The sequence below is a fragment of the Podarcis cretensis genome (genome assembly GCF_951804945.1).
Source record: "Podarcis cretensis genome assembly, chromosome: 3".
Lineage (NCBI taxonomy): Eukaryota > Metazoa > Chordata > Lepidosauria > Squamata > Lacertidae > Podarcis > Podarcis cretensis.
Window position 1 is genome coordinate 106,572,592 of NC_137172.1, and position 72,089 is coordinate 106,644,680.

Here is a 72,089-nt window from a genome sequence, read left to right on the forward strand (position 1 = left end):
TTTTTTAAGAAATAGAAAATCCTGCAAGTCATCCAGGACCCAAACAAAGGGGAATGTTTGCAAAATCCACAAGCAAAGGACGCAGGAGCTGAAGGAAGGAGCCGCCTCTTCAGCCAGACCTGACTTCGCCAGCTTTCCAAGCCCTCAGAAACCGGCCCGTCTTGTGGGGCCATTAAGGAAACCGAACTCTCAAGACGCGCATGGCAACAAAGCCTCCCAGCTTGGACTCGCTTCAAAGTCCTCCTAAGCGCAGGGAGCAAACGAGGGGCAGCCCGAGTCGGCTGCAGCCTCTGAGGCGTCGAGTCTCCCTGGCTTTTCCTCCCGCCCTCAAGTAACTCCCTGCTCTTTTGTCCGCTTCGCCTTATCGTTCCCAGGTGCTGGAGACCCGCTCTTTTTATCTTTAACGCGCTTTTTTTTTTTTTTTGCAATTAATTGAACACACACAGGGACCTGGAGGGGCGAGAGAGACTTTCCCCACCCGCTTCCAAGCTCTTCTTCCCCTCAAATGCGCGGAGCCGTCGGGGTTCGAAGCCAAGGTCCGGCGACCCACGTGACCCGGCTGAAGGCGAGCGCGAGGCGGGAGAAAGAGAGAGAGAGAGAGAGAGAGAGAGAGAGAGAGAGAGAGAGAGAGAGAGAGAGAGAGAGAGACAGACAAGGGCGGGGAGGGGGAACCTCGGCGGGGCGAAGGAAGCTCTCCTTATGGTCCGAGCGGCAGGCAGGAGGGGGCGTGGCGGGCGGGCCGAGGGGCGGCGCCTGGGCTCTAGGTGAAGGTTAGATTTATATCAGAAGGCAGAAGAAGCTGGTCCTGCTCCGTCTCGGTGCGCTTTGGTTCCGCAGCCGCCGGTGGCGAGAAGGCAGCGAGGAAGCAGCAGCAGCAGCAGCAGCAGCAGCAGCCGAGGGTTTACCTGCCTTACCTACCTACCTCCTTACCTACCTTGGCGATGGCAAAGGCGGTCAGCGTGGCGCGGCTGCTGTGCGCTTTGGTCTTTTGCTCGCAGGCGCTCTCGGCGGTGAGTAGGCAGCGCGGGAGGCGAGCTGGAGCGCCGCCTGGGCTCCCCGGCCGGGACTGGGAGGCAGGGATGGTTGGCTCCACGTGGTCGGCGGAGAGAAAGCCCAGAGCTCCGGGGGGGACTCGGGGGGCACTTTCTTTTTCTCGCCTTCCCCGTCCTCCTCGTTCCCTTCTCTTGGCCTGAACTGGAGGGAAACGCGGGACCTCCCCCCGCCCCGCGCGCCTTTTCCTCCCTCTGCCCTGCTGCGCTCCCGCGCCTGGAAAGCGGTTCCAGCTGGTGTCTTGGGAATGGTGGAAACCCCGAAGCGCCTTTTCCCTCCTTCCTTACACATCCCCCCCCCCGCCTCCCGGTGCGCCCTCCCCTTTCAACAGGTTCTGGGGCGCAGAGCCCTCTCGGAAAGCCCAGCTTAGCGGGCTTCAAGACCAGCCTATTGTGTCGGCGGGGGGATCCCAGAGCCTGAAGGGTTTAATTCAAACCAGACCATGGAGGCTCATAACCTGATTGGAATTTTTCTCCCCTCCACCTCAAAGCGTCTCTCTCTCTCTCTGTGCCGCCCTGCTCCTTCTTTCCCCCTCCTCCTCGTCCCTCTCCACCTCCCTGCTCTTAGCCGGATATTTGCCTTGCTCTGGGAAGCGGCCGGCCCGCTTTGCTCCCTGGTTTTTGGTGGTTGTGTTTTTTTAACTCCGAAGGGCAGGTTGCAACTCGGCTACCTAAGCCAGGAGTTGGCACGCCTTGTCCCCCTTAAGGGCGGCTCTCCCGCTCTCCTCCTCCCCCTCCCCAAAATAGTTGTTCAATCATACTTTTTATTTTTTGGGTGTGCAGAAGTCCCGGGTTCTCACACAGGGGCTTCCAGCTGGAGAAGTAGCAAACAGGCACGGCGGGCTGTGCCGGTTCACACGTTACAAAGCTGCTCTGTGGGAGGTGACTCTGATGTGCCGTCATGGGTGGGGAAGTTGCGACATATGGTAATCCTACAGATGATGTGTGAAGGACTTGGATTTTTTTCACATGGGGGGGGGAGCAAGGGTTTCTGGAACTAAAGCAGATGGGTGCAAATGCACTTTTGCTAATTCATGCCCCTGTGAGAACTGAAAAGATGAGGTTGCTTTTGGAGTAGGGAGACTTCTTCCTATAAACTTGTGACGGCCTGGGGAAAAGAGCGCTGACGGAGCCACCACAATTACTTAGTCTTGCCAAGTAGATCTTGTGAGATGCTTTGCTGACCAAAGTCACACACACAACTTTCCTGCATTTCCCCAGCCATTTGACCTGAGCTACCATTGGCTTTGTTCCCAAGAGGTGCAGATGCCAAGGTTGCAGGTTTGATCTCTGTATGGGAGGGGTTGGACTAGAGGATCCTCAAGGGTCCCTTCCAACTGTACAATTTTGTTTGTCCTCATGACTGATGGTGGGGTAAAGGAAGAGCTTCTCCTTATTGAGATGCCTAGATCCTTAAGACGGATCTTGAATTTTGTTTCAAGGGTCCAAATAACAAGGGGCAGGGCTCTGGTTTTCAAAACGCCTGAAACAGCGGAACTGCTCAACACCCAAGCTTGAAGGCAGAACACTAATAGGTCTTCAAAGAGATTCTCTCTCCCCCCACCTTTTGCTTGCACAAGCAAGAATCTTCTCTTTTATGCTTAAATGAAGTAATTTTCCTCTTCCCCCTCCTTTCTAAGATGGTTTAATCAAATAGTTCAGGTACCAGCTGATAAAATGACACTTAAAACTAAATTGCAGACAGGATAGTTCTCAAGAACACTTCTTTTTCCTAGTGTTGGACAGGATTAAACTTAATAATTAACTTGGTCCCACTAGTTATAATCAAAAGAGGGCATAGGTAGTTTGTTGGGTACCTGCAACTTTCTGCACTGGCACCTCTCAGCAGATGTAATACTGTATGACTTTAGAATCTGTTGGCTTCTTTCCATGCCTCATGTGACTTTAAAAATCTATTTCTATGGCTTGTGCAGTTAAAGCCTGAAACATGGTTTTAAAAGCTTAAACAGACACCCCTATCTTCATAATACCTGTTGCTTGATGTTCCCTATCATGTGCCACTTGGCACCCCCTTTGCCTATTTACCTTGCACAGAGAATTGCATCATTAAAAAGTTTTAAAACGGCAGTATGTACTTTGAATTCAAGTTCCAGGCAAACATTCTGGATACTTGTACAGTTGCAGCAAAACTAAAGACAGAATTCTTTTGCGGCTATACAACCAAAGCAAAATAATGAGTTGCCTGCTTTGAAAATTACAACCACAGAACATTAGTCTGTAAGTGAAAACAGACCGTATTCAAACTCTAGAACCTATAATAAATTTCAATACTATCTTTTTCCCCCTCTGAGCACTGCACCAGCAGATGTCGCCACTGAATAATCAATGCCCGTCTTCTATCTGCCACTCCCATAGCGTCTACCTTAACAAATCTGGAAATTCACATGTTCGTACTTTTAAAGCATGTCTGTGCCCCGTGCAAAATTTAATTTGTTTCACTTGTAGAATCTTAAAATTGATCTGTACCATTGCTCAACGAAGGCAGTACGTACTGTAAAGAGAGAAAGAGAGAGAGAGTTTGGTGTGTGTACTCTACTGACCTGCATGCAATAAAACAGAGCCAACGGTTGAGCACTGCTGGTGCAAATTTCCGTCTGAACATGACTCAGTGTAGGTGAGATCACATTTCTGCTTCTGCCATGGGTGGTGGCAGTGGCAAGGAAAGTGCCTGTCTAGCAGGCCTTTTTTGATGTGGTGAATGGGCTTTTAATTACCTAGCTAAGAAAGTGTTGCTTCGACAGTCTTGGAAGTCTGCTGTGTCAGTTTTGCGCGGTTCAGGCAGAATTAGGCATCATAATGAGGAATCTGGAGCACTGTCTTTTCCATATGTGCTGTGTCACTTTTGACTGAGGATGTGAGCAAGCTGCTTGGAGAAGTGTGGTCAACCACCCTTGACCTGCATTCTTGTCATCTTAGAGCTAGCTGATGGAGAGTGACTGTTTGAGTCTAGGTAAAGGTAAAGGGACCCCTGACCATTAGGTCCATTCCGCGAACCAGAGCAGTGCACAGAAACGCCGTTTACCTTCCCGCCGGAGTGGTACCTATTTATCTACTTGCACTTTGACGTGCTTTCGAACTGCTAGGTTGGCAGGAGCAGGGAATGAGCAACGGGAGCTCACCCCATCGCAGGGATTCAAACCGCCGACCTTCTGATCAGCAAGTCCTAGGCTCAGTGGTTTAACCCACAGAGCCACCCGCATTTGGGTCTAGAGGGTGATTAATGCATTATTGCAAGAATGGTAGAGTGGGTAGGGATAGTGGGTCTTTTCCTTGAGCTGTTCCTTACCCCGTCCACACGTGTCACACAGTGGCGACTGTCCCCTTTGTGGTGGCAGCCCGCCTTTGGGTATGCTTTGAGGAAACTGATTATCTTGGCCCATTTCAATTTAGTTTCTGACCTGGTCATGGCACTGCAACTGCTCTGGTTGATAATATTTGTTGGAACAGAGATGGAGGAGTGTGACCTCGCTCCTTGTTCTTGACCTTCTTGAATGGTACTGAGAGGTGGGTGAAGCTGCATTAATGTGGTTCAGGGCTCTTTTGAGAAAGTACGGTGGTTACGGGGAGGCCTGTTGTTCAGGGCAATGGGGATTGTCTTGTGACGTACTGCAGGGTTCCATCTAACCCTCTATGCTACATAACATGCCCACATGTTCCCCATGGGAGCTGGCATCAGATTTGCCATGTCAATCTATAGCTGGTTCATCAGCTTCGACTTCTTTTGAACTTCCCGCGAGATTATTGCAATAATGCTCTACATTGTTCGGCCCTTGAGGACGATGCAAAAAATTCAGTTGTTTCAAAACACTGCAGCCAGTTAACTGACCACAATCCCATTTTCAGCTCCTATAACCGGCTGCACTGGTTGGTTGCTACTTTGTTTCTGGGTCTAATTCAAGAGGTTTACATTGTTGAGAGCATAAATTCAATATGTTGACATTTAGAGCCTTAAATGACTTGTGTCCCAAATATCTGAAAAAATCACCTTCCTACCTTGATGTTTTGACACCTGAGATAAATATATATAAGATGCATTCTGTTGAAATCAGTTAAAACAGTTTGCAATAATAATGATGACGATGATGATGTGTTGTAACCCATTAGCCAGATGTTGTTGAACTGCAAGTCCGGTCATCCCTAACTGTTTGCTATGCTGGCTGGGGCTGAAGGGAGTTGGAATCAAATATCATCTTGCAATGCATTATACATAGGGCTACCTCTGAAAACAGTGCAGAAACTTCAGCTGGTGGGAAATTCAGCAGCCGGGGAAAGATGGTTTGAGCATATTACTGTACATTGATCCTGGCCCAACTGCACTGGCTGCCAAATAGTTTCTGGACCCAATTCACAGTGTTGCTTTTGACCTGTAAAGTTCAAAAGGACCACCTCTCCCCATGCAAACTACGCAGACTTAGCAATCACCATCTGAGGCCCTTCTTTGTGTGCTTCCTCCATGAGAGATCCAGAAGGTGGCAACACGAGCAAGTGCCTTTTCTGCAACGGCTCTTTGTTTGTGCCATGCTGTTCCCAGGGAGGCCCACCTGGCACCTTCTTTAGACACCAGGCAAAAACGTTTCTCTTCAACCAGGCGTTCAGCTGATTAACATTCTATGGCTTTTAAAATGTGTTGTGGGAGGGAGGTTATTGGTTTATTTTTGTTACGTATTTTACATTCTCATTTTGCATCTTTCTGTTGTGAATAACCCTGGGATCTTGGGGTGACGGGCAGTATACAAATTTAATAAATAATAATTATAATTATAATAACACCACCTGGAAGGCAACAGGGCTGGTTGTGTTAATTGATCCCTCTGTTTGCCATTTTGGCAGGTTGCATGAAATTTCTCTCTGCTGATCTGGCAGAGCAGGGTTCATTCACGCATGCAACTCATGACTCAGCGGAGCAGGCCATCGTGATAAGAACACACACATGTTAACTATCTCTAAGGTCCATTGGTGCCAGTACTATTTACTTCAAGTTAGAGGTAATAAATCTGGAGTCTTGCTGTGCATATTAGGGGACGGTGTCACCAAACTGCTTCAAGGGTTAAACTCTTGGATTGTAGAATGCACATCTGGAACAAGTTCATCTGTCGGTGCTCTGCTTATGTGTGCTGCACATGGCAAGTGAATAATTACTTAGCAACCTTTTAGCTAGACTTGACTCATTTACAAATCATCCCCACTGTAAGTCGTCTAGTTTCAACTCTGGTTAGGCTTTATACGTGCTTTATCAAAGAGCAGGGTATGATTTGCTGAAAACTTATGGAGGCTCCTTGAATCTGATCCTACTTCTCACAGGAAGAGTCACGCCCACAGAAAGTTGACTTTCTCCTGCCTATACAAGTGGAGAGATACCTGGCAAAAGGTCTTGATAAAAGTACTGGAGGTTTAGTTGCTGCAGACACTTCAGACTCACTCAGTGTTGGGCAACAAACTTACCTCATTTATTTACTGAGGGAGATAATCCACCAGTCTGTTCTTCCTTGTATGTTGTTTATATGTAAAATGGCATATCTTTAAAATATCTTTAAAATACAGTACGTATGCCAGGATTTTGGGCTCTGAATGATCTTTCCTGGGATCAATCAATATCTCTCTCATTTATATTTGCATTTAAACATTCCCACACTAAAATCCTTACTTGCTGCCAAGCAAGTCCATTGATTTCTCCAGTGAAGTTCCTTTCCTGTAGAGTGACCTTGTTAAGAGTTGGGTTGTAAAAAAAATAAAATGGGAATTGGCTGTGATTCTTTCTCCCCCTTTTTGCCTGCATTCTGAGCTTTGTGGTGGTTTGAGTAAAGGTGAATTTAAACAGCAAGGAAAGGTGATATTTTTTTAGTGGCACCATTACCTGGGTATTGGGTGTGGAGGAGGCCTCTATAGACTTTGATCCATCTCTTCTACCCTTTGGTCCAGTCGTGACCGACTCTGGGGTTGCGGCGCTCATCTCGTTTATTGGCCGAGGGAGCCGGCATACAGCTTCCGGGTCATGTGGCCAGCATGACTAAGCCCCTTCTGGCAAACCAGAGCTTCTACCCTTACGCAGGCCTATATAGCCTTTCCTCCTATTTCACTTTAACACATAATTTCAGCTGTAGTGGTGACTCGACATTTTATGACCCAACTACAGTGGATGCTCAGGTTGTGAACGTGATCCCTGTGGCATGCATGTTCACAACCCGCACCAGTGCGTCTGTGCACCCACGGGTTGCGATTCGGCACTTATACACTTATACGCAAAGCACGATTTAGCGCTTCTGCGCATGTGCGACCGCTGAAACCCGGATGTAACCCTTTCCGTTACTTCCGGGTTTCGGCGGTCCGAACGCAACCTGAACCATCTGTAACCTGAGGTATTACTGTATACAGACTGAGTAGTTTACTGTTATTTGAAACTGAAAGACTCCTTACTGCTGCAACCTTAATGATTCTTCTCATCTGAAATGGTTAGATCTGTTTTACCTGGGGGTCAACCAAGAAATCCAGTACAGTATTGCTTCCTTATGGACAGAAGAGACAAAGCAGTAAAGCTCTACCATTTTGGTAGAGAGGGAAACTGCCCTGGTGCTCTCCAGATGCAGAATGACAGCTTCTACTATCCCTGACCAGGGTGGATTCGATTTAAATCAAATTGATTTAAATCACTAGTCAGAAAGACTTTATTTATTTATTTATTTATTTATTTATTTATTTTTACAGAAAGACTCGTTCTTGCTGGCATAATCTTAATATTTACAACCAGATGAAGGTTTCATTTTTGGAATAATAAATTTTCAGAGTAGTTTTTACAGTTATATCCAAAAAATACTGATTTGGTTATACTATTAGAAATACATAGATAATTATGAAATTATTATGAGGTTTAATAAGTTAATTGTTTATATTTGGACAACTTTTCTGCTGTACTTTATTGAAAGGAGAAAAATAATTATTTCCTTAATAACAATGTAAACAATTTATTTAACTAAAACAATAACATAGCATGTGTATCCATGTTTGTTAACTGATGTGGTTAAATGATTTTTTTTAAACCTTAGATTCAGTTTTGGCACACATGAAAAACTTAAAACAAATCCTTATTTCTTGATGAATAGCCTTTGGATTATAATGTAACTTAAATAGAAAACGATCTTTAGAAAGATTTTTCCTCCAAAAGCATTTTATTTTTAAAATCCGATTTAAATAAAAATAATAATCCATTTTTTTAAAAAAAAATCTGATTTAAATAAAAAATATCTTTTAATAATAATAATCATTGATTTTTATCCGCCCTGTTCCTGACCATTGACCCTGCTGTCTGAGGCTGATGGCAGTGGTAGCCCAAAACATATGGATCATGCCACATTTCAGAAGGCTTGTCTAGAGGAACTGGATGAGCTCTTAACGATTCCATTGCTTTAAAGGAATGGGGCTAGCTAGTTTCAAGCAGCAGGAGGCGAATTTCTCTTGATTTTAGAAGTAGTTGATGTGCTCTAAAATCCAACTAGAAAATTTCAGCAAGCAATTGTAGCCAGTAACTCGCAAGACTTTACCTTAGCCTCTTGAGATTTCAGGTGGTGGGCATTTTTCTGGGAAATGCTAGCTCTGAATGGGCAGAGAATTTATGGAGAGACATTTAATCTCCCCTCCATCCACTCACTGAATGGTTCAGCCCAGTGTCAGCTGCATCATGTACAGCTGCTGACTCTGAGTTGCGTCTTATTTGGGAAGTTCTTAGGAGCTCTGAGGGTAGAGAGAGCTCTCTGGCATCCGAGCACTCAGTAATGACTCCTGTCTCAATAGCTTTCATCCAACATGGAACTCTTTGTCCACTTATAATTGTTGCCAGTAACATTTGCACCCAGGGGACAAATGTTGCATCTAGAGGACAAAGCTGTGGTTGCTCAGTCTGCTGCTTAGCTTGGAAGATGGATACGAACGAACAGAGAAGCAACTCAAAAGAGTTTGCATAGCATTGCTCTGCTGCAACCTCTCCAGTCTGAGGATTGGTGCTGAGAAACGATGGGTGTGTGTGTGTGAATATTTTATAGATTTCTAAGACTTTTCATTCTGACATTTAACTCATTGTTTATGTTCAGAGGTTGCCTCTTGTCACCAGCGGCCACCACAACTCTGATTGCAGTGCGTATAAATTATGAATGAACGGCCCCTCCTTGGAAGAATGTGTCAAATCCATATGGGGGGGGGGGAAATGAACGCTTGAACCCTTGACCCTAGCTGCACAATTCTGTATCTGTAACTGATAACTTACTTGCTGGCCTTATTCAACTTTAGTTTCTTTTAAACATTGCATTGAAGTACGTATAATCTGTGGGTGCACCTGAGAAATTGAGTTGAATAATAATAATAAATTTATTATTTACACCCCATCCATCTGGCTGAGTTTCCCCAACCACTCTGGGCGGCTCCCAATTGAGTGTTAAAAACAATACAGCATTAAATATTAAAAACTTCCCTAAACAGGGCTGCCTTCAGATGTCTTTTAAAAATAGGATAGCTGCTTATTTCCTTGACCTCTGATGGGAGGGCATTCCACAGGGCAGGTGCCACTACCGAGAAGGCCCTATGTCTGGTTCCCTGTAACCTCACTTGGGAACCGCCAGAAGGCCCTCAGTGCTGGATCTCAGTGTCCGGGCTGAACGATGGGGGTGGAGACGCTCCTTCATGTATACAGGACCGAGGCCGTTTGATTGAAGCCAGTATGAGTTACCTTTGATTTAGGGGAGATCACTGCATAATAAACAGGACTTCTGAAAATCTGCATGAATGTAATAGTGCATTGGAGAACATACTGCAAGGCTTGTCCACCAGCTTCAGTAGGATATTAAAGGTATCTCTAGTAAACAGTACTCCAGTCCACAGTGATTCAGAAGCAGGAAGGGGAGAACTTGAAAACACCCCAGCAACTTCTCTTTCTTTCTTTCTTTCTTTCTTTCTTTCTTTCTTTCTTTCTTTCTAAAGGTTCCTGTGTGGAATGTGGGTTCGATAAATGATCAGATTGGCTATTCCCCTGTCTTCATGCCTCCTCAAAATTACCCCAATTCTCTGCACTCTCAAGAAATGAACTTTTTCTTAATTCTTCAAACCTTACAACTCCAAATTCTTCAAACCTTCCTCCTTATTTTGCCACAGTGCAATTGCAAACTTATAACAGCATAAAACCTTTTTAGCAGTTGTAGAAATGGCAGTGGGTTTGCACTTCTGCAACTTTCATGCTCGTTTAAAGGTTAATTTCCCAAGGGTTACAGACGGAGCCTAACTCGGTCAACAGTTAATTAGAGAAGAGATCGAAGCTGCTTAACTTAATTGGGAAAATAGTAGTTTAGGGAGTTCTGCACACTTGACATAATTCTGAGCCTTCATATTTGCACCTGTCAGTGTATTATATTGTATTTGTGTGGTTAGCAACATGCCTGGCTGATTAAATGGTAGCACACTCATGCTGTTGTGTAGCCCAGGGTTTCCCAAACTTGCATCTCTAGCTATTTTTGGACTACAAGCCTACCATCCTGAGCTAGCAGGACCAGTGGTCAGGGATGATGGGAACTGTAGTCCAAAAACAGCTGGAGACCCCAGTTTGGGAAACCCTGGCATCTTAAAGACTAGCTGATTGTATTGTGGCATAAAAGCTTTGTGAACTAGAGTCTGCTTCATCAGATGTGCATGTGTGAAGTGTTGTCTTCAGTTGCAGGCATACAACTGTAAGGGATGAAGGGAGATTTAAGTTGCAAGCAGTAGGACCAGAGGGAGCTTAAGGCATGAAGTACAGATAATGATAATTCAATCAGAACTAGAATGTGTTCCTGGAAAAAAAGGTCAGTGTCCTTTTGCGACAGCAGTGGCTAACTAGCAAATCAGTCAGCTTGGGATTGTCTTTGGTGGGAGGTGAAACAGTTGCCTTTATACAGACTCAAATAAATACAATTCAACTTTGCAATTTTTCGCTGGTGTCTCCCTTTGAAATAAATTACTTTGTTCAGCTATGGTCCCCCTTAAGATCAGTAGCAAAAATTCTCTCCTAGTCTATGATATGTTATTTCTGATTTGTGTTCATGGATTCTTTTGTATAGAGACTAACCTGTTGTCCTGTGCAGAACACAAAAGGACACTGCTGGCAGGTGACCTAAACAGAAGTTGGTGAAAGGAACAGTTCAATTGATGAATGCACACTTTTAATTTAATGATTCTCTTAATAATATCACTGTCTGCCTGGCAAGCAGGCCCAAATTTTCTGAAGCGTGTGTGGTCTTGCATAGCGTAACCCAAGTGCCTCAGAACGATAGATAAAGGGTTACTTGGAGCTTGAAACACAAACACCAGCATGTACTTGGTGTCTTCCAGCCAACAAAATGGCATCATAAAATAATTACATCTCTTCATATGACAGTGTGGTAGAAACGTACCAATCTAACAAGGGAAGAGATGGTGCTAGCTTTTGTGTTCCCCTGTGAAGTTGTGTAATTTGTGGATTGGATTAGCCTTTCTGTTACCTTGAGACTGTGCAAGACTAAAACTCTTGAGAAATCTCAGTATGGTAAGCAGAGAATGGGAGTTTCCTGTCCTGTGTAGATGGCCTTCATGCAGGCTTGAGGTACAAAACGTTTTTAGTACTATCATAAGGAGCCTGATTTTAGTAGTTGGAGTCCCAGAGCTCCGTGTTCTCCAAACATACCTCATAGTTAAAAGCAAATGTTGTAGGCTGTTGGCTAGGAATGAAGTTTAGCTCGGATTTGCACCTAGGGTGAACTGGTTGCAAGACTTCAATCGCCCAAACTTTATTTTCTCAAATGCTCAAAATTTGAGCTTTTGGGAAAGGAAATCCAGCAGTGTATCTAAACTTTTTATCTCCTGAGATTTATTTCAGCCTGGATGTTGCTCCATATTTATGCATTTGTTTGCATTCTGTTTTTCCATCTTACAAGCCACCCTGGGGATGCTGACTTGCGCTGAAGGCTTTTATTAAAACAGTTTGATGGTTTGGTAACATGGGAAGAGAAAGGCCGCTGTCAATTACAGTCGAAGCTAACTAACTTCCTGGTTCAAACATGGTGGCTATATGAATCATGGCTTAGCTAATCCTACTCCCTGTCCATTTTTAATACATAGGGAGGAGAAGAAAGCAACTCTGCCTGAATGCTTATGAATCTTCTAACTCCTTTATAGTCCCATATAGATGAAGAGTCTGTCCAAAATACTGTGTGCAGCTAACACCAATGCATGCTGCTTAGAAGAAGAAGAGGAGTTTGGATTTGATATCCCGCTTTATCACTACCCTAAGGAGTCTCAAAGTGGCTAACATTCTCCTTTCCTTTTGTCCCCTACGACAAACACTCTGTGAGGTGAGTGGGGCTGAGAGACTTCAAAGAAGTGTGACTAGCCTAAGGTCACCCAGCAGCTGCATGTGGAGGAACGGAGACGCGAACCTGGTTCACCAGATTACGAGTCTACCGCTCTTAACCACTACGCCACACTGGCTCTCATTATAAGGGTTTGCCCCATCCTGTTTTGATGGAGTGAACTCCTACGTGGACTTGCACCTACATAGTCTCCCATTAAAAAGTGTGATCTCCATCTGTTCTTCCTCAAAACTGGAAAGCAAAAAGAAAAAGTATTAGGGGTATGGTTTCTCCCCCCCCCCTTTCCAGGAAACAATGTTTGATAGCTTCTAATAGATGGAGTCTGATTAGTGAAAAGCACAAGAGCGGTGACTTCTGTTTTTTTAAAAAAATAATATTTATTACTTTTAAAACTTACAAAAAGGAAAGAGAAGAAAAGAGACAAAAATAAAAAAAACAAGAAAAGGAAAAAAACAATACAATACAATATATAAACAATACAAAACACAACATTAACCTAAACAAAACAAAACAAAACAAAAACAATTTAAAAACATACATTATACCATTTCAGTAGTCTATCTTTCATACCCTTGTTTCATCGACCTCCTCTCACCTCCCTTTTTGTATTCCACTTCTATTAATTGTTTCAGCAATTCCTTTCCATCTTTCTCTATTTTCTGTCATATAAATATCTTAACTTATTTTTACCCTTATTTTCCATTAATACTATAATGCTTATTTATGCTTAACTCCTTATAACATTTCAGCTAAAGCCATAAGATTTCATTCCAACATTTTTCTAACACTCAGTAATTTTACAATATTTCTATTTCTGAAAATAAACTTTAAAACTTTTTCCAATCTTCTTCCACCATCTCTTCTCCCTGGTCTCGGATACTGCCAGTCATTCGTCAATTCCAAATAGTCCATCAACCTGGTGATCTTCTGTCCGAGGCTCTTAACTCTTTTCCAAGTCCCTTCTGCAGATCTTCTTCATATTTATACATGCACTTTACTTTGTCTTCTACTGATCTTGTTCTTATTTTCCTTCCTTTGATACTGAAGAGCAGATCTCGGGGAAGCTCCAACCTAGCAATGCTTTTATTCCTTCTCGACAGGTCAACCAAATCTCCATGGTTAAATCTAAAATCCATAAGGTATTTCAGGACATGTTTCAAAATTCCTCCAAATCCAAAGGCCCCCACAGCTCCAATCTCCTCACGACCCAAGTCCAAATCCCAAAAGTCAGTAAATCCCTGCATGAAGGGATCTATCCAACTTTCCTTCTCCAGTCCAGGCAGGGCTCCGATCCTCAAAATCTGACTTTTTCTAAATTCAATCATAAAAGGCTTCAACTTATAGTACTCAATTTGCCTCTGTAAGTCTGGGGCTAAGCACGGTGACTTCTGAAACCACCTCTTTTTTGCTTGCTGTGACTGAGCACAATGCCAATGCAGTTCTTATTTTCTTATAAGGAGGGGAAATACTTGGGAATATTGTGTGAACCGTCGAGAAGTAAAGCATATACTTCTGACTACCCTAGTCTAGACCCTTCCATTGGTATTTGCCTTTGTGTGACAAGGTAGTGTGACTCTTTAGCATATTGCACAGCCAAAGCATATAGACTGAGACATAAAATTGGGGGAGGGCACTCAAATGCAATCAGTAAAGCTTCACAGAGCATCCTTTATCATGCTTCCTTAGTAATATGAAATGCTTACAGGAGCAAAAAATAAATTAGTAGTTGTCTTTAAAATTTGATATGGGGTATCTTGAGAATTTGTCAGGATTAAAGTCTTGCAAACGAAACATTGGTCATGAAAGCACCATTTTAGTCCAAAGTTTAGGCTACTGTACTGAGCAAACTGATAATACCAGTTTCTACCAATAACCGAAAATCAGCTCTAGGCTGCAACACTCCCACAGTTGGAACTGCCAGGCATTGTGGGAGTTCAGCTGATCTAGTTTGGCATGAGATAATGCCTAAGGGGCTATTGGATGATCTAAACATTGTCTAGCAGGCAGTGCCTGTTCTTTTCTGATCTAAGGCCTGTTTAGACTCGATGGTGAAGCACCTTCTGGCTTCTAGGAACCTTTTAGCTAACCTGGCATAGAGGCGTTCAACACATTTGATGGGAAATGATTGATAAGAGGCCCTGCACTCTACAAATTCATCTGACAAAGCAGATTAATCTATGAGCGTTCTAGCTGCAAGAGAGGAGTCTAAGGTGACACTAGTCCTTGTTATTGGGAAGTTCTCCTGCACAGTATAAAACTATTGATGCCATTACAAGTTTTGGACATGGGGAAGCTACTTGATTAGATATCAAAAAGTGCAGCTATCCCATGCCATCTTAACTGTTAGTAAATGATAAGGGAGCTCTCAAGAGGACCTTCCACATTTACCAAGTTGTACTTGAAGGGTCATTATAGGTTTTTCTCTGAAGAGCCTCGCAGCCAGCTTTTTTCATTGGTTTTCTTCCCTGGAGAAAACACTTTTGTACAAAGGTGGGTGGGATTTCCAGCAAAGTGGGGAGGATTCATTGCTCAAAGCTGGATGACAGTGCAATCCTCTACATGTCCTCTTGGAAGTAAGTGTCCCTGAATTCCATGGAACTTGCTCCCAGGTAAGCTATGCACAGATTTGGAGACCAATCCCCCCGCCCAATCCTTTCTTACCCTACAGCTCTTGCCATCTCAAGCTTAACATGGTTTTTATTATTATTTAATGTCTGGGTATTCTGCTAATATTGCACCTTGTGAAATGTGAATGCAAGAATATATAGTGTTGAAAGGCAGGAGTAAGCTTTGCTGAAAAGGGCAGCGTAGTGTTCTAGTGGTGAGCTATTCAGTTTTGCAACACCGCTTCAAAGACTGTTGGCTCCATAAGGGTAATAGGATATATGGTGGCTAACAGGATAGAAGAGTCTCCTAACTGGTTTCCACAGGTGAGAGTGCATGACCTCTTGTTTGCCTGAAAATGCAGATATTGACCATAGATATCTGTAATACATGGAGGTTGCATTATAAAAAAGTGTGGGGGGAATAGCACTGAAAACTTGCCTTTTGTAGATTGCCTCAAGTGATTTGTAGGCTGACACATATTCCTGCTCAAAACGCCATGCATGCTCCAGAAGTAAATTCCATTGAATTCCATGGTATTTTCTTACGAATAAACAAGCATGCATAGGCTTGTCCTGTTGAGGGAATGGAAATGATGGGGAGTGAAACTTCACATGCACATTCATTCCCGACTTTTGTAGTATTTTAGATTTACTTGGTTTGTGGTTATTCCTCTCCCCCCCCCCCTTTAAAAAAACGCTATCTGAATAGATTCCCCATGTGATAGCAGAAATTTCAGTAATATCACAGAGAAAAGAACCTAGTTTGCAATTTCATACCAAACACTGGGCCAAACTAGCGATGATATAAGAGTTCTTATCATCTGTCATGATTTTTTAACAGCTGCTGATTCCCTCCCCCCAAATTGGAACTGTGAGGAGAGTTTCAACCTCCCACATCTGTTTTCCAATGGGGACAATTTTAAGCCAGGAAAACATGAGGGGTGAATTATTAACACTCAACACACACAGCCCCATCCTTACATGTTAATTTAATGATATACAATGCTAACTGCAGATACTGCATATCACAGGTATTTATATTTGGAAAAACCCATCATCAATTTAGACAACAGAAACAAGTATATTTACCAATGCGGTGCTTGGGTATAATGGATGTCTTTTTAAAATGAAATAAATCATGCCCCATAGTTGCATGAAGGCTGCATTCTATGGGTAACCTAGAAGAGGATGAGGGATTATAGTTAAGGATATTTGAGATTTAGATTCACGTCCCTAATCACCAATAGCGGAGAGTATTGAATGTTATTTCAAGTTTGTCTCCTTTAGTATTTTTGTCAGTTCCTGCAATTGTAGCTGCCTCAATCCCAAATTTGGCCTCTTATGTTTTGGTTGCATCTGAAATTCCCAATTCTCAACCCCACCCTTCAATTGAGAAGCTTAGAGGAACAATGAATGTTGTACTCTTCTCTGCACTAAATTGAGGGCTTTACTCAATGAACTGTGGCTTAAAATGGCATGCTGAGGCATGACTAAATACACAATAGTCCTTCACAATGGAACTCATTTTTTATATACCTTAAGTCTATCAAAATGTCTTTTGACTCAAGGTTAAAACTAATTCAAGAGAAAATTGGCCTACATACTCAATCAGCACCATGTTTAATTAAATTCAGGAGGGGCGTGTGAGTGAGTAGATGAGAATCTGTTTCAGACAGCCAGTCTGCAAGTGTCCAAAAAGTAATAAAAGTTTACATTGGCAACACTTTGTATACTACCTGCTTTTTGCTCCGACTAACTGATTAGAATATCACATATGCGAGCTCTCAGAACAAGCATTGATGCCAAGCATGAAACCTATGCATGCAGCATCCTGAAGGTACTATCAGTGATACAAGGCAACGTCTTGTATATCATCTGAATCACTCCTCTAGCATTTGAGTAACATTGCAGTTTGAAAGCTAAGTTGCATGCTAGACACTGAAATCTAAACCAGCCAGAAGCTCCAGACATGTTTGTAGACTGAATAAAACAGATGGTATCTTATTGAGGGAGGGCCTAAGGAGTAGCTTATTATTTTGATGAGTTTCCCTAGGACCCTTGTATTGCAAGGCTTTGTATCCCAGTCCTATGCACTGTGCATGGCTAAAACTGGAATTTGCTGCCATAATTGTATGACTGTAAGGTAAAGGGACCATTAGGTCCAGTCGTGACCGAATCTGGGGTTGCGGCACTCATCTCACTTTATTGGCCAAGGGAGTACAGCTTCCAAGGCATGTGGCCAGCATGACTAAGCTGCTTCTGGCGAACCAGAGCAGTGCACAGAAATGCCATTTACCTTCCTGCCAGAGCGGTACCTATTTATCTACTTGCACTTTGACGTGCTTTTGAACTGCTAGGTTGACAGGAGCAGGGAGCGAGCAACGGGAGCTCACCCCGTCACGGGGATTTGAACTGCCGGCCTTCTGATCGGCAAGTCGTAGGCTTAGTGGTTTAACCCACAGCGCCACCCGTGTCCCTTTGACTGTAAAAGGGGGTTAAACATGTTCATGGAGGATGAGGTTATGTTCTTTCTGCCTCCAGTGTCAGAGGCAGCATGCCTCTGAATACCAGTTCCTGGGAATAACAAGTGAGGGAAAATGGTGCTGCGTATAGACCTAGGACCTAGGTTGGGGTCTTCCTATTCAGGTACCTGTTTGGCCACTGTGAGAATAGGATGTTGGACTTGATGGGTCTTTGGCAAGACTCTTCTTATGTTCCTCACTGTGCTAGCAAATATGACCCAAACCTCTTCTCTCTGGTTCTCTTATAACCAGTTCAGATGCCATTAGCATATATGTGAAGTTAGGATTTTTATTTTTGCATCCCAATGTACATCGCTTCACACTTGCTTACACTGAACAGTGTTTACTGTTTTTATTTCCCAATTCATCCAGTTTGGAGAGTTCCTTTTGCAACTGCTTTACTTCTGTGCAGTTGGCCAGATTCTACATAAACTCACATGCTCCCTTGCTATCCTCTATCTAGGCAATCGAAAATAATGTATAAGAGTTATGGACACATTCGAGCCAAAAAAACAAAGTGCTTAAGTGTGTGAAGCAAGGCAAGTGAGGAATCTGGCCTGGAGAGAGACTCAAGGGTCAGACAGAGGCCCAGAAGGCTTAATTGAGGCCCGGGGGTAATTAAAAGGGATCCCAAATCCAGATCCTTGGGGGGCTCCAATTTCTCCATCCCTCCATTTTGAGAACTGTCAGCTTTTTCCTGTTTCTTAACCTGGTCCATAAGACCACCTGCCCTATCTTCCCATAACTGCTAAGCTCACTAAGGAGTCTCTGATGAAGACTTTGTCAGAAGCTTGTTGAAAATTCAAGTACACAAACGAAATAAAATCAGAAATCAAATTCAAGCAAAAAGGTAGCAGAAGAATTCGGAATTCCAGTGTGAGAGTTGTCTAATGCCTGGCCAAATGTTCTCTTCGTGCCCCAAAACCTGGAATGGTGCAGTAGAAAACTCCTAGTAAGGGAATTCCATAGACAAGGTGCCACGACTGAAAAAGGTTGTTCTGGTTGCCACCCGCATTACTTCTGATGGCAGGGGACTTGGAGAGTCTCCAGAATATAATCTTAATGCACAGGTAAAACACACCTAAACATTAGGAAGAACTTCCTGACAGTAAGAGCTGTTCGACAGTGGAATTTGCTGCCAAGGAGTGTGGTGGAGTCTCCTTCTTTGGAGGTCTTTAAGCAGAGGCTTGACAACCATATGTCAGGAGTGCTCTGATGGTGTTTCCTGCTTGGCAGGGGGTTGGACTCAATGGCCCTTGTGGTCTCTTCCAACTCTATGATTCTATGATTCTAGGTAGAATTGTGCAAGAGGAGGAGGGTTTTTAGTATCCAGGCCACATACAGATGCGCTCAGCTTATCCATTGTTTTGCAGGTCAGATCTGTTTCTACCATAAGCATGACGGTGCCACATCAAGCTTGCAGAAGGTGGCTCCTTGTGAAATTGTTAGTTCCGGAGCCTTAGTTGTAAGCCTTGGAGGTTGCTTGTGGAATACAGCAGCAGAAGGCCCTTTGCCTACGTAAACAGGTCCCTTGACTGCTCAGTGCCATGCAGCTGGCTCTGCTGTGCTCAGATCAGAGATAACCTTCACAGCTCAGCAGGCCTCACAGAGCTGAAAGATAAGAGCATGTGGGTGTGTTTGTGTCTTCATCTGTGAGGTCTGATGCGAAAGACATCTGTATATGCTTTGTTAAGTAGAAAGGAATCAGCCATCAACTCTGCTGGGAGGAGTCTTAAGTAAAAAAAAAAAATAGGTTAGCTTGATGGGCTTAATGTGCTTTTCCAACCACAGGGGATAAGTGCAGCTTGTGATCACCCTTTCAGCTCTGTCATAAAATTTGCTGCAAACCCTTAGCCAGTTTCGGTGTCTTTCTGCTTCAGCCCTTGCTTTCTAAAAGTTGAATAAATGCTAGCCTAATCACCTCTGGGGTGGTGAAAGGGATTACTTATGTAATAAGTGGAGATGGCTGAGTGTTCACATACTACTTTTTGTAAGATTATGCCCCTAGTGATGTCTCTGTCATCCTTTTACTCTAATTGAGTTTGTGTTAACTATCGGCCTTGATCCTCAGGTCACTGAGGGGTAATTTTGTGGCGATTACTAATGCACTTCCTGTGAGCCAAAGAGTCTGTCTGGTCCTTGGCATAATGGGACTTGCGTGCCAAGCACAAAAAGGGGAGGGAGGTAGCAGAATTAAATATTTGGGCCTGACACGGGTCCAGGAGGCAAAAGCATCTGGTTGGTTGAAGGAGTAAGGGGACAAGTACTGTATTTTTCGCTCTATAAGACGCACCAGACCACAAGACGCACCTAGTTTTTGGAGGAGGAAAACAAGAAAAAAAATATTCTGAATCTCAGAAGCCAGAACAGCAAGAGGGATCGCTGTGCAGTGAAAGCAGCGATCCCTCTTGCTGTTCTGGCTTCTAGGATAGCTGTGCAGCCTGCATTCGCACACACATTTCCCCTTACTTTTTAGGAGGGAAAAAGTGAGTCTTATAGAGCAAAAAATATGGTAGGCTCAGTGGGTCCCCAGCTATTGTTGGACCACAACTCTCGTCATCCCTGACCACTGGTTCTGCTAGCTAGGGATGATGGGAATTGTGGTCCAACAACAGCTGGGGAAACGCTAGGCTAAATCGTGCATGGGCAGACCTCAGGCTTGTCAGATACACTTATAATAGAACCACGAGAGCGAAGTGCAAAGGAAATGCAGTTTGGCTTTAAAGATCAGGGTGCCTCTGAACACATTCTTGAGTCTAGAGTTTTGCTTTCAGTACCAGAATTTAACTGAGGTCAGCGTCCACATCATGCATTTAAAACATTATTGTACCGCTTCAGCAGTCATTGAGAATCCAGGGGATTGTAGTGCAAGGATGCTGAATCACAGTGGTACCTCAGGTTAAGTACTTAATTTGTTTCAGTGGTCTGTTCTTAACCTGAAACTGTTCTTAACCTGAAGCACCACTTTAGCTAATGGGGCCTCCTGCTGCCACCACACCGCCGGAGCACCATTTCTGTTCTCATCCTGAAGCAAAGTTCTTAACCCGAGGTAATATTTCTGGGATAGCGGAGTCTGTAACCTGAAGCGTATGTAACCTGAGGTACCACTGTATAGCTCTGTGAAGTCAACAGCCTCAACAAAGTGCAGTTCCCTGGATTCTTTGGGAAGAAGAGATGACTGTTAGGTCACACTCACAACATACATTTAAAGCACTAAGTTGAGCTCCCAGCTATTTCACCTGTCCCCTCCTCCTTAGCTTCCTTCATATTGGAAGCCTACTTTAGGGAAAAGTACTTTTGTTGCTGCTGTTAAAACCCCTTGCTGACCTACTGGAAATCATGCAGAGATCCATCAGTAGATCTGCCCCTACCCCCTGGGTTGAATAGGCAATGATAAAGAGTAAATAAATGTCTCTGATTCAGGTGAAGGAAAAACTCCAAACAACGGCAAGATTTCATTTCTTGGGTGTGTAATACCTGTAAAGCCTGGCCTACACTAGAAGCAGGTGGTAGAAGACAAGGGCTTCAGATTGCAGGCAGGAATCCTGTGTGTATTATGGTACCCCATTATTATTCTAATATTACAATTACCACCCATCCTTCAGCCTGAGGTCCCGGAGTGGGTTGCAGCAATTAAAACATGGTTAAGCACGGTAAACACAACCCTGCCCAAAACCAAGTATAGCAAGAAGAGGAGGACTATCCCAGCCCACTTCTTGCTGTGCCAGTTTTCTACTTGCATGGAATCTTTTATGCAAGGGAGCATTTGAAAACCACGACCGTCCCACCTGCAGTCTGAAGTGGTATGCTACCATCTCTTGTGCCATTTTGTAGCCTTTGTAAATCATGACTCAACTCTTGTTTGAAATGCTTAACTGTCTTTTCCCTTTCTGGTCATACAAGCTCAGCAGGAGAGAGCAGTACTTGCTGTGAAGTTACAAAAAAACCCTAATATATTTTATTGATGACTATATTGGGTTAAATTCAGTTTCCGCCATCACTTTGCACATTATGTGGAATAGGCTATGCTACCTATTATTCCATTCATTCTTGGCTTGTGTTCAGGAGAAACTGGGAGGTCCATCAATGTCTTGGTATACGTTTCTCAAAGAGCAGAACTTTTTTTAATGACTTTTGCTTCATTTTAGAAGATCATTTGCGAGGGTTGGGGCGCAGGGAGGTACTTAAATGCCACAGCTTCCAGAGGAACGAGTTATAATATGCCAAGTCCTTTCTTTGAGCTTTTCGAACACCCCAAATGGAGGTCTGCATAAGGAAATGGCACCTTTTAAAACTGTCTTTTTAAATGTACAGCTCCATCCTGCTGAAGCCAAGGACTAGTATATGGTGCTTCCTTAACTGTAAGTAGGAACAGATGTCTGTAAAAGGGGGAAATACTGTATGCCCACTGTAGAGCACTGGCAGTAGAGCACTGGCACTGTAGAGTTGGCTGGCGGACTTAGAACAGAGATGTGTAAAATAGTCACACTCCTGGTCACCTGTGGTGAGTAAGAATTGTGTCCAGGTGACCAGACAGGGAAGCTTTATGAGGAATGCATGTCTTCACCTCTCCCTAAGTCCTTGGAACCAGATACAACTGAAGCTGGTATCTGTGGCCATGTGGGCTAGTTGAGATTCTTGGGAGCTAGTAACTTGAAACTTACTGTATTTTTCACTCCATTGGACGCAGTTTTCCCCCTCCAAAAATTGAGGAGAAATGTGTGTGCATCCTATGGGGAGAATGCAGGCTTGTGCCATAGCTGCGCACAACCCCTCCGGCATGGAGAGGCTGCACGGGGCTATGGCTTCTTTAGCCCTGCGCAGCCTCTCCCGGCAGGGAGGGATTGCGCGGGGCTAAAGAGGAAGCCAAAGCAGCCAGCGGGATCCATCCCGCTCGCTGCCTTGGCTTGTTCCATAGCCGCACACAACCCCTCCGGCAGGGAGAGGTTGTGTGCAGCCTGTATGCTGCTCTTTGGGGCTGGGGGGAAAAAAGATATTTTTTTATTGATTTCCCCGTCTAAAAACTAGGTGCACCCTATGGTCCGGTGCGCCCTATGGTGCGAAAAATACGGTATTAACAAAGCTGTCATAATGTGTCCACCATGACATCCATCTATAACCTGCTCTGAACTGTAACTATCAGTGTCGGAAACTTAAGATATATAAGCTAGGTGCCAAAATGGCTCCTTAAACCGAGGGTAGTCACCAAAACAGAATGTCTAGTTGCCATTTTGGGGCAAGGCAGCTCTAAAGTCTTATTTTTCAAATGATGGACTGACTGTGATTGATTCTCATTTAAACATTTGGCTAGTTCAGATAAAATATCACTGATAGAATTCTACAGAGTGGGGTATTAAGTGTGTGAAAACAGTCCAGATCCAATGATCTGGTGCCTGGCTAATTTCAAACACTGGTAACTATTCTCAGGTTCCCAGGATAAAATATTGTTGACGTGCAACTAGCATAAGGATAGGTCCTGGTTGGACCAAACTGGGTACAGTGGTGCCCCGCAAGACGAATGCCTCGCAAGACGAAAAACCCGCTAGACGAAAGGGTTTTCCGTTTTGGAGGTGCTTCACAAAACAAATTTCCTATGGGCTTGCTTCGCAAGACGAAAATGTCTTGCGAGTTTTTCCGACTTTTTTTCCCCTTTCCCCCCCTTTTTCTAAGCAGCTAAGCCGCTTAGCTGCTTATCCGCAAAGCCGCTAAAAGCCGCTAATAGCGCTCATCCGCTAAGCCGTCAATGGGCTTGCTTCGCAAGACGAAAAAACCACTAGACGAAGAGAATCGCGGAACGGATTCTTTTCGTCTTGCGAGGCACCACTGTACTCAAATAAGTGAAAACATTTTTTAATTTTTCAAAGGGAAGAGTGCAGTGCCTGGGAAATGGTGAGCTTCCAAGTATTCGTTAGTGGTACAATGAACTACACCAGTGTCTTGGTGAACAATCCCATGTTTGCAAATAGTTGGAGTGCTCCTACTTGGCTTTTAACTTTGGATGACCTGGCACACTCTTGACACTTGTGATCTCAACAGTCCATCTTGCCACCAGCCATGCGGACTGTGCAACCACCAGAATTATAGTATGTGGAAATGTCCCAAGGAAAAGGGTGGCTGCTCTCTTGTTTCTTGTGGACAAAGTGTGGGCTAACCTGCCTCTTCCGACATACTTTTTGCCATACTATAATTGTGCTGTGCCATCTTGACCTATATAGTATCTTAATGGTGTATATAAAAGCTATGGCTTTAATGTACTGTTGGGAGAAATGGTGAATTATCCCAGTAAATTGCTTTTTAAAGTGTTTCCCTCTCACCTTTGAATGAAAGGAATGGAGATAGCTCTGTCGGTAGAGCATGAGGCTCTTAATCTCAGGGCTGTGGGTTCAAACCCCATGTTCGGCAAAAGATTCTTGTGTTGTAAGACTTGATGATGCTCGTGGTCCCTTCCAATGCTATAATTTTATGATTCCATGAATGGAAAACCTCATTGCATCAGCTTTGCTTACTCCTGGCTCATGCTTCCTGTTTTTTGCAGTAAGTGGTGAGGTAAATCCTTCAGGTGGGAAATAATCTAGATTTAAAGTCATGGCCAAAGCTTGACTAGGAGGATGTGGGTGTTGTCTGAACATCCTAATCTGTCACCTTGATGGGCTTTGCTCAAAAGATGCTGTATCTGCCAATAGATCTCCTGATATCAAGTGTCCAGGCTTACCTTGCTGTGTCTGAGAGAGATAGCAATGAGTCAGCATGGAAACTGCCCGGTGTCTCCCTCTCAAGGACAACCTCCTGTCTGGATCAGACACCTGCTAAAATGTTATTCACGTGGGAGGCAAGTCTAGCAGTGTCACAGCAAAGCAGGCAAGGACAGCACAGTACAGTGGTACCTTGGTTCTCAAACTTAATCCGTACCAGAAGTCTGTTCCAAAACCAGGACGCATGTTCCCATAGAAAGTAATGCAAAATGGATTAATCCGTTCCAGACTTTTAAAAACAACCCCTAAAACAGCAATTTAACGTGGATTTTTACTTTCTAACGAGACCATTGAGCAATAAAACGAAAGCAATAAACAATGTACTGCAGTCACACAATCAATCAGTAGCTGAACTGGGTTCCAAACAGTCACAAAAACAAAACAAAAGAGTTGCAAAAACAAAAATGCAAAATAAATAGCAAAAACAAGCAGAGGTGTGGCACTCAAAAAGGAAGTGTAACACTCAAAACAGAGCACGTTCGGCTTCCAAAAAGAGTTCGCAGACTGGAACACTTACTTCCAGGTTTGCAGTGTTTGGGTTGCAAGTTGTTTGAGTACCAAGGTGTTTGAGAACCAATGTACCACTGTAGCAATCTGAAACATTGGGTTGCAATAAAAAAGAAAAAAAGAAAGAAAAAAGACGTGAGAGGCGCTGTGGGTTAAACCACAGAGCCTAGGGCTTGCCAATCAGGTGGTCAGTGGTTCGACTCCCTGTGACGGGGTGAGCTCCCGTTGTTCGGTCCCTGCTCCTGCCAACCTAGCAGTTTGAAAGCATGTCAAAGTACAAGTAGATAAATAGGTACCACTCCGGCGGGAAGGTAAACGGTGTTTCCATGTGCTGCTCTGGTTCGCCAGAAGCGGCTTAGTCATGCTGGCCACATGTCCCGGAAGCTGTATGCTGGCTCCCTTGGCCAGTAAAGCAAGATGAGCACCACAATCTCAGAGTCGTCCACAACTGGACCTAATGGTCAGGGGTCCCTTTACCCTTTTTTTTTAAAAAAAAAAAGTTCAATCAAATTTAAACACTTTTAGATATAGTTAAATGAAAAAGGTGTGGTGCTCTCCACACTCTTCCAAGCCCAGCTAATGGGGTTTCTGGTATTCCTTCATCTACCAACTCAAGCTTGAGTTGACAGAAGCCACTCAAGCATGTTTAGTCTCCATACAAGATCTGAATGGTTTGTACACATCACAATATGTCTTTGGTCTAGCTTACAGTAATAGTTGATGGGATGATAAGATCGGTTTCTGGATAATGCCACATCAGACTACAGCTGCCAGATCTCATGGTTGAAGGCTCCTCCGTATTAAAGCAGCTGAGGCTAGAAAATTAGATACTGTGAAGAGTTTTCATCTAGCTTCTACCTCCTGATGTGCAAGTACAGAATTCCACCTACCCCATGGGATGGCTTCCAACTATGCAATCTTCCTCAGGCAGTTTGAAGTGGTACAGTCCAATCACTGCTGTGTCAGCTGCTTTCACCCAAAGGGAGCTGTTGCTTCAGTCAAATAACTTTCTAGAACTTGTTTTTTTGCAGAGTGGAATTATCAGCAGGCAGCTAAGGGTGGGTTAGAATTTAGAGACAATCTTGTTAGAACCCCAAATGACAATAGAGCTTGTTGTTGTTTTCCCCCCTTGAAGGCCAGCTGCTACTTAATAAGCAACCCACATTAAGAGCCATCGATTTGTCTAAGCAGTTGGACCTGCTCTGCTTGAAGCCCAACAGGCTGTAGCTGAGCAAAGTGCATGGCATTGTAGCTCATTAAGAACTTGCACACTGAGTAAAATGAGCAGCTGCACAGTTTGCAAAGTGGTGAGTTTAAAGTGGTGAAGCTTACAAAGCTTTCTTATCGCCTTCCTTGTTCTTGAACTTCAGAATCTTTTGGAAACTTGGAGCAGCTAAAATTAGCAGATGGTGACCAACGTCACCACACATACAGCTGTCCTTTATTGAAGCTCAGAGATAGCTGATCTCAACCTTAATTCCTACAAGATAATTTGCTGGGTCTTCTGTTTTTAAAAAAAGACTAAATTGAGAAGATAATTTTGGTTGCATTGGTCTGAATGCCACAAGGGGTCTGGCTTGAACTCAACAGAATATATTATTGGAACTACGGTGATGGAGTTGGCACCAATCCAATATATTTTGGTGCCTGAAGCAGAGCCTTAGTGACACACACCTTCCTAGGGCCAGCACTCATCTTGCTGTACCTTTTCGGACACAAATTCTTTCCTTCAGCCAGCTCTCCTCTTCATAGTGCTGTTTGAAATAGGTTCCTTGTGGTCTACCTCAAGGCATAATCCCTGGCATAATGACCATAGTCCATGGCATAATGACCTACCCAAGATATTTAGTATGTAGCCTGTAAAATATTGGAGCCCCCCCCCCCCGTTTCGATGTAAATACTATGGCCATAACTCAAGCTGATAATCCAGCTGTTTTAGGAAAGCATTAAGAAAAAGCATATGTATCTTAAAATCCTTCCCACACATGTCTCATTTGAAATGGGGTGGGAAAGAAGAGACTATTACTTTGTCTCCACCTGAAGAATATACATCCTTCCTATCCACAGCCCTCAAGTTGAGACATCCTTGAAATACATGTCTTCAGAGTGTCTTCATAAATGCTGCTGGAAGTATAGGGAAGACCCAACAAAAACATTTGCTATACCAAGGACAGCATTCGGAGACTCTTAATAGGAAATAGTTGTGTCAATCTCTTGTTATCAAAGAAACCCAACCAGAAGGTAAAGGTAAAGGGACTCCTGACCGTTAAGTCCAGTCGCGGATGACTCTGGGGTTGCAGCGCTCATCTCGCTTTAGTGGCCGAGGGAGCCGGCATTTGTCAGCAGACAGCTTCCAGGTCATGTGGCCAGCATAACTAAGCCGCTTCTGGTGAACCAGAGCAGTGCACAGAAACGCCGTTTACCTTCCCACCGGAACGGTACCTATTTATCTACTTGCACTTTGACGTGCTTTCGAACTGCTAGGTTGGCAGGAGCAGGGACTGAGCAACGGTAGCTCACCCCGTCACGGGGATTTGCACCGCCGATCTTCCGATCGGCAAGCCCTAGGCTCTGTGGTTTAACCCACAACGTTCAAAGAACTTTGTGGAGATTTCAATTCAAAGAGGCTGGATCTGCAACTCCTACAATAATGCGTGGGTTGGGGTGTGCTGATCCTTTGGAATTCGTACTTGGGAATTAAAATGTATTAACAGTTTCTGAAAAAAAAAGTGATATTAACAATGTGTCTTTTATGTGAATTGCATATTAGTTCATGCTTATCAAAATAATAAAAAGTGTTGTCCTCCCGCCCAAAAAAGAGGTGATTAAATATTCTGTTTTAGTGCCCACAACCTAGCCATTGGACTCCTAGTTTTCTATCCCAGTTTCTAACACTGTTTGATATCTTGAGAGCCAAAATCGTAGAACCTGTAACACTATATATATATTTTTACTTTTAAAGGTATGCATGTGCAGTCAAATTGCCTGGAGGTGAAAAGTAACAAGCGCTTCTCACAAGTTCATGAGAAGAGTGTCGGGCTACCAGAAGCCTCCCCTGTAGCTATCTACCTCCAGTATAGAGATGCTTTTTTATTTTAAGAAACTGAACACCTGCATAGAACAAGCTTCTACAAGAAAGAGTTCAGAACAGAATCCACATTGCATGCTTTAGTATCACTGAAAAGTGTCTAGTGTTTGAAACCTTTCACTTGATATCTATGAGGTGAGGGAACTTATCCATGAGATAACTTCTAAGACAGCTTCCAATACCTCTCGTTGGGAATGAAAGCTGCCAAACATCCCAGGGCTGTTTGGTTTCTCATCCTTGGAGGAACTTTCTCTTGATCTTCTGGGCAGATTTAGACCTCCAAAGCAATGATCCGTAACTAGCTTTCTTTGATGCCAGCAGACTGGTTTGTGTATGCCTTAAGCGTTTGGTGCTGCTAGCCCAAATGTGAAAGGTTGCCTTGTAAACCCTGTAGGGTTAAGGACATAAAAATGCACAAAATCGGTTGCCTCCTAATCCTTGCCTCAGATGTCAGCATTGTGATGCGGCTGTGGAGGTATGTGAAAGAGACAAAAGTGCTATTTCAGAGGCCGTGCATTGACACACAGGGTCTGTGATGTGGAACAACTATGTGGGATGTGATGCAGAAATCCTATTTGAGGAGAGCCAAACGTGAGATCCAGAACCACCAAGGCTGTTAACTGTGTTTGTATGGAAGCAACTTCATGCAGATAGGATCATCTGTCTTGGTGCTGGTGACCATTTATCCCAACTGATCCTTCCCTCCAGTGGGCAACCTTTTCCCACTACCGCCACCCAGCCCAATTTCATGTGGCCCTCCAGATGCTGCAGGCCCACTCTGACTTCCCAGACCACCCCTCTGGGAAACCTCTTTCTCACTGTGCGCCGGAGGGAAGGAGGGATGTGGCGATGGCACAGAGTAGCACAGGGCTGCAAATTCTGCCCACTTTTTGCTCCGGCAGCCCCTGGCAGGATAGACTGGAGGATATGCGTTCCTCAAGAGTGAAAAGGTTCCCCAGCTCTGCTATAAATCTAGTTTGATATCCTCTTGAAGGCAGGAAAACTGCTGTTCCTTTAGCAGTAGAACGGATGCTTAAGAGGCATGCTGACATAGCTGGAACACAATGGAGAAATGGAATCAAACCATATAGATAAGATAGCGCTGCAGGGAAGGTCTCTCTCTCTGTGTGTGTGTGTTTATCTTGATGTAGCAAAGAGTGCAGATAGGCACACATACAAAGGGGAATATAACTTAAAGGTTTGCAGAAAACAGCCTTGCAGCACTCTAGATAGAGGATGAGCCCAAAATACATGTGAAAAGCTGTCATTACCTACTTTACCTGTCTGCCCAAACGAGGGCATGTTGTGTTTCTGTAGTGTCCAGTGTTTTGTGAAAAGGGACTTGGGGAAGGAGTTCAACTGATGCTCCCAAGTAAAACCCTTGTTTGATCTCATCACCAATAAAAAGACCATCATTTAGCAAGGATTGTAGGCCTGTTTTTGGATAAGGAAGTTTGTGTTGAGGGCTCTCAGTTGGCCAAATGGCTTGAAAAGAATGTAGAATCAAATTTCTACATTTGATATAATGCAGCCAAAGAATTTAATGGCTTCAGGGGTATTCTGAACACGTTCACCACAAGCTCTAGTATCAGAGTAGAGTTTCTGTGTGCCTTTTTCATGGCCCACAGGCAGTGATGCGGAGCAGAAAAGTTTCCAGTTCTTTTATTTTTCCACATCTCCCCCCCACCCCCCGCATTTCATAAACATGAAAAGATGTCAGTTGCAAGTATGATATTGGCCAAGCTTTTCTGTTTCAAAGAAAGTAAACCTGCTAAATTAGATCACTCTCTAGGGCATCAGAACATTTTACATAGTAAACCATTTTTTTTTCTAATGAAAGTTGCTCTAAAATTTTCCAATTCTTACTTTTCCCCTGCTCTTACTTACTTTCTTATTTGACCACGTGTATCTGTTTAATTATACTAATTGCATCTCTTCCCTCATGCCAATACTTTTCTAAACAAATAGTGGAGTGAAATGATTCCAGTATTGCTTGTGTAAGTGTCTAAAAGACACATTGCAGAAAAGAGTGTAAATTGGAACCCTTATACAAAACTTCCATGTGCGCCTTGCATGATTCTGAATCTTTGTGTCTTATTGCTATGCAAAAATGAATCATCATCATAATAAGTTCCTCTGTGGTTCTTCCAATCTTTGTCCTTCATGTAATTATTATTCACTATGGCTGTGCAGTAAGCTTCATTTTTGTAGCTTACAGTATGGGTATATTCAGAAAGGAGTAGGGAGGTGGAATAAAGCAGGGTTCTTTACAGTGCAACTAACTGCCCTTTGTTCTCAGTGCTGAATGGTCCAGCTTTGCCAAGAAGGATCTATCAGGGTTTATATGTGTAGAGTACGTGTTTGTCTTTGTTTGTAAGGGTATTGCGGACACATACTGTGTCCTCTTGCCCTACATGTAGTCCTTGCAGAATAAAAAGTATTCCTCCATATGGCATCCTACCTAGCATAGCGATGGGCATTTTGCTAGGATTTGTAATGTGTACAGGAAACAATCAACGGAGAATATTCTAAATGTACTTTGTTTTCTGTTCTGTAGCAACCAGCAGACATCAGTTTCCCACCTGAAGACATGGACTCATCTGGTGATGATTACGACTCTTTTTCTGGTTCTGGAGCAGGTAAGCTTGTTTCTGTGTTTGCTTAGCTGTGAACAAAGCGCTTCTTGAACTCTTGGGTTCTGAACAGCTCTAACTCTGTAAGCTTATAGTTAACTAAAGGCCTAGTGCCACACTGCTTAGTGTATATGGATCTGCACACACTTATTATTTTCACAACAACTCTGTGAGGTAGGTTAGGCTGAGAGAGAGAGAGAGAGAGAGACTGGTGAGCTTCAGGCTGAGTGGAGATTTGAATCTCGGTCTTTCCTGCTTCACAATCCATCCTGCCTCTCAGTCCTCCTTAGAGTAACTCTGCTGTGCCTTTATTGCCTATCAAGTTAGGCCGGGAGTCAGGGCCGCCTAGTGAGTTTGACAGAGGCCATATGGCAGGTCTGGAGAACTTCTGGCCTTCCAAATGTTGCCGAACTACAACAACAACCATCATCCCTGGCCCATTAGCCATGCTTGCTGAGGTTGATGGGAGCTGTAGTTCAGCAACATTGGGATGGCCAAAGCCTCCCCACACCTATCAAATGGGGCCATCCAGAATTTTGTAGTGCCTGCCATAACCAGAATATAATAAAGGCTATGGTAGTTAAATGGTGGCTAGTTCAGATTTCATTTAAAATTGACTGCATGTTAAAATCTTAAGACCCTGTAAGTAGGGATTTCATTGTTCTAGAAAGAACATTAAAATTAATAATGAAAGTAAGTACCCTGACAGAGACCAATATAGTCAACATGTGTGTGTGTGTGTGTGTGTGTGTGTGTGTGTGTGTGTTCTACAACTGGAGAGGAGTACAGTGGTACCTCGGGTTACATACGCTTCAGGTTACATACGTTTCAGGTTACAGACTCCGCTAACCCAGAAATAGTACCTTGGGTTAAGAACTTTGCTTCAGGATGAGAACAGAAATCGTGCTCTGGCGGCGCGGCAGGAGCAGGAGGCCCCATTAGCTAAAGTGGTGCTTCAGGTTAAGAACAGTTTCAGGGTAAGAACGGAACTCCAGAACAAATTAAGTACTTAACCCGAGGTACCACTGTATCATAATTAGTTGGCCACGGGGTGGGAATTGGCTATTGAAGAGATAGGGATTCCTCAGACTTCTTGAACCACTTGGGTAAGCTTTCTGTTATGCAATGTAGTGTGTTTTTAAAGGCCTCCTGTGTACTAACTAAAACAAATACTGATGCTTTGGGTTCTTTGTCAGGCCATCCTGCAACCTTCGTAAAAGTTTCACTGCAAGGAAGAACAAATATGTCGTCGTTGCCCGAATCCTCAACTAACTCGGAATATAAGCAGCCTGAGGTACAGCAAACAGATAGTCCTACAGAAGAGTATCCAGGAGGACCTGTATCCCAAACAAGCATGCCTTTAGTCCCATTGATGGATCTGGTGACTGACAAGACAGCAGTAGCTACAGAATATGAGCTGGACTCATTTACTGAACATGGAACAACAAGGTCTCCAGTCATAATGACTAGAATCCCAACGACTCACCACATTTCCACAGTCAGAACCACAACGTCGCAAATTTCTAGCACACACTTCATTGAGGCAGAGGTCTACCAAGATGTCCATCAAGCATCAAGCACTGATGATGCAACACCTGCTTTGGACTTTGTGCCGACTAGTGAGAGAAGTCTGGATACTGCAAGTCCCACTACAATATCCTCTGGTGACCAGAATGAAATCCCTTCTTTGCCCAATGACGGAGGCATCCTAATTGAGGATGGTTCTGGAAGTAAGGTAAGAACGAGACGCTGTTCACCATGCTGCTACATAAATTAAACTCTTATGCTGAAATGCAATTAATTGACCTTCAGCTTTGCCATTGACCTGTGCTATAGCTTGCAGACTGTTTAAATGCAGACTTTGAGCACATGTCGTGATAGAACCTTGAGTAGCAACGCTGCCTCATAAACTCTTGTAGCTGTGTGAACAACATACATGCACTGAATCTGTGGAAGGGAAATTTAAAATGGTGTGATTGTTCTTCTATGCAGGATGACTTTTCAATTGAGCTACATGGAGAAAATTCAGTACTAGGAGTGGGATCTCAGCCCGGTGATAAATCAGTAGATACAGAAACAAAGAATGCAAAATCTGCAGGAACCGCCCAAGGAATAATGGACAGGAAAGAAGTTCTAGGAGGTATGTGAAACTAGAAGATCTCTTCTCTCTCTCTCTCTCTCTCTCTCTCTCTCTCTCTCTCTCTCTCTCTCTCCCCTCCCTCTCCCTCTCCCTCTCCCTCTCCCTCTCCCTCTTTCCTGCTTAGTTTAAACTACTTATTGTGCAATCTCTAGCACTATCTCAGTTGACAACTGTTGCTGAGCTGCCATACTGTTTTCTGCACAGCAAAGCCGCAGTATGAACTTGAGGAGCTCTACACTTGTCACAACCTCAGCAGCTGTTGCAGAGTAGCTGCTCACATTGGCATCACTGTATGGTTAATTATTCCCAGGGCAACCCAGTACTATGGCAAGCATCTTATGGGTTGAAGTTACTATATGGCTTTGTGACAACAGATGACAAAGCCTAAGCACAACTAGTGCATCCCCACTCTTGCTTCCTCAACATGTGGAGGGTGAGCAGGGCCTTTGTGTAGAGGGCACATGATCAGGACCTTAAATATCTGTTCAGAAGGCTGTGCTCAATGGAGAATACTGCCGCATGCCCCATTCTTAGCAGCTTGGAGGAAAAAGATTAACCCCCAAAGCTGGACACTTGGATTGTTTCACCTGGACCAGAAATGGGGAATCTGTAGGCTCTCATGCCTTGTTGGGTTCTCAATTCCCAACCAGCATGGCAGGTGATGGGAATTTATAAGCAAAACAATATCTGGAGGGCATCATGTTGTCTAGCCCTGATCCAGACTGTAGATTCCACAGAAACAACTCTCTTTGTAGCATACCTCTGGCTGGCTGTTCTTTTTACGAAGCGTTGGTCGCTCTTGGAGAAACATAAGAAGCATCAATGGGGTGAACCAGATGCCTGTGGGAAACTCTCAATCAGGGTCTGAATACATGGACATGCTCCCCTCCTGTGGTCTCCAGCAACTAGTATTTGGAAGTGTTAGCAGCTCCAGTTGTGTTAGCGCCTCCAATTGCAGACCATAGCCATCATGGCTTGTAGCCATGGATAGTTCTCCGAATGGAGAGATGTAGAAAGTAGAGTCCCACAAGGATTGGTATTGGGGCCTGTGCTTCTTTTAACCTGTTCATAAATGATCTAGAATTAGGGGTGAGCAGTGAGATGGCCAAGTTTGCTGGGGGGGGGATACTTTATCTTTTTTTAAAGATAATCTTTATTGTTATCACACATTAATGACATAAAACTCAACAGATACTACACAATAAACAGTACATACATTTCATACAATACCTACCCTCGTACCTTTACATTGGACACCACACCACACACATTTGACTTTCAACTTTCCTCTTAATGCTTTGTTATCAATCTTAACTCAATACGCATGCCACAGTTTCCTTTTGTTTCTCTATACATATTTTACCATATCTTCCCTCTATTTACAAGATTTAGTCTGAATCTGCTAGGAGATTTGCATTGTCCATATAGTTTTTAAGACATTCTTTAAAAATTAACCAGTGTTTCCTTTTACTCTCCCTGTTAGTTTTGCAAGATGTAAATATTCAATCATTTTAGCTAACCAGTCAGATTTGATGGGGATCATGTTGTTTTTCCAATTTTTCGCTATATTCTTGCCGCTGTGGTGGCATACATAAAGAGTGGTCTACATGTTTTCTTGATTTCCGATGACATGATACTGAGCAGTAATGCTTCTGGGGTTTTTGTGTGAAAAAAATACCTTATCACTTCGTTTATTCCTAATCTGAATACATCTAACTCGGCACTTGCTTTTTCCACAGGGGTCATCGCTGGCGGACTAATAGGTCTGCTCTTTGCTGGATTCCTAGTTGGGTTCATGCTGTACAGAATGAAGAAAAAAGATGAAGGAAGCTACTCACTGGATGAGCCAAAACAGTCAAATGGAGGCTATCAGAAACCACAGAAACAAGAAGAATTCTACGCATGAACAAAGAAAGTTTAAAAGACATTGGGATGTCTCAGTGGACATCATGAGTTCTCACTGCGTTTTAAAAAGGGGTGGGGGGAACTAAAAGCCATAGGACTGAGCTTAAGCCTCTGCCTCCTTGCCATTGGGAACGCCTCTATTTTTCCAAAGTCAATCTGGATTAATTAAAACCATACCTGCTTTCTTGCACAAAGATTACCTTTAAAGTGGAACCTTAGCCTTAGTCTAAGGACTCCTGGGGAAGAAAAGATAAGGAACCGATTGTATATAGTCTTGACGTCCTAGGAACATGCACCAAGAAATTAGTAAGGTATAATGTGCGTATGCTAAAGACATTTCGGGGCCCCATCGCTTAGTAGCCATCCCTGTGTGCATTAGAGAATGTTCTTTTCTTTTTTAAAATAATAATAATAAAACTGGTTATTATGTGGCTTTCAATGTTCCCACCCCCTTTTCAACGGTAACACTTGGTCACTCTATTGCAGCTGAATGGTGTGTGAAAGAAGACTCCCCCCTCAAATTAAAAGGTCTGTCCAAAGAGATGGAGTTCTTAAATGTTAGGCGTATGACTCCTCTGGAATTCTAGTGGGAGAAATTTTATACACTGTGCTTTGTAATATGAGGGAACATTGAGGTGTGCACACTTTTCCAGTTACTTCTGGTCCTACTGGCTGTAGTGTTGTCCTTGTTCCCTGTGTACCAGGTCCACATAGTAGTCCCGGAGCCACCGTTTGTTATCTACCTCTTCTGCATTGCATTTTTTGGATAGTGGCTACTTCTCCACTGGATTTCCAAACTCCCTCTGCCACTCGGTACCTAAAATGCTGGGTGTGGCATTCAGCGTACAGGACGGAGCCTGTTAAGGGGTGATGAGAGCTTCTGTTGCTGCCAAGTCCCAGGGACTAGAATCATATTAGACTGGCGTTTGTAGTCGAGGTTCTGGGAGCGCAGGCTCAACATGCAGAGCCTAAGGGAGTTAGTATCTATTAATGTACGTGGCTGGCTTTTATCTCGGTCCAACTTGTGTCAGAGCGTTAAGAGAGTTTGGAGAGCAAATGTCTTCAGAAGCTGTTCTGTGTAGAAGAGGAGGTCAAAGATGGATAGGGTGCCTTCAACTCCCTTGCATGCCCAAAGTGTGAAGTTGGGGGTCTTGTTGGGAATGTGTATCGATAGGACCAAAACCGGTGAATGTCAGCACTTCCAAAGCAGTATTTAAATGTGTGTTAAGTTACACTGTGTGTGGAGGGAGGCGGAGCTCTCTTGAAAAACAGCTAGCTGGTGTAGAATAAGTATAGGTATATGATTTCTGTAATGTACAGGATGACATGGATGTGAATTATCTCTCTGCTGAACAGTTTTTTGTGTGTTTTTTTGGTAAAGGCTTTGGGTTTGTTTTTTTTAGCGGTGGGGGGAAAACCACATACATCACTGTTTAGGCTCTTCTTTATTTCACCATTTACACTTGTTAGCTTGCAAGACGCTTTTGTTTCTAGCAAAAAGTGTAGGCAGAAGAATGAGTTGACACTAGGGCACTGTAAATACATACAGTAAAGTAAGGACCTTTCAAATAAAGCATAATTGTGAGTTTTCAACCAAACAATTGGTGCCTTCCGTATATCACTGCCGCAAAGCTCTTTATCTTTGATAGGCTAAATACTTTTTTTGTTTCAGCGTGTGAAACCAGGCTGTCAACTCCTGACTTGCATTCAATACAACTCAGCTACCCATAACTACCTTTTTACAATGAGGTTTTAAGTGATTGTGTGTCCCTTTTTTATGTACAAAAAAGATATCACTGCCTTTCTCGGATCTAGGAAACACACTTCTTTTGGGCAAGACTTAAGTGATAAAATTGGCGTGTGCGTTTTTAACGGTTGAGCAAAAACTGGAATTCTGTAACTTGCAAACTGCTAATTTTGAAATGCAAGTCCTTCAGTTGGTTCTTTTTGTACTTCTCAAACAGAACACATGCAATAAAAAGGCAGTCTGCCAAAATAAGCTGTTTCGTGTCATTACCTGAACCACCTGTCCATACCCAAATTTTTATTTTCAGCTTCTTCTTTAGAGTTGCAAGGCTGTTTCCTCAGAAAAATGTGCTAGAAACACAGAGTTGCAGCTCTGTGTACTGAATGCAGCCTTGTCTTGCCCACTTGATTTACTTTTACCTTTAAGATGTCTATATCGCCCTTCACCAAAGGCTTATTAATTCTCCTGGGCACCTGAAACTCAGAGTGTGTTGGCAAAGTATTTGGAGCTGGGAATGTCTGGCCCTACAGATGTTGTGTTTGGACACCAACTCCTCTCAAACCCAGCCAGCACAGCCAATAGTCAGGGTTGGTGCATGTAGTCCAGCAATTTCTGGAGGCCCAGAGGCTGACCATGCTATGCTTTGGCTGCTACTGAACATGCAGAATGTCAGTGGTAATGAAGGCAGGAAAATGGAGCAGAAAGACACAAAACACTGCCCATCCAGTCTATATCCAGACAACTGCTCTGCTACGAAGATGGAAGAACTGGTCTGAAACACATGGAGCCTGGACCTATCTTTATTTGCTGCACAGACAGATCTGCTGACCCGTTCAGTAAGAACAGTAAGTATGCCTAGAATCTGCTGGGTGGCTCAGTTGGTTAGAGTGTGGTGCTGGTAAGCCAGTGTGGTGTAGTGGTAGACTCGTAATCTGGTGAACCGGGTTTGCTTCCCTGCTCCTCCACATGCAGCTGCTGGGTGACCTTGGGCTAGTCACACTTCTCTGTTCAGCGACTTCCAAGTCTTCAAAGTTTCTCAGCCTCACTCTCCTCGCAGAGTGTTTGTTGTGGGGGAGGAAGGGAAAGGAGATTGTTAGCCACTTTGAGACTCCTTAGGGTAGTGATAAAGCGGGATATCAAATCCAAACTCCTCCTCTTCTGATAATGCCAAGGTTGCAGGTTCAATCCCCATATTGGACAGCAGCATTGCAGGGGGGTTGGACTAAATGATCCTCAGGATCCCTTCCAACTTTACAATTTTACGATAATTGCTGCCTTGAATGACAAAGTATTCCGCTACATTTCCTTTCTAATAAAAATGAAAGGGATTTACAAAAGCAGAGAGTGTGGTGGTGCTGTTGGGGAAACACAAATTGTACTACTCACTGTATTGGCCATTTTAGCTGCTTGCTGCATATTTGATTTGGGGAGTGGAAATGTGTATATGTGGAATGAGGGTAAAATTGCTTCATGTTGCATCTTAGATGAGTAAGATTTTAATTTACTCACTTTGCTGTTCTTAGTCCTCCCAGACCTTGGCTTGGCTTACAACAGTAAAATAAAAATAAAAAGCATTGCATGAAATAATAACAGTTAAAAATGAAATAAAAACAGTAAAATAGTACACAACAACCAAAAAGAGCATATATTTACCACTAAGTACTAATATGTTCAGGGCAGGTAACAAGAAAAAACCATTCTCCTCCAGTGTTTCAAGCCTGACACGACTACAGTTGTAATGAAACATTTTTTCCTTCTACTGTGTGGTAGATAGTTGCTAACTTAAAGCTTTAAGTGAGCTTGCAAGACATGGGGTTGAACTTGGAAGCATTTTTTTTGCAGAAAAACAACTTTCCCTCTGCACATGGAAAACTTTGCACTATTTGCTAAGCACCACTTCTTCATTGGTACGTGTGTTCTTGGGTAGTAAACAAAATTCTTTGCTGCAACAAGGCTAGCCGGGCTGCATTCCTTAATTAAGATTGGTGGTTCCCTTCTGGTCCATAGTGATCCCTAGTAGTTGAAGAGTAACTGCATTTATACCACTCATTGTCCGTTTCTATTGATAATAAACTATGAGTCCATAGTATTGGTCAGTTGGGACTTTCAATTTATGGCAAAAAATTTTGGTTACGGAGACCGGCAATGTGAACTCTTAAAATATCTTTCTGTGTGATGGTGTTATTTTATATATATATATATATATAAATATTTATTGAGATTTTTTTTTTTTTAAATACAAAATGCAAAAATGATAAACAATGTAAAAGAAGTTTACTCACATCAGTTCATAGCTGGATTCCTGAAAGCAGACTTAGTTACAAATATGTACATGTGGATCTACCCCATATAGGGGAATAATCCCAGTGCTCCTAACACATTTTTCAAAACTTCTTTGGACTCCCTCACGTCTCCCACTCCCACTTACATCATTATGACCTTTTTCCAGCAATTTATCATCTTGTTTAAATCTCGTTCAATTAATTTAATCTAATAATTCTCCAAAAATTTTATATTTTCCTCAATCTCACTTATCGTCAAATTCAAATCTAATTCAATGGTAGGCAGTTATTTATGATCTAGCATCCTTCTTAGCCTTCTACCAAATTACAATACTTTTGTAAATAAATCTTGAATTTCTTCCAGTCTTCTTCAACCCTCTCTTCTCCCAGTCTTCCAGTCTTCTTCAACCCTCTCTTCTCCCAGTCTTCCAGTCTTCTTCAACCCTCTCTGTGTGATGGTGTTAGTTGCGTGTGCTGTAGAAGGGTTTATTGAGCCACTAGCTAGGAAAGGAGTCCTGCAATTACTTTATCAACAGAACTGCTCTCTTGAAGAACTCCTGCCCAAACTGCAGTTGTCCCACTGCAGGTGTGGGTGACTTGGGGACCTCCGGACATTGTTGGACTTCCAGCACCCATCAGCCCAAGTCAGTTTTTTGTGCTTTAGCAGATAGCTGTTATACGCATGAAAATGCTAAGTAATAATAGAGATTTACAGTGGTACCTCAGGTCCGTTCTTAACCTGAAACGTTCTTAACCTGAGGTACCACTTTAGCTAATGGGGCTTCCCACTGCCGCTGTGCCACTGGAGCATGATTTTTGTTCTCATCCTGAAGCAAAGTTCTTAACCCAAGGTACTATATCTGGGTTAGCGGAGTCTGTAACCTGAAGTGTCTGTAACCCAAGGTACCACTGTACATTTCTGCTCCTTAACCCTTAAAGGATAAATCATTTCCTATACATCCAGATTTGTAGAGCCTTAGCAAGAAATTTAGATATTCTGAAGGATATATACTTCTCTACACCAGACATCAAAAAACAAGTCTTTGCTAAGGATGACCTTTCCTTCTGTGATCATAAAGGTAAAGGTAAAGGCACCCCTGACCATTAGGGCCCCCTGGTCCAGTCGTGGCTGACTCTGGGGTTGCGGTGCTTATCTCGTTTACTGGCCGAGGGAGCTGGCATACAGCTTCCGGGTCATATGGCCAGCATGACTGAGACGCTTCTGGCGAACCAGAGCAGCACATGGAAATGCTGTTTACCTTCCCGCTGGAGCGATACCTATTTATCTACTTGCGCTTTGACGTGCTTTCGAACTGCTAGGTTGGCAGGAGCAGGGACCGAGCAACGGGAGCTCCCCCTGTCGCGGGGATTCGAACCACCAACCTTCTGATCGGCAAGTCCTAGGCTCTGTGGTTTAACCCACAGCGCCACCCGCGTCCCATTCTGTGATCTTAACAATGCGTAAATATAGTCGTTTCTAAGATTATTATAAAAAGGGCATTCAAGGAGCACATGAGTTGTATCTTCTATTGACAGAGTTGCAACCACGGACTCTGTCCTTAGAAATTCCTTTGTGCCATCCCATCCAATCTGCTGGTGGAAGGATATTTAATCTTGCCTGTGTAAAGGCTACCCTCATTTTAATGTTTGCTGGGTCTACAAGATATCTTGGAAGGGATAAGCTTAATGGAATAAAGGAAGCATACAAGTGATTAGATTGAGAAGTCTTGAGTCGGGGACGATGGAATCCGGCAGGCTATGCATCCCTGACTTAACTTTCCCAAGCAACTCTGTACTGTGGAACAAATGTTCCTGACTGAGTCTACACTGCAGGGCTGCACAAATGTTCAAGCTGGATTTGTGTATCTGCTTAAAACTACTGGCTACACCTTGTTTGTTGCTTTGCTGTGTAAATTGCCCCTGGTTATGGTCTGTTTATCCTCAAACTGAGTGGTGAAACATCTTAAGTCATGAATATGTGGTGGTAGCAGCCAGAGCATAGCTGTCTGGTTCTCCTCCATCCTCATGCATTCTAGGCCCACACTTATGCAAATGTATAAAGGTAAAAGGTAAAGGGACCCCTGACCATTAGGTCCAGTCACGGACGACTCTGGGGTTGCGGCGCTCATCTTGCTTTATTGGCCAAGGGAGCCGGCATACAGCTTCTGGATCATGTGGCCAGCATGACTAAGCCGCTTCTGGCGAACCAGAGCAGCGCATGGAAACGCCGTTTACCTTCCCGCCGGAGCGGTACCTATTTACCTACTTGCACTTTGACGTGCTTTCCAACTGCTAGGTTGGCAGGAGCAGGGACCGAGCAACGGGAGCTCAAATATACATTTGCATTTGTTGTTGTTGTTTAGTTGTGTCCAACTCTTCATGACCCCATGAACCAGAGCACGCCAGGCACTCCTGTCTTCCACTGCCTCCCGCAGTTTGCGAATGTATATCCAAATGTATATGCAAATGTATATCCAGGCCTTATATATAATTATATATAATTGTTGGTAGTTGATGTTTCGGTGCTTCTTTGTTTGTTCCCTGTTAACATTTTGGTTACAGCCTTACCCAACCTGGTACCCTTCAGAAGTTTGGGACGACAATTCCCATCAGTCCCTTTCAGCATACTGGTTGGGGTTGATGAGAGTCATAGTCAAAAATTTCTGGAGGACACCAGATTGATGAAATGTCCTGTGGTATGTGCTGCCTTTTCTTTTTAATTTTGGTAGTCCTTCTGGTGCTGGATTTTTATGCGAACTGAAACTTTTCTTTAGAGGGTAGAGCACAGGACTCTTAATCTCAGGGTCATGGTTTTGAAGCCCACATAGGGTAAAAAGATTTCTGCATTGCAGGGGGTTGGACCAGATGACCTTTGTGGTCCTATTCAAATTCAATGATTTTTTTATTTATATACCTATATGCTAAAGTGATGATATAACATTGAATGTGTTCTAGGTTGGGTTCCCCAACCCTCTCCCTGCCCTCTTACGTCACTAAAGAAAGTACAGTGGTACCTTCAGGTTACAGACTCCGCTAACCCAGAAATAGTACCTCAGGTTAAGAACTTTGCTTCAGAATGAGAACAGAAATCGCACGGCGGTGGCGCGGCAGCAGTGGGAGGCCCCATTAGCTAAAGTGGTACCTCAGGTTAAGAACAGTTTCAGGTTAAGAACAGACCTCCAGAACAAATTTTAAGTTCTTAACCCGAGGTTCCACTGTAGTAATTTTGGAATATAATTTTGGAAAGTAATTTTGGGTGGTCTGCTTGCAGGGCCAGAGAGCTTGAATATTTAGTAATTATTTGAAGGAATGTCAGCTCAAGAAGCAAGCTGACTTTATTACTGCCATTAATATTTGTCGGCATTTGCTTATATGTAAGCCAAAGGCTTCTCCTTGCTTTTACTTCCATGAGAGATATATATATAGTCATAAAGTAACTGTAGCCAGACCTAATAGTTCATCATAAAACATGCACAGCTCAAACCAGTAAAAAATAATTGAGAATCATCTTACATTTTCAGCAGTTGCCCTTTCGGTTTATTCCCATCCCCCCCCCCCGCCCCCGCCCCCGCAACATACTAACGAAGTTTCCCAGTTTTTTAAGGAGTGGTAATGTGGTTTACTCCACAGTAAGGATTAGTCACACATTAACCACAGCTGTAAAAACACGTCTATGGGAAAATTGCACCCAAGCTGTAATGCTGAAGCTCATTACCCTAAGATGCAGCTTTCTGGATTAGTCTCTTGAAAAATTGTGCAACTTTTTTCTGCCGTGGCCTGTTTTGCTGTGGGAAGTGATCACCAGCCCAGACTCTGTTCCCAGCCAGAATGGTGTCTGATCCTCAGTGAGGTCTTGACTTTGACTGTACTTTCATAGAGATGAGTCACACAAGAACCCCAAGTCATCCCAGCTCTGCACGAGGACTGCTGGCCCTTTCAAATCAAATGTTGATTTATTTTATTCATTTTGGAATAGATCATCAGGACTCCCTTGCCTTTTAATGACATTGGAACTCTGATCACATTGTGATCTTCTGATGAAGAACTATATACAAATTTAATAAATAAAGTAGAATAGTTATAAGGGACCACGAGGGCATCTGGTCTAACTCCCTGCAACGCAGGAATCTTTTGTCCAACGTGGGGCTTGAACCCACAAACCTGAAATTAAGAGTCTTGTGCTTAAAAAAATAAACTGACAAATATCAGAGATGTAGCAAACAAACTTAGCAAATTTGTGCAACAAAGAGTCTTGCGGCATCTTAAAGACTTCACAACTTCATGTAAGCAAATTCCAGTGTGGTGTAGTGGTTGAGAATGGTGGACTCGTAATCTGGGGAACCGGGTTCGATTCCCCGCTCCTCCACATGCAGCTGCTGGGTGACCTTGGGCTAGTCACACTTCTCTGAAGTCTCTCAGCCCCACTCACCTCACAGAGTGTTTGTTGTAGGGGAGTGATAAAGCGGGATATCAAATCCAAACTCCTCCTCCTCCTCCTCCTCCTCCTCCTCTTCTTCTTCTTCTTCTTCTTCTTCTTCACAAACCCAGCAGACTTTATGAGGCCACCCTACCCAATTAGAGACAACCTTATATATTTTTAAGAGGACATATTTGGTGGCATGCAGAAGTAAACAGCTGGGAATTGGATGTTGCTTGGAAGGAATCTACTGCTTTAAGAAGGGCTGTGTTTCTCACCTGGGAGGGTAGCCAGTGTGGAGCCATTCAGATGTTGAGCTACGACTTCGATCATCCCTGCCCATTGACCACCAAGGTAAGGGGAGTGTAGTCCAACAACTTAGGGAGGGCACCCCACTTTCGGCCTCCGCTATGTAGTACAAGTCTAGTCCAACCCCCTGCAATCCAAGAATCTCAGCTAATGCATCCATGGTCATCCAACATCTGCTTAAAACATCCAAGGAAGGAGAACCTCCCAAAGGAGACTGTTCTACTGCCAAACAGCTCTTACTGTCAGAAAGTTCTTCCTGATGTTTAGTCGTCATTTTCTTTCTTGTAACTTGAAGCCATTGGTTCACGTCCTGGCCCTCTAGAGCAGGAGAAAACAAGCCTGTTCCCTCTTCCATGTGACAGCCCTTGAGATATTTGAAGATGGCTATCTCATCGCCTCTCAGTCTCCTCTTTTCCAGGCTAAACATGCCCATAAGGAGTGAAGAAGACAACCCACTGATTTACAGGATAACTGAAAAGGCAGTGAAAGCTTTCTACAGCTACCAGGGTTCCTTCCTTCACAGTGTTAGCAAGCAGATGGTCTGCTGTTTGCAGGGGTGACCAGTGGTCTTATCCCTCCACCAACCGGAAGAGAAATGTTTAAGTTCAGGTAGTGAAAGGAACAATTTTTTGCACCAAGGCACTAGTGAAAGTTGCAAGGGAGGTTGGGCAACATCCAACTGAAAGGGCTTAGCATCTGTTGACTTCTTAACAAAGGAACGGCTTTTCTCAGAGGAGATTTACGAAGGTCAACAAGGTAAGGCTCACACGCATGTTTATCATTTATCACTGACAATCATTGTGATGGATTGGGGATTAGACAAATCATATTTTAAGCAACAGGAACTTCAACCCACACGTGGAGAAAGTTGAACTTGTGCTAGAATCATGCTTTTGGAGAAAGACCAGAGCCATCAGGAAATCTGAAACTCCTTTGCTTCAGGTTAGAAGATGATCCACGAAATGCCTTCTCTGAAAGGGAGTTTGATACCACTTTTTCAGCCAGTAAAGGTAAAGGTAAAGGGACCCCTGACCATTAGGTCCAGTCGTGACCGACTCTGGGGTTGCGGCGCTCATCTCGCTTTACTGGCTGAGGGAGCCAGTGTACAGCTTTCGGGTCATGTGGCCGGCATGACAAAGCCACTTCTGGTGAACCAGAGCAGCCCACGGAAACGCCGTTTACCTTCCCACCGGAGCGGTACCTATTTATCTACTTGCACTTTGACATGCTTTCGAACTGCTAGGTTGGCAGGAGCAGGGACTGAGCAACAGGAGCTCACCCTGTCGTGGGGATTCAAACCGCCGACCTTCTGATCAGCAATTCTTAGGCTCAGTGGTTTAACCCACAGTGCCACCCGTGTCCCCTTTCAGCCAGTACTTTTTCCAAATTACTGTAATCAGCATGCTTGCATCTCCTCCGCTTTTATCTTCACAACAGCCAAGTGAGGTTAGTTACAAAGCTGAGAGAGAGCCAGTGTTTCCCACACTTGGGTCACCAGCTGTTTTTGGACTACAACACCCATCATCCCTGCCCACTAGTCATGCTAGCTAAGGATGATGGGAGTTGTAGTCCAAAAACAGCTGGAGACCCAAGTCTGGGAAACCCAGCAACTAGCCCAAGGTCATCTGGAGATTGGAATAAGGAGAAGAACTGCAAACATGTTATAATCTCCCCAGAGCCTATGATGTAGTTTTGAAGTTAAATAGTTTTATATTATTGTAAATTTTAAAAATTCCATCTCAGACCTATATGGACAGCATGTGCAACAAATCTATCCTTAGCAAATGATTTTTGGGACTCTTTAATTTCTGGAAGACATCAAAGCACCCTGTTGATAAGATTTTCATTTGTTGAGTTTTGTTCTTATGTGAGGAAAACAAAATATTAACCCCAAAAAATGTACTGCTTTTTCTGTTTTGCTGTTTGTTCCCCTGGTAGGGTTGCCATATTTTGAAGAGGTAAAAAGAGAACACATTTGCCGACTTCTACTTTTAACTATGGATCTCTGTGACGACTCTCTTCATGAAAAAGAGGACATATGGCAACCCTACGAAGAATGGAGTGTGTGGGGAGAAATGTCATACCTCAGAGATGGGGAGAAAAGCCAGATTTCCAAAAACTACTTCGGAAAGAAAGCCAACACATGTAAAACACAATTAAACGACATGTCACCTTTGTACAGTTTTCCCTAACCCACCAAATATCACAACCAAAGCAAGGAGACATAACAAGGTTGCCAGATGAAATCCAAAGCTATCAATGCTTTCTCTAGTTAATAGGTTGCATTGACCTCAACACCCGTCCAAATACAACAGAGCTGAAGCATTATCATGTCACTAGAGAGGTTTTTCCCTCACCCCCCACCAAGCATGCTAAACTATTTGCCAAGTGAGGGTTGGACTCGAGCGAGATTTCCAAAGATCTTTTCTGGATGCCTGTGAAAGGCAGGAGTAGGTGCTCAGCATCTGGGTGCCGAGAGACAGAATTGCACATGAGGCCTGGAGAAAAAAGGTGTTTGTGTGTGCGCTCCCTAAACATTCTTCAATTTTGCCTTTCCTGAAACTGCTTATTAGCATTCAGTCTCTGTTTGTCATAAGCAGGCAGGTACTTGCCTTTAATCTACCGTGTATTTTTTCTTTGATACTCCTTTCAAGAGGAAGTAGTAGCATGTCTCAGCTGGATTCCTCCATGAAAAGAGGCCTTTGTTTCACTTGTCAGGATGTTTATTAGCAAGGATTTCTTCCCCCCTTGTTCCCTTTTTGGACTTGCGAATCAATGATCCATCCAACTCTTTCAATAGGCAGACTTGGGGCCAGAAAACCAAAGTGTACATTTTTGAGATTTGAAGTTTAGAGGTTGAGATGTAAAGTTTAACTCTCATATAAACGACAGTCACCTGACACCATTTTGCTGGCTTCCCACCTCCCTTGCGGAGAAAGCCTTGAGGCTCTAGAGCCCCCAAGTTAAAATCTGTAGATCAGGGAAGCATGTCTGCCTTGCAAGGGTGTGGAGTCTGGATGCCTTTATTTCCCTGTTTGCGCAGTTATCAGTCTCCCATCTCAAGTAATTGAAGATTATGTATCCAGTGTGGCAGCAGATGGTTCAGGGCAATGAATGAGCTCATGGAAAGGCAGAATTTACATGTACGGTTGGCTCCGCCACAGCCTCACACCAGAGGCGGATTTCGGGGAGCATGACTGGTTTGCCCACACTGGGTGCCAAGCTGAGAGGGCACCCCAGGAGCCACCGCAACAGTGATGAGCAACGGAAAGTGAGAGGTGGGGGCACCAAATTTTGGCACTGCACAGGATGCTGCTGAACTTTTAAAGCTCACAGTCTACTGCTGCTCACACATTGCACTGAGCAGAACTAACAGACTTAGGTTGTCCTATGGAGCCTGGTCTTATGGCTCCATGTTCAGAGATCAGGCACATCTGATTCCTTCACACTTTGAATGTATTTGGGGGCACCATCAAGCCATGCTAGTTAATGATGATGGTGGTGAGAATTTGCTGGTATAGTGTATTGCGTTCTAAAAATCCCATGGTTTTTAGATGTTATCGCAGCACCATAGGATCCACTTAGCATAGGATCACTGTTACCAACTCCCACCCAGAAACCTATGTCCCCACTGTGGAAGGACGTGTGGGTCCAGAATTGGCCTCCACAATCACCTACGGACACACTGTTAAGACCTTGTTCATGGAAGACAATCTTACTTGGCTACCAAAGAAGAATTGTATTCTAAGATGTTATCATAGGATCCACATAGCTATGGAGGAAGCGACTACATCACAGAGGCAATGTACACTTGCATGCGGCTTTCCTTTCTGAAAACTCAGAGTTTACGGTGTCTCTGAAAATGTTTACAAATCACTTGGGAAGACAGACAAACTTACTCCAGTGAACTGGAAGAAGCAAAGATCACCAGTGTCAAAGCAATGATTCTTCAACAGCAACTTTGTTGGACGGGTCATGTTGTTCAGATGCCTGATTATCGTCTTCCAAAGCAACTATTCTATTCCAAACTTAAATATGGAAAGCGTAATGCTGGTGGTCAACAAAAGAAGTTTAAAGACTCTCTCAAGGCATATCTTTAAAAATGTAGGGTAAACACTGACAACTGGGACACACTGGCCTGCGAGCACTCCAGTTGGAGAACAGCCTTTACCAAAAGTATCATGGGCTTTGAAGATGCTCGAACTCAGGAAATGGAGAAATGTGCTAAGAGGATGGCACGCTTGGCAAACCCTCACTGCGATCAACTCCCACCCAGAAACCTAGGACCCCACTGTGAAAGGACGTGTGGATCCAGAATTGGCCTCCACAGTCACCTACGGACACACTGTTAAGACCGTGTTCATGGAAGACAATCTAACTTGGCTACGAGTGATAGCCAAAGAAGAATTGCATTCTAAGATGTTACATAGGATTCACTTAGCTATGGAGAAGAAGCAATCACAGAGGCAATGCACACTTGCATGCGGCTTTTCTTTTTGAAAACTCAGAAGCGTTTACGGATCAGACCCATGCTGGTCTAGCAAGCCACAACACCAATGCTGTAGTGCTGCATGTTCACAAACCATTCGCTGGACCCAGTGAACTGGGACTCAGCATCAAATTCAAAACCCATTCTTGATTGGTACAACATCTGTTCCATCTTCTGCAATGAAGTCATTGGGGCTGTGACCTGCCCTGCTCTCTGTTTTGGTGTAAATTCATTTTTTTCCATTTTGGATTGTTTTTAATGAACAAATGTTTTGTCACATTTTTAGCTGTTCCTAATAAGCTATGGCTCTTCCCAGGTTAACAATCAAACACCAACTGTTTAATTATTTGCTGATGTTTAATTTTACTGTTTTCTATTAGATTCTGAAGGATGGTTGAATGTTGCTTTGTTTGGTATAAACTGTTTATTTTGAAGTCATTGTGACTTTTTATATTGAATCAGATCGTTACTATTAATGATTGATGTTTTATTATGTTTTTATATGTGGCCAGGGTAACCCAGCCAGATGGGTGGGGAATAATAATAATAATAATAATAATAATAATAATAATAGAATAGGATGTCTCTGTTTTTATCAGAGAAATGTCGGAGGGTATGCTTTTGTCTGATATCATTGAGATCCATTGCAAGTCAGTGTAGACAATTCCAAAGCAGACAGAACTATGTTGCAACTCAGCAGAAGGCAAATTCCTATGCTCCTAATTCTTTGATGATGTTTGTTTTTGATCCACTGCCCTAAGACTTCAAGGGGGAAATAGACTCCCTAACTTAAAGTGTAGAGGGGCTTGGGGGAGATTTTTTTGGGGGAAAAAACTAATAGTAATTAAATGAATTCCCAGTGGCTTTCAGCCAATCAGTGTTTAGAAAGCAAGTGATCCATGGTCCAGAGCCAGCTGCCTCTGAGATGAAGCAGAAGAAGATAAATAGATTCTGTGCTTGCATGACACACTGAGGTTTTTGTGGGGGAAAATATTAGCTATTTTAAGACAATTTCCCAAGTACAGACAATTCATCACATGCCTCGCTTGCTCTCAAAGATCTTCCCTTTCCTCTGTCACTGCATTCCCCTTGATGTGATGTCATTTTCATGATCACATGGTGATGTTGACACCAGGGATCATCTGAGGCTAGTCTTCTGCCACTGCACTGGCAAGTTGGAGAAAAACCGTGGTCCCATCCAAAGCATCATTATTACTATTAGTAGTAGTAGTAATAGTATACCCATACTTATACTACTTGGGCACAACTTTAAATAGAAGCAAGGAAAAGAAGACAACAGCATATTAACAGTAGAGGTTGCAGGTGTTGTGTTAATATTCCCAGCATCCCCAGTTCAGTTTAGTGCAGAGATGGAGAACCTATTCTTTTAGCCCAAAGGCCACACTCCCATGTGAGCAGCTTTCAACAATGTCTGCAGAAACACGGGTTTCCCCAACCCTACTTTAGATGGAGGCAGTGGCGTAGCGTGTGTTGCCAGCATCCGGGGCCATGTGGAGAAGGGATGGAAAGGAGGGAAATGGACGGCGTACGCGTGCGCATTCAACTGCCTAACTGGCATCCATGTCAGACAGGAGATTGCAGCTGTACAGATAAGAAAAGAAGAGTCGTTCCATTGTCTGGAGAGGTCACTTCCTGGTTTGTATGGAGAAGTCCTTTTAGCAATGAAAGTGCACAGCTGCATTAAGGCAGCACTGGGTGTTGAAACTTTGTGCCTCTAACAATTCTGAGCCCAGGGCAAACACCCCTGTGGCCCCCTCCCCCACACTACGCCACTGGATGGAAGGCCCCTGCTCACCCACAGTTCAATTGAAACATATTGTTCTAAAGGATCCATGTTGAAAAAGAGAGCTGAAGCGAAGGGATCCTCTCTATTTTCCAGAGGCACTAGCAGAGAGAAACACTTTCAAGTTCAGCTCTCATTGCATTTATTCTCAAGTAATCCACTGGCTTTAACAGAGAAACTCAAGAGACACTGTCAGAGGACTGATGCCTTAGGGGAGTAATTATTTTTAGGCATCAGGTAGGGAAATCTCTGATTATTCAAGAAAGCCAAGTCTGGAGTTGATCTGAAGCAGGGGGAAAAAAAAGATAAAAGAAAATATTATTAATCAGTAATTCAGAAATGTGCTCAAGTACCCGTAGGCAGTTGGTTTGTATTTCATTTTCATAATAGTCTTTTCACTGAATGGTCTCACAGGCAGAAAGTGACCAGGATTCCAAGCCGGAGGGAGAGGCATCAGCATTAACAGAGAATCCCCGGCACTAATCTGAAAGTTTTGCCTTGCCAGGTTGCAGCTCAGAGATCACAACATTTCCTTTAATACACAGGAAGTGGGATAGGTCACTGTTGCACATCTCCCCACCCCCATCTTCTTAGAGGATCTTCTGTGCCACAAGTGAATGAAGTGCTCTATAGGAGAAGGGGAAGAAGGATGAACGATGGAATAGAAGATGGGAGAGGGTTAAGCAAAGTTCTTAACCCGAGGTACTATTTCTTGGTTAGTGGAGTCTGTAACCTGAAGCGTTTGTAACCTGAAGCGTCTGTAACCCGAGGTACCACTGTACTCCATACTCCATTGTCTCTGGAGACAGACAGATGCCAACTGAGTTGGAAGAGACCTCAAGGGGCATCTAGTCCAATTCCCGGCAACGCAGGGAGAGGATTTGAAGAGGGACAAGTATGGTGTGCTTGACTGGGGTGTGTCTAGTGAATCCCTACTGCAGACTGGAGAGCCAGGAGGTACTTCCCAGATCATGGATGTTATTATGAAACTATTATTGTGGTTGTTGATTTCCTTGTAAGCCCACTTTGAGCATACAGTGGCACCTCTGGTTACGTACTTAATTCATTCCGGAGGTCCGTTCTTAACCTGAATCTGTTCTTAACCTGAAGCACCACTTTAGCTAATGGGGCCGCCTGCTGCCGCTGCGCCGCCGGAGCACGATTTCTGTTCTCATCCTGAAGCACAGTTCTTAACCCAAGGTATTATTTCTGGGTTAGGGGAGTCTGTAACCTGAAGCGTATGTAACCCGAGGTACCACTGTAATTTTCTTTATGGAAAGGCAGCATCCCAAAGGAAGTGACACTGATATCCTGCTTGACCTATTGATTCCCATAGTGGTGTTTTCCATGGTGCAGAGTATGGAGAGGGATGGCCCATAGCTAGGGTTGCCAGACCTCCAGGGCTCAACTGGAGTACACAAATTTCCCTGCCTGGACCTCCAGGAGGCTTGTGCAGAACTTGAATCTCCAGTTGGGTGATGGCACCATCATTCATTCATTTATTAAGAAGACGGTGCATGTAGCTTGCAAGCTTCAGTCCATCAGGAACTGGCTGAAGATTACAGCGCAGACTCTCAGGGGGTGGGTCTATACCCTCCTCTCAGTGCCGGATTTACGTATAAGCTAAACAAGCTATAGCATAGGGCCCCACTCTCTTGGGGCCCCCAAAGGGAGGGTGTTCAAAAAAGGGTGAGAGACTGCCAGCTCCTCAGGCAAGGGGTGACATAACTGGGCTCCTGAGCCCCACAGGGGTACCGCAGAAAGAATGTAGTTGGTCAAGGGAGCTGTGGACTCAAAATGGTTGAAAACCTCTGACCTAGGAGTTAATCCCTCTCTCTGGTCTCTGTCTATCTGTCTCTGCATTGGAGCAAGATTTTGACCTTTCATGTTTGAAAGCACTTTCCTAGTTGCTTTATGGTGAATATTCAAAGGCACCTCATGCAGTCTTTTGCTGTGCTTCCTATCTAGGGAGGGAGGGAGAGAGAGAGGAGCCTGTGCTTGCTTGCTTGTGGTAAAAGCCAAAATAACTCTGATGCAACCACAGAGGTGCTAACAGCAGCATTCGGTGTCTGTAACAGCAGCAGACGCATCACTTAGTGGGGATTTCTGTCTAGTCGTAGAGTGCTGTGAATGAGGAGCCTAAGCCATGCACATATTTGTACATCTAGGGCATAAGGGGGAAACTGAGCAGTGCCTCCCCTCTCCTCCGCTTTGGGGAACATGATGAATATGTGATTATATCCAACCTGGACATCTTTTACCCTTGTAATTCTTCCATGCTAATTCAGAAGGCTTTTCCAGGTCCAAAGGAGCAGGGAAACTTCCTTTTTTATCATAGTTTTAAAATTGATTTTCATACAAATTAACAAATTCCATTCAGTTCCCATATTATCTTCCCTTAACATTTTGGCTTCCCACCCTTATTTCCATGATGTTTCTGTTCAAATCCATTTATCTACTGCCTTAAATACTTATTTCTCTAACATATATCCTATATTGCATTCCTTTATCATTCTCATTCCTTTGCTTATATTTCCAGTTCATTTGGCTATAATAATTTCTCAGATAATCTAAAAAGGGTCTCCAACCTTTCACAAACATTTCATATTTTGGTCTCTTATTTTTGCCTCTAATTTCGCCTTCTCCATTTAGTTTTAAAGTCCACTCCTCTTTTGTTGGAATTTCTTATTTCCATTTCTGCGCATACAATATTCTGACTGCAGTGGTAGCATACACAAACAATTTAACCAACTTTTTTGTGACCCCTGCCCCTATTAATCCCAAAAGAAATGCTTCAGACTTTTTGGAGATGACTATTTTAAACATCTTCTTCAATTCATTGCATATCATTTCCCAAAAGCCTGTGGCTTTTTTTTTTACAAGTCCACCACATATGGAGGAAAATGACCTTATGGACTGTTTGCATTTCCAACATTTATTTGATACAGAAGTGGAGAAACTTCCAAACCACAGCCCAGCTGCAGCTCCCTCCTCCTTTGACTTCTGCTTCTGCTATAGACATTGGACCCATTTGTGTTACATAGAAATAGTTGCTGAAAACAGATTACACCTTCCCTTATTTATTGCATAATATGGACTGAAGCTCAACATAAAAAAAAACGAAGATCATGGCCACTGGTCCCATCACCTTCTGGCAAATAGAAGGGGAAGAAATGGAGGCAGTGAGAGATTTTACTTTCTTGGGCTCCATGATCACTACAGATGGTGACAGCAGTCACGAAATTAAAAGACGCCTGCTTCTTGGGAGAAAAGCAATGACAAACCTAGACAGCATCTTAAAAAGCAGAGACATCACCTTGCCAACAAAGGTCCATATAGTTAATGCTATGGTTTTCCCATTAGTGATTTATGGAAGTGAGAGCTGGACCATAAAGAAGGCTGATCGCCGAAGAATTGATGCTTTTGAATTATGGTGCTGGAGGAGACTCTTGAGAGTCCCATGGACCGCAAGAAGATCAAACCTATCCATTCTTAAGGAAATCAGCCCTGAGTGCTGGAAGGACAGATCCTGAAGCTGAGGCTCCAATACTTTGGCCACCTCATGAGAAGAGAAGACTCCCTGGAAAAGACCCTGATGTTGGGATAGATGGAGGGCACAAGGAGAAGGGGACGACAGAGGACGAGATGGTTGGATAGTGTCTTTGAAGCTACCAGCATGAGTCTGACCAAACTGCGGGAGGCAGTGGAAGACAGGAGTGCCTGGCGTGCTCCAAGGGGTCACGAAGAGTCGGACATGACTAAATTACTAAACAACAACAGCTTGGGCATGCATCTTCCCATCTGTTCCCTGCCTCCCATGGGCCTTTCCACCTCTGGTGGGAAATTTGGGAATGGCAGAATTAGCTCAGGAATTTCAGCTGCCCAAGCTGAGGCATTCCAGCATGAAAAGCAACGAGAAACACATGGGCTGGTTTCTTACTCGTTTTAAGCACCACACCCAATTCTCTGTAATGCGACAGAGGATTCTGGATGCTCAAGGAGCCATCCCTGCCAGAAATGACGTGAGAGGCTCCACCTGCACATGGGTTCTGGTGTGGCAGGTGCCTCTTCAAATGTCCTGCCTCAGGGCCAGGCAGACGCCGAATCTCTTCATGTGGCCGAGCCAGTCGGGTGGAATGTGTCTTCCCACCTTGCTGTAGCTCAGTTCATGCAGAAGGTGCAATGTTTATTATGTGACATTTCTAGGTAGGACTGGGAAAGATCCTCCCAAACAGGGATGGTGTCAGGCTTTGGGGGCTCAGCTTCCTCCCCCCTTGGCTATAGATAAGCAGTACAAAGCAAAAGCAGTCTCTTACCAGTAACAGAAATGTTTAATGAATGCGGCAAAAGAACAAGCCACCATTCTCAGAGTGCACGTGCTCCCAATTAAGGTTCTGCCCACTTCCCTCTGGTCACATCCATCCTCTCGTCTCCTGGCCACCTGATCTCTCTACCACTGAGCCTTTTGCGAAGCCACCTTATCTAATCTCCTAGCCTTGGGACTGAGAGGCTAGCTCACTCTCTTCCAGTTGTTGTTGTTCTTCTTGCTGTTCACCTCCCAGTTCTGCCCAACTATTGTCTTCCGAGCTGTGTCCCTCAGCGAACCACTATTCCAAATCAATACTACTACACCGCTCCTGTGGTGTTTCAGGATCCTGGCCGTGAGCAGGGGGAGGGGTAGCTCCCACCATTCATCACCAGAGTTGTACTCCTCAGCCTGGTCTCTGACAGATGGGCACCATCCACATTGCTACAAAACTTGGGTGCCACTCCCTGCCAAAAGATAGCAAGACTCCAGGGAGGTTTCAAGCACTCACCCAGGATCTGTGTTCCTTTGGAGACACGGCGGAGACTGTCGTAGCTTTAAAAAATATAGTTTATTCACCTATTTACACTTTCAGTCTGCATGGAGGGAATTCAGATCTTACACCATGGTTTTCAAACTGCTAGGTTGGCAGGAGCAGGGACTGAGCAACGGGAGCTCACCCCGTTGCGGGGATTCAAACCACTGACCTTCTGATCAGAAAGTTCTAGGCTCTGTGGTTTAACCCACAGCGCTACCCATGTCCCTTCAAATCAAAAGCCTACCATTTATTAATTTCTATATCGCATATAACAATTTGTTGGACTCCCATCATCACTGAGCATTGGCTGGTTCAAATCCCCACTCAGTCATGAAGGCCACTGCATGACTTTGGGCCTACCTGAGGCAAACCTACCTCACAGGGTCATTGTGAGAATGAAATGGAGATGGGGGGATAATCCTGTATGCCACCTTGAAGGAAAGGTGGGAAAGAACTGTAATAATAAACAAACAAACAAATAAAAAAGAGGCTGCTAGTCTCTAAAAAAGGACTATCAGCACCCTCAGAAAATTACAACGCACTGCATCCTTGGGCAGTTAAACTACTTTCTAGCTGATTTGAACATATCTTGGGTGCGCAGGGATTTCCCACAGCAGAATTCCATCTTGAGAAATTGCGCATGCCGTGGTGAAGAGGGAAGGTGTTTGTGCTAAATTTGAAGTAATGAATCTGTGCCAACACAGCCCGGGTTGAAATGCGGGCATGCTCTCAAGCGCTTATTAATGAATTAGCAAACAATGGTGATTTGTCAGTGGCATGCAAGGCTGGGAGTGAACAAATCAATTGTGAGTCAACAAGCAATCCATTTCTGCTGTCTCAAGTACCTCCTGAGAGCCAGCGGAAAAAGCTTCGAAGTTTGGCTGCCATGGAAACGTTATCACTGTGCTCGACTTCTTCTGCGGGGATGTGTGTGTGTGTGTAACTTGGCAGCCAAAGGCCCTTTGCATGCCATGCATGTGAAGAATTGGCTGCCACTGGTTGTGTTTCAAGGTACAGCTAAATGATTACATTGGAAATTGTGCGTCTTGAAAGGAGACTTGGGACTTCAGACGGCACAAATGATCTGCATATTGCATCTCAAGTGTGAAGCTCTTCTTTTGCCTCCTGCAGCATGGGTGAAGTGGGGGGGGCAGTTGACTCCCCCCCCCAATCAAGTAAATAAATAAAAATACTCAACTAAAAATAGAAATAATCAGCTGACAACCTGACTGAGTGGTAGAGCCATACAAAGGATGCTCATCGGTGGGTGTCCTGCCCCCCACTAAAACAAATCCTGGCTTTGCTCATGCCCCCCAGTCTACTATATTCATTAGTTGTCCCTGTATTTAGAATCACAGAATCATAGAGTTATGTTTTTGGGTGTTAGAAATTCAAATCTGCTATTATTTTTGTGACTGGACAACATTTAGCTTGGCAAGTCTACCTTTGATGAAGAAGCACATGAACTGCTTTTGGAAAGCCAAAGAATGTCAGTTTTACCTTCCGAAAATGTCAGATAATGCTGAATGAAAATAAATAATGTTAACACATAACTGCAAGTACTTGGCAATCTTTTTTAATGATTTATTCGTATTATTGTTGTTGTTGTTAAAATTTGTTTACCGATCTATACTCACAGGGTGGTTCACAAGAAAAAATCAAAATATAAAAACATAAAAATGCCTAATAAAAATAAAAACCAAATACATAGTAAAAAATAAAAATTCTATGCAATTTTACACACATTTTTACTTACCAAGCAAAAGTGAATCATGTTGATTTAGCCAAAACATGTTTTGAATTCCCAAGTTATGTTAGAACTTCAAAGCACCCCTCCATTTGGGAATTTGAAAGTTGAAAAATTCCCTTGTTACAGCAGGGGATTGAAGAGCTGTTGACATGTGTGGTGCCCATAACAGTCTCTCTGCTTTTCAGGTCTGCCCAAGTGGTTGAAGACCCTCAGCATAAATAAATACCGTATTTTTCTGTCTATAAGACGCCCCCATGTATAGGATGCCCCCTATTTTGGGGGGCTCCGATTTAAGAAAATGGGGGGAGATACTGTCCATGTATAAGATGAGCCCATATTTAAAAAAATATTTTAGAGTAAAAAAACATAGCCTTATACACAGAAAAGTATGGTAAATAGAGCACATCACGGCACATGTCAAAACCACATCTCTTAATGAAGATGACAGACTAGAGCTAAGGCAATCCATACCTGCAGATATTATGTTCCTGTCATGATGTTCTTCTTCTTTTTTCAGTGGCCTAAAAAATGATGGAAGAACCATGGAAAAAATGCAGGTCAAGGGTTTGTTGATGAGGATGCCATACAGACCCTCCATAAAAAGTGAGTGATCAAATCATAGCTATTCCACAACACAGTCGTGCCTTGGAAGTCGAACAGAATCCATTCCGGAAGTCCGTTTGACTTCCAAAACATTCAGAAATGAAAGCGCGGCTTCTGATTGGCTTCAGGAAGCTCCTGCAGCCAATCAGAAGCTGTGGAAGCCCTGCCAGATGTTCAGCTGCCAAAATTAGTTCACAAACCGGAACAGTCACTTCCAGGTTTGTGATGTTCGGGAACCAAAACATTTGAGAACTAAGCTGTTCAAAAACAAGTTACTACTGTAAATGCCTGATGTCGAAGTCCCTCCTGGTGTCATAAGGGTTCTGCCAAATGTCTAATTATCCTTCCTTAAAAAGTGGTGGCAGGCTGTTAAAATTTATGTCATAATGGTTATTTCGGAACCTTCTTCATCAAAACAAAGGCTTCCAAAACATGTTTTGAAAGGGTGCAGCTTGTTAGTACAATTTCTGGTGTTTCCGACCAAAGGGACACAACTACGCTGTGGGCTATTCCTGTTAAAAATAGAAAAACTAAGAATGTATGAACATAAGAAGAGCCGGCTGGATCAAGCTATCTAGTTCAAGTACCCTGTTCTCAGAGTGAGCAACAAGGTGTTTAGGAAACTTGCTAGCAGGATTCAAGCGCAAGAGCACTCTTCCCTCCCCTGGTTTCCAGCAAACTCACATTCCCAATTGTAGATGAAATAAATCTGATATTGGTTTTTAATGGTAAAAAGAAAGAACAGATGCAGAAAGAAGGAACAGCTCTTGGCTAAAATGTGGGGGATCTGGTCACCTGAGTATTAGCCGGAGCAAGATTTACAGAGCCTATTACTCCAATATTATTCCATCTCCACTGGCTGCCAATTTCATTCTCTCTTGGGTTCAGAATGCTGGTTTTAATCTTTAGTGCCTGGCCAGATGTCCTTTTTATTGCCCATTCGTAGTGATTTGTGCTCCTGATGTTATCAGGGTGGTCATAAGTGATCTCACTTTCAATACAGTTTGTGACTGCAAAGGCTTTGGGGTAGCCATACTGCTTCATTTCTTATCAGTCCATCTCCTGTAACTTCTGCTGAAATCCCGCAGCTTTTCATACCACAAATATTCTGGTTTTGGGTTTTGTTTTTCCTTTTCCCACTTTTGTTGCACTACAGCTCCTCCAGACAGCAGTACAGTGGTACCTCGGGTTAAGTACTTAATTCGTTCCGGAGGTCTGTTCTTAACCTGAAACTGTTCTTAACCTGAAGCACCACTTTAGCAAATGTGGCCTCCTGCTGCTGCCGTGCTGCTGGAGCAAGATTTCTGTTCTTATCCTGAAGCAAAGTTCTTAACCTGAAGCACTATTTCTGGGTTAGCGGAGTCTGTAACCTGAAGCGTATGTAACCCGAGGTACCACTGTATTGCAGAAGCATCACAGAGCAGAATAATGTAATATAAAAGGTAATAAGGTAAAGGACCCCTGGATGGTTAAGTCCAGTCAAAAGTGACTATGGGGTCGCGGGGCTCATCTTGCTTTCGGTCCGTGGGAGCCAGCATTTGTCCACAGACAACTTTCCGAGTCATGTGGCCAGCATGACTAAACTGCTTCTGGCAGAACAGAACACTGTGACGGAAACCAGAGCGCACGGAAACGCTGTTTACCTTCCCGCTGCAGCAGTACCTATTTGTCTACTTGCACTGGCGTGTTTTCGAACTGCTGGGTTGGCAGAAGCTGGGACAGAGCAATGGGAGCTCACTCTGTCGCGGAGATTTGAACTGCTGATCTTCCGATTGGCAAGCCCAAGAGGCTCAGTGGTTTAGACCACAGCGCCACCCGCATCCCTTGTACATTTGTCATGTCAAGAGCATGTTGCAGAATTCACCCACAGTGCAACAAATCTGATCTAAAAAGACCTAAACGACATAAAAAGCCGTCCTCATTCATATGTATAACCTATCCAAAATGGAATGATGAGGTTTAAGTCTTTTGAGAAATCATTGTATGATGAAGGCAGTTGGACACAAAACAACTGTTGACAGTTTAGAGTGGTGTAAGCAGTTTTTTGGGTGTGTTTACAATCTCCTGGGACGCGGGTGGCGCTGTGGGTAAAACCGCAGCACCTAGGACTTGCCGATTGTCAGGTCGGCAGTTTGAATCCCCGCGGCGGGGTGTGCTCCCGTTGCTCGGTCCCAGCACCTGCCAACCTAGCAAGTTCGAAAGCACCCCCAGGTGCAAGTAGATAAATAGGGACCGCTTACTAGCGGGAAGGTAAACGGCATTTCTGTGTGCTGCGCTGGCTCGCCAGATGCAGCTTGTCACGCTGGCCACGTGACCCGGAAGTGTCTTCGGACAGCGCTGGCCCCCGGCCTCTAAAGCGAGATGGGCGTGCAACCCCAGAGTCGGACACGACTGGCCTGTACGGGCAGGGGTACCTTTATCTTTACCTTTACAATCTCCTGGGTCATTTGAGCAGAGAAGGACTCCCTATACAGACTGGAGAGATGGGAAGCTGTTTGTGTTATGTGCATCTTGGAGGTGAATATAAGAACCACACCCACAAAACTCTCCTGTGGAAATTGGCTTCATAGGCATGGTTAAAAATGGCCAGGACCAGTTTTCACCAATGGCTTGCTTGGGTGGTTAATGTTCCGACTGGCTGACTATTACTCTATTACTATTACTCTAGTGAAGCCTTAGTATAGCGCAGGGGTAGTCAACAACATGGAATCCTCTAGTAGTTGAGGACTACAATTCGCCATGCTGGCTGAGATTGATGGGAACTGTAGTCTAAAACATCTGTTGATGGCTGGTATAGTGCTGTTCCAGATCTTCAGGGCCTTTTAGCATCTACTTTCCGTTGACAGTTGACTTGGAATTATCCTTGCCCTACTTTCTTCCTGGTTTGTTTCTTTTGCAAAAAAAAGAAGAAAAAAAAAGTTATATATATATACCGGTATATGTGTGTGTGTCAGGGCTTGTAAAAGTGGTGAGCTACAGTTATGAGGGGGAGGGGTGGACAGGTGGCAGAGTTTACTCCTACTTCTGCCAAAGCAAACCTAACCACCTGCCTACTCATTCTGGTTGCATCTTGACACAGCATGAGGTTGGCTGGAGGCTAAGGAGGACGCAGGGATCCTGCACTTTTGGAGAGTCGTGCCGAGCAGGACATTTCAGTAGCTGCAGCTTCCCTTCACCTTGCATGACCAGTTGCACCTGCTGAAACTCCCTTTTTAAAAAACATGACATTCGCGCCCCACCCCTTGCTTCCTACATCTGTGGGGCAGACCTGTACAGTGGTTCCTCGGGTTAAGTACTTAATTCGTTCTGGAGGTCCGTTCTTAACCTGAAACTGTTCTTAACCTGAAGCACCACTTTAGCTAATGGGGCCTCCCGCTGCTGCCACGCCGCGCAATTTCTGTTCTCATCCTGAAGCAAAGTTCTTAACCCGAGGTACTATTTCTGGGTTAGCTGAGTCTGTAACCTGAAGCGTATGTAACCTGAGGTACCACTGTATTTGGAAATCTGGGTCTACCACCCTTAATGGACAGTTTGGGCTTTCAGTGCATATTTTCCAGCATGCCAGGGAGCAGGGAATGCATCCCAGCCCCCAACCTGGAACGGAAATCTCATCTCCAGTGTGCATTCCGGTTAGAAGTACCACTTCTTCTTGCAATGAAATTCTACCATTTTCCAGCCAAATCCCAAGACTCTCGCGATAAATTGTGGAAGTCGGCAGCCGGCGTCTTCTCTTGAAATGTCTGGTGGCGAGGTGTCACTTCAATGCCTGCTCTTTCTTTCTTTCTTTCTTTCTTTCTTTCTTTCTTTCCCCGATTTTAAAAGCCATCTGGGGACTCCAACTTGCTTTATGTGTGGGTTCTTCAGGGGAAAGATACGACTGTGGGATCTGATTGCTTCAGATAGCTGCGGATTTCCCTTGAGAATAAATGGAAGATTGTTATCAGTGATTTACTGAGAGGGAGGGGAGTTGGTATGCTTGGCATGTTCCCATGTGGAAGGCAAATTAGCTCAGCACTGCAGGGCTGACATACACTAGAGAGAGCAGAAACACTGATGAGCAGATAGTCCATTTGATCATGGAAAGACACTCTTCCTATCTAGCACAGGCTGGCTAATGATTGCAGCATTCTGCACTTTGTAAAGGATGCAACTCAAATAATCTACACATAGGACCCTCTGTGCTGTGATATACCTGCCGCCTACTGCTTTCCTGGTAAATCAGGTGGAAGGTGGAAGCCTCGGTTAATTCAACTGAGCTGATCTTGGCCTCAGGTGAAGTTCACCTGAATTAGAAAGTAGCAACGAGATTTATCAAATGCGCCTTCTACTTCCCATAGATCAATCCACCCTATGGCTTACCAGGAAGAAGAAGAAGAGTTTGGATTTGATATCCTGCCTTTCACTCCCTTTAAGGAGTCTCAAAGTGGCTAACATTCTCCTTTCCCTTCCTCCCACACAACAAACACTCTGTGGGGTGAGTGGGGCTGAGAGACTTCAGAGAAGTGTGACTAGCCCAAGGTCACCCAGCAGCTGCATGTGGAGGAGCGGAGACGCGAACCCGGTTCCCCAGATTGCGAGTCTATCACTCTTAACCACTACACCACACTGGAAGGTGGTTAGAGGGCTGGCAAGCAGATTTGTTGATTTGGCATTACGTTTCGCTTACGATCGTCACGCGTAAGGTTAAGAGGATGGTCTCGATTTTTGTAATTCAGCCGAGGAAGGCAAGCAGCCGTGACTCTTCCTTGCTGCTAGGATTAGTCAAGTGGGTGGGTGTTTCAGGCCGTTGCTACAGCAGTTGCTGCGCTGAGATAATTATGTGACTGGAGCCAAGGTACACAGGGAAAATGACTGTTTAATTCTCTCTGCCAGGACCACACAGTGCAAAGTCTAGGGCATTGCCCTCAAGTGAGCATACCTTAAAGCATCCTGCAATTTAGCAGGGCACTAATTGCTAACCTCAAGCCCAATGCATCTGGGCTTTCTGTCTGCTCCCTCTCTCCTTCTGCCTCTCTTAACTTGATGACGCTCACAAGTGCTCCAGGTGTGCCATGTCTGTCAGTTGGGCTGGAGTATTTCAATATGAATTGGCAACATCTTCAAGAAGGCGGGGTCTTTAGGAGCAGCCTTTATCTTCAGTTGGAGCCAGGTGCTACGTTAAACTAAGGCAGCCTTTCTCAACCTGTGGGTTGGTCCCCAGATGTTGTTGGACTACAACTCCCATCACCCCTAGCTAGCAAGGCCAGAGCTCAGGGATGATGGGAGTTGTAGTCCAACAACATCTGGGGACCCACAGGTTGAGAACCGCTGAACTAAGGAATACCAGTCCAAGCTGAATGAGCTAAATTTTGCTCGCAGAAGAACAAAAAAAGCCTACACCTTATGAAAAACCCTTGTCAGCATGACTATTAGAGGTACAGCCATGTCAACTTCCTAATACTTGACTGGTTCTCCCCATATAAGCCAAATTGGACCCTGCAACCATCATTCAGCCCGGACACTGAGATCCAGCGCCGAGGGCCTTCTGGCGGTTCCCTCATTGCGAGAAGTGAGGCTACAGGGAACCAGGCAGAGGGCCTTCTCGGTAGTGGCGCCCGACCTGTGGAACGCCCTCCCATCAGATGTCAAAGAGATAAAGAATTACCTGACATTCAGAAGACATCTTAAGGCAGCCCTGTTCAGGGAAGTTTTTAATATGTAATGCTGTATTGTTTTTAACACTGATTGGGAGCCGCCCAGAGTGGCTGGGGAAACTCAGCCAGATGGGCGGGGTATAAATAATAAATTATTATTATTATTATTATTATTATTTGAGGCCCTTCTTCATGTGCCTCCTCCACAAGAGATCCGGCGGGTGACAACACAAGAACAAGCCTTTTCCGCAGTGGCTTCCGACTCGTAGACTGCTCTCCCCAGGAAGGCTTGCCTGACACCTTCATTACTTATCTTTAAGCACCAGGTGAAAACATTCAGACTCTTCAACAGTCTATGTCTTTTAAAATGTATTGTAGGAGGGCAGGGGAAGGGGGTAATGTTTTGCTTTGCTCTTGCTTTTATTATATGCACTTTGTGGTTTTATTCTGCTTTTTTATGCCATGAACCCACCCAGAGATCTTCGGGTGTAGAGCTGTATGCAAATTTCATAGTGGATGGGATGGGAGCTTGCAGGTACCAGGGAAGACCTCTGTTAGCATATGTGCAACCAGAGGTGGCAACACATGAGGTGGGCTTTTCTTTTATGGTTTTCAAAGCGAGTTGCAAAGTTGAGGTGGAAAAGGTGAGCGTAACCCAATGCACCATATATGCCTGGTATACAGGAATCTCCACCATATATTCCTCGTATACAGTCATACCTTGGATCCCAAACGCCTTGTTACTCAGATGTTTTGGCTCCCAAACGCTGCCAACCCGGATGTGAGTGTTCCAGTTTGCAAATGTTCTTTGGAACCTGAACATCCAATGGGGCTTCTGATTGGCTGCAGGAGCTTCCTGCAGCCAATCAGAAGCCGTGCTTTGGTTTCCAAACATTTTAGAAGTTGAACGGACTTCCAGAACGGATTCCATTCGACTTCCAAGGTACGACTGTACTTTCAATGTGACTGAACCTAGGGGCTTGCACACTGAAATTATATGCTTTATGCAGCTTGGCAGCTAAAAATTCTGGGTGATTTTTACTCCGCCAGCATTTTTTCTCTCAATCGTGGCTTGCTCTGCTTCCTTGCTGCCCCCACCAACACTTAATAGGAACAGCTTTGAGATCTGTGCTGAAACTAACTTATATATGCTCAGATTTACATCATGGCCAGTAAGGAAAGAAATGAACCCCAGCTCGTTCATGCCCCAGAGCCATTGCAGTTTTATGAGCAACTTCTTCAAGTGTCTCATATTCGAAGGAGAATGAGAATGATCTACCAAGGGAGCGAGATGTGATCCAAACCACTTCATAACTTTTATTGTCCCTACCACTGTTGCCTTTTCAGACCAGTTCTTCATTGTCAACCAGAAAACATTTCCCATTCAGCCAAAGTAACATATTTCAATTGACAAGATACTTTGTGAAACCATTTCTTTCAATCCTGTCCTGTAAGTCATTTTATGAATATGGAAGCAGATTATAGAGTTTAAGTGTTTCTGCTAAAAATGATGAGGCACTCGGAATAAGAAAAGACCCTACGACAAAAAAATAAGAGCTGGCATTTCCTAGTGGATCAAATTGATTAGGCCAGCCCTAAATTCACCAGGATGAAGTAATCTGCTTAAAGTACCAAGAGGAAACTATAAACTAACCTCTAAAACACCACAGTACTAACCAAGAATGATTCCATACTAGGTGTTTATGGTGTAATAGTCATGCTTTGGTCTTTTTTTTTTTTTAATTAGAGGGCATCTATAAGATACATTCACCAAATTGTTGTTCTTTTCTGATCTTTATTTCAGACTACAGAAAATCTGATCTTTTTTTAAACAAAGAAGAGTAAAGCAGCCTCTGCAGCTGCAAATCACCTTAATGCAAAATTTGTAATCTGTGGCCCTCCAGATGTTGTTAGACTACAACTGTCATCATCTGTTAATTATTCGCCCTCACTGCCTTCGTGTTACTCTTCCATCTTTTAAAAATAAATGTGGCTCTGACATGTGCAGTGAGAGAGCCTATTGCCACACATCTGTTGTTGTTGTTGTTTAGTCGTTTAGTCGTGTCCGACTCTTCATGACCCCATGGACCAGAGCACGCCAGGCACTTCTGTCTTCCACTGCCTCCCGCAGTTTGGTCAAACTCATGCTAGTAGTTCGAGAACACTATCCAACCATCTCGTCCTCTGTTGTCCCCTTCTCCTTGTGCCCTCCATCTTTCCCAACATCAGGGTCTTTTCCAGGGAGTCTTCTCTTCTCATGAGGTGGCCAAAGTATTGGAGTCTCAGCTTCAGGATCTGTCCTTCCAGTGAACACTCAGGGCTGTTTTCCTTAAGAATGGAGAGGTTTGATCTTCTTGCAGTCCATGGGACTCTCAAGAGTCTCCTCCAGCACCATAATTCAAAAGCATCAATTCTTCGGCCACACATCTAGCACATCCTATATTCAGTTACCTTTCCTACTGGTGCCATTTAAGTGCTGAAGTGAACAAAAAAATACTTTAGTGCAAATTTAAATTTTGATTTTTGTTTTAATCTACATTTCCCCCCTGCTTTGAAATTTTTGGGGAGTGGGGATTGTAGCCAAATGAGCCACATTCCGAGTTAACCCACTGAAATCATTGGACATGTTAGTCACTTGCTCATTTATTTTAATGGGTCTACTTTGAGTAAGTTGCAGTCATAGAATCATAGAATTGTAGAGTAGGAAGGTAAAGGTAAAAAACAGGTAAAGGACCCTTGGACGGTTAAATCCAGTCAAAGGCGACTATGGGTTTGCGGCACTCATCTTGCTTTCAGTCCGAGGGAGCTGGCGTTTGTCCACAGTTTTCCGGGTCATGTGGCCAGCATGACTAAACCGCTTCTGGTGAAATGGGACACTGAGCACAGAGAAACATAGTTTACCTTCCCGCCGCACCGGTACCTATTTATCTACTTGCACTGGTATGCTTTCGAACTGCTAGGTTGGCAGGAGCTGGGACAGAGCAATGGGAACTCATCCCATTGTGGGGATTCGAACTGCTGACCTTCTGATGGCAAGTTCAAGAGGCTTGGTGTTTTAAACCACAGTGCCACCCATGTCCTTCCAAGGATCATGTAGCCCTTGCAAGGCAGGAATATGCAAGTGTCTCATAGGGGGATAAAACCCACACCCTTAGCATCATCGGCCGCATGATCTTATCAACTGAGCTATCCTTCTTCTACTGCTTAGCAGTAGAATAAAAAAAATAAATCTGACACATAGTGTACAGTGGAAGAACAATGCTTGGCTGATGATTGGGAAGATACCAGTCTGGAGGCATCCCAAATCACTTGGCCTTCTCCTACTCTTACAGAATTTAGTTAGCAGTTGTTGGGCTCTGCTTTCCTCCTCAAAACAAGTCCTTCCTTTCCATCATTGTAGTGTTCTGGACTTTGGTAGCATCATAACAGCAGCGAGCGACTCCTGAAACTCTTCAGACTGTGAGTTGGTGGATGCCATGAGTAAGGCAGAAGAAATGGAGGACTTTTTGTTTTGATTTTGTCTTGTGTGCTCACATTGATGAAACAAAATTTAACCCTGTCTTTGGGCTTCGTATTCTAATGTTGAGTTTGATGAAGCTTTCATGACTGAAATGGTAGCTCTGACCTTTTCTGATTAAGCATTCTGAAAATATAGCTGCTTCACAGGACGGGAATTGCTTTCACCTCGAGAGCTGCTCTGGCAGGTTTAGGGGAGAAGGTGTTAAATAAAGGGTAGGAATGGCCATGGAAGTCTTTTTGATTGAATTTTATTGAAGATTTCTGCTACATCCTATGTTATAGATACTGGGAGGATCTGTAGTTCAGTGGTGGCATGTCTGCTTAGCCCTGGGGAAGTTCTTCACTTTCACTGTGACTTTGTCAAGAGCTTTGCTTCAGTGATACCTCATTGCAAAGAAAGTGAAAGAGAGAGAAGAAACGGTTCTCATTCTCTGCTTCATTCTGCATGGCTAGGGAAGCTGACTTTCCTCAAAAGGTCATGGATTAGGGAGACTGAAGTCTGGCAACATCTGAAAGTCCATGAGCTCGTCATCCTTGCATTTCAAAGATGAAATTGGGAGCATTCTAGGCGGTGTCACTTCAGATAGCAAATGAGAGAGGGAGCTCATGGTGTGTGTTAATGCAACCCCTACTTATAAGAAAACTCCCAGCATGTAGTGGTCTAGCATGTCAGGGATAAATGTATAGTATAATCATTTCCTTGATGGCCTAGTTTGTGACTTTTAGCTTGAGGAAGCATTCAGAAATGCAATGGCCCACCTGTACAGTGGTACCGTCCATAATTTTGCTCCTTCGTTTGGCATGGATTGCCAATTCTGGAATGGCCCACATATCTATAGGGAAGGATGATTGCTGACAAAACACTTTCAAGGCTGAGGAGGAGAGATATTCTGTCTGGTTTTAAAAAACAACAACACCCTAAATTCCTTATGTTTATAACAGAGAACACCTGTAGAAAAATAATTAATGGACGCAAAGAAGAGGGCTATTAAGACAGCCACCATAAAAGTATCTGGAGCAAAATAGGTGAATGAATCACCTTTTCCCAGGGACCAGTGGAACTTTTCTCCCATTTAAAAAAAGAGAAAACAAATAGAACATATATTCTACTCTTGCAGCACATGATAATAATACATTAATAAAGCAGCAGTTCTTAGCCAGGATTAGTTTTGAACGTCCTAGTCTGCAAAGTTTTGCTGCAGGCTGCTTTGGGTAATTTTTTAAAACAGAGAATTAATTGATATACTTTACTAATTATAAATGCCGAGAGCTGTAGCCCTTTCCCAACTTACCTGGTAGAAACCCACTCTGAGCTCAGTGGGACTTACTTCAGAGTTGACATCTATAAGATATTTTTTTTGTCAGGCATTGGTTCATAGGAGCATATTTTGCACAGGTAAGATGGTAGATAATAGATCCTCTTTAGCCCTTTGAATAGGGCATTCATTCTAGAGATAATCAATGTGTGGAACATGGGGAGTGGGAATGGGCAGTGCTATTTTTCTAGAAATAGCTCACCATGAACTTCTCCCTTGTTCTCTTAGAATGGCAATGGCGCCCACCTGAGAGGTGATGGAGCTGAGCTCCGGCTGGAAAAAGAAAGCTCTGGGAATGGGTCATCCCTCACTCTCACCTCTGCATGCTGTTTATCTTCCAAATTAAGATAATCTGCACTGGTTTTTGTTGGGCGCTCCTAGAGCAGAATGCAATGAAAGCTGGTTTCCGTTTGCAGATTTTAGCCAGAAATGACTCTATCTGACCAGGTATGAAATCTCTTGAGAAAACAAAGATTTGAGGGTCCTTCTTTCCCCCCACCCCACAAGCACTTCCCACAAAAATCTGCTGCAAATAAGACTGACTGTCTTGTCTCATCCTTACTTATCTTTCAGTGTGTTTGTGTATAATTTCTCTTCCTCTTGTGTTTCTTTCCGACTGTCTCCCAAAGTCCAAAGTTCTATGCCCTGCCATTTCCCAGATGCCTACCCAGACACAGGACATTTGACGCAGAAAGTATCATCAGAATGCATGCTGTAGAAGGCAAAAAGAGAGAAAGTTCAATCTTCACACACAGATACACACCAACACCTGATACTGTCTTTTGGCAGTATCTATATGTAACATACCACTCCCTTGTAAGAACAGTTCCATACCCAACAACTGTCCTGGAAAAACCGGAACATCCTGTTTTTTCTTGCAACAGCACAAGTGGCCTTTTTGGGTGCTATGTTCTCATGTGATTTCGGGACGCAATCTCTCCCCTACTCCCAAGTGCTCAATGTTGCATTTTTTAAAATTGCTGAAACCCACCCTGGAATCTTATGGCAAAGGGCAGGTAAGAAATCACAATTATAATAATAGAGTCGTACCTTGGTTCTTAAACAGAATGCCAAGGCGTGGCTTCCGATTGGCTGCAGGAGAATCCTGCAGGAGTTGTGCAAACCGTGCTGGACGTTTGGCTGCTGAAAATCGTTTGAAAACTGGAACACTCACTTCTGGCTTTCGATTGTTCGGGACCCGAAACATACAAGTTCCAAGGCATTCGGCGACCAAGGTACGACTGTAGTTCTACAGCATTTTATAAGTGGCATAATTCACAGTTCAATTTCCCCCAAAGTTTGAATTCATATTGGGGTGATTCTTACTCAAAATAGCTCACTAAGTGGGGAAAAATTATTTTTAGAAACAATTAAACTGATGACACCTTGACATCATAGGTCTTACATTTGCATAGATGTTTAAACTATTCACTTTTTCTCTCTTTTTAACCCACAGCAAACCTCCCTGGGGAGGCTGTGTATTAGCAGGCGGACAGGAAGTGGTTGCTCAACACTTTCCCCTCCAGTTGTTTTCCAGTTCACAATCTCCCTTCCTTGCCAACCAGTTTTTTCACCCACAAGGGGAAAGATATGGGGAACGTATGAGACTCTCATACCTTCCCCATCTGTCAGGTGGAAAAGCAGGTTGAGGAAGAGTGATCTTGAGATGGAAAAGGATTGGAGGGGAAAGAATCATGCATACAATCTTGCAGTGCCTGTCTTTTGCTCTAGATAACACCCTGTAGAGGAAAGAATCCCAGAGAGCTCCATGTAAGAGATGGGGAGCCTGTGGCCCGCCAGATGTTGTCAGACTACGAATCCCATCATCCCTGCCCATTGGCCATGCTGGCTGGGACTGATGGGAGTTGTAGACCAGCAATTTATGGAGGGACACAGGTTCCCCTATATAATGTGTAGGTTGAGCTTGAGAAAAATATAGTTCTTCTTACCTTGACATTATTGCTACTACTTCTCCCTGAAGATGCTTTGAGGCTTCTTCTCCCTCTTAGATCTGGGGCAATGGGGGAACATCTGGGCAGGGAGAAGATCAGAATGCAAATGCTATGGAAAATGTTTCATAGCAATATCAACAAATTGTCTGTGATTTTTAAAAAGCATCTGAAGGCAGCCCTTTTCTGGGAGGTTTTTAGTGTGTGGTGTTGTACAGTGGTACCACGGGTTACATACGCTTCAGGTTACAGACTCCGCTAACCCAGTAATAGTACCTCGGGTTAAGAACTTTGCTTCAGGATGAAAACAGAAATCGTGCAGTGGTGGCGGTGCGGCGGCAGTAGGAGGCCCCATTAGCTAAAGTGGTGCTTCAGGTTAAGAACAGTTTCAGGTAAAGAACGGACCTCCGGAATGAATTAAGTATGTAACCAGAGGTACCACTGTATTGTGTTTTTTCTATTTTTTGTTGGAAGCTGCCAAGAGTAGCTGGGACACCCCACTCAGAAGGGCACCACTTCCTCCTCCTCCTCCTCCTCCTCCTCCTCCTCCTCCTCCTCCTCTCCTCCTCCTCCTCCTCTCCTCCTCCTCCTCCTCTTCCTCGAGTCCTCCTGTCCTCCTCTAGGATGGGTTGTACAACCATGATGATTTTTTCAGTTTGCAAGAAGTGCTAGTCCATCATTTTCTCTTTGGACCCTATCCTGTAATGGAGGGGGGGCAAGACTATGTCTCTTTGGAAGCTGCTAGACCACAGCTCCCATCATCAGAGACCATGCTGGCTAGGACTGAAGGAGTCTAATCATTTCTGGAGAGTCTCAGGTTCCCCTTTCCTGCCATAGCAGGTTATTCAGTAGTACCAGTCTAGTCTCAAAAACCTGCTTTCCCTTCATTCTTTAAGTTGTGTGTCCATATGATGGTTCAGAACAGATGTGGGTACATCACAAAACATGGCTATAGACCAGGGGTAGGGAACCTATGGGCCTCCAGATGTTTTTGCCTGATCACTGGCCATGCTGGCTAGGGCTGCTGGGATTTAGTGGTGGTGGGGTGGAAGTCACTGAAGTCCTGTTGGAATTTCTCAAGCGTCTCTTTGCCTAGAAAGCACAGAACTGGGCCATTTTCTGCTCTTTGTGCTTTCTAGACACAGCACTAAACAGTTCTGCCTATGCCCCACTATTCCCCACCCCGAAACCCCACTCTTTAGCGCTAAATTGGAACCAACGGCAATCTGGGGCAAACCCCATTGCTTTCTGTTCCGATTCAGCACCAAACGGCGGGTTATCCCAGGGGAAAGCAGTGGAGCAAGTGGAAATGTGGATGAGCCGATGAGCCTATGGAGATGTCACCAGTGACTCACAATTTAATTTCAGATTATAATACCTACCAAATGAAGTGGTTATACACATTCAAGGAGAGAGAGGACAGACTTGGCACTTGAAGGCTATCTTCCAGCAGCAGACCCACCTCCAGCAGAATGTGGTGTTTGTCTCTTAATGTCACGCATCTTCTGCTGTGAGGGTTCTGCCTGGATGGCCGGTGACCCAACCATAGCACCAGACAGGAAGTGGGGGAAAGGGTGGTAGGAGAAATAAAGATAAGGAAACAAGAGAGCTAAGGTGTCAGCCATCACAACAACAAATGGGGCCTTAGGGTAAGCTGGGAGAATTCTGTTTTTCTTGTCAAACTTATGCCCTGCCTGCCCCCTGCCCCCCAATGCTACTCCTTTGGGTCAGAAAAGGAATGACTCTGAGCCCTCTCGCTTAAAGTCGCTGCTCATATTCGAAAGCTGATTTGAGAGCTTGAAAAACAAACAAGTCTGATGGGAAACCATGTTTTGGTTGGTTTCCAAAGGGAAATAGTGTGGGTTAAACCAGATTTGCAAGAAAAACCTGGCTAGGCCTCAGTAACAAACAAATGCTTTGGAGAGCATCCTAACTTAGGGCAAGGACTGTTTTTCACTGTCTACAAGATGAAAAAGTAAGGGAAAAAGAACAGCACCAGGTAAAGGTCTTCCAGAAGGGTTCCAGCTGGTGGGTTGACTTCTCAATCTAAGTCAAAAAAGATGGTTCTAACCAGGCCTGAAGGAAGATGTGTATATCATATTCTGTGTCTATATAGGTTATTGCGTTTCTTCCCTGTGCGGTATCCTCCTTTGAAGAGATGATGGGGCTATTAGGGAGTGTTCAGAACATGTTAGGACTTTGTGCTCTGCAATGAAAGTGCCTAAGGAAGGACAAGTACATTTTGGATAATACACATCATTAAGATCTGTATCTTTCTAAGATCCCTTGTAAGGTCCTCATTGCCGCAGTATCTGAGCACCATGAAAATTATTTCTCTGCTCATTCTCACAACGCCCCTTTGTAGGGTAAGGAAATTATGTCAGATTCTCCCCCCCCCCAGCACCTCTGTAGGTGAGGTGATGGGCAAACCCCACCACCACACAATTAAAGGCCACACCCAAAGCCACAGAAAGAGAGTGGAAGGAAGCTTGAATTGGGTCCCTGCCCTACATTGTTTGCAGTCTTACCCCAACTGAACTTTTGCAGCCTAATTCAGAGTCATGTCTTCTGCTGACTTCCCACCACCACCTTCACCCAAAGAGGTAGATCATATTTTCAATTGGAGGAGGGAAATGAGGGGTCAGAAAGCAGAGAGTCTTCTATGTACATCATCTGGAGGTATCAGGGATTGGGCCTGGGATTTTCTGCATGCAAAACAGATGCTATAGCTCTTCTTTTGGGTCTAGATCTGGGTCCTAGTTTTCTCAACGAGAACCTAACCCCATGTGGACCACCTAGTTTCATATCAGCTACAGAAGGCCCTCCTTTAGAAACCAGGTTGGT

General features: G+C 44.0%; 1 protein-coding gene across 1 annotated transcript; it reads left to right on the plus strand.

The window, feature by feature from the left end:
* Nucleotides 1-776: 776 nt before the first annotated feature.
* Nucleotides 777-36,582, plus strand: SDC1 (syndecan 1). Its single transcript, XM_079970171.1, has 5 exons — nucleotides 777-1,010; nucleotides 30,463-30,544; nucleotides 31,735-32,273; nucleotides 32,531-32,678; nucleotides 34,418-36,582. The coding sequence occupies exons 1-5, from the start codon at nucleotides 942-944 to the stop codon at nucleotides 34,582-34,584; spliced, it is 1,005 nt and encodes a 334-aa protein (XP_079826297.1). The 5' UTR covers nucleotides 777-941; the 3' UTR covers nucleotides 34,585-36,582.
* Nucleotides 36,583-72,089: the final 35,507 nt, after the last annotated feature.

Excerpts from the sequence above, each read along its gene's own strand:
- SDC1 (XM_079970171.1), top strand. The coding sequence starts at position 942 with ATGGCAAAGGCGGTCAGCGTGGCGCGGCTGCTGTGCGCTTTGGTCTTT. Across the intron at positions 1,011-30,462 it reads GCTCGCAGGCGCTCTCGGCG|CAACCAGCAGACATCAGTTT; the intron begins GTGAGTAGGCAG and ends TCTGTTCTGTAG. Across the intron at positions 32,274-32,530 it reads AGGATGGTTCTGGAAGTAAG|GATGACTTTTCAATTGAGCT; the intron begins GTAAGAACGAGA and ends TCTTCTATGCAG.